Here is a 72,089-nt window from a genome sequence, read left to right on the forward strand (position 1 = left end):
GTACTCATCTCAGACACGTATACCTGATTTGTTCCATAAAACTAGAAGTTCTTCAAGTAATGGCTTCAGATAGACATCAATGTCATTGCTAGGTTGCCTCGGACCTTGGATGAGGATCGGCATCATAATGAACTTTCGCTTTATGCATAACTATGGAGGAAGGTTGTAGATACATAGAGTAACTGGCCAAGTGCTATGACTAGTGCTCTGTTTCCCAAAAGGATTCATACCATCTGTACTTAAGGCAAACCTTAAGTTTCTAGCCTCATTTGCAAACTCTGAAAATTCCCTGTCTATCGCTCTCCACTGGGACCCATCAACTGGGTGTCTCAGCATATTGTCTACCTTACGGTCTTCTTTATGCCACCGCAACAACTTTGCATGGTCTTTATTTCTGAACAAACATTTTAAGTGTGGTATTATAGGAGCATACCACATAACCTTGGCAGGGATTTTCTTTCTAGGACGTTGTTCACCCTCGATGTCACCAGGATCATTGCGCCTGATCTTATACCACGCTGCTTTATATACCGGGCATTCATCTAAATTCTCGTATTCATTGCCATGGTAGAGGATGCAGTCATTAGGACATGCATGTATCTTCTAGATTTTTAATCCCAAAGGGCAGGCAACCTTTTTTTGCTTCGTACGTAGTGGTGGGCAATTCATTTGGCTTCGGAAGCATCTTCTTTATGAGGTTCAATAAATTCCCAAATACCTTGTCGGATACACCATTCTTTGCCTTCCACTGTAGCAATTCCAGTGTTGTACCCAGCTTTTTTTTACCCCTCTTCGGCCGTCGGGTATAGCAACTTCCTATGATCCTCAAGCATGCGCTCGAACTTAACTTTCTCTTTTCACTTTCGCATTCTTGTTGTGCATCACGAATGGCATCGCCAAGAGCATCATCGAGATCATCTTCTGCCGCTACCTCTTCTTCATCTCCCCCCATTGTAGTATCATCAAAGGCACCATACTAAGCAATAATGTCATCAATGTCTAAATCTTCTCCTTCACCTTCTTCCATCATGACCCCGCTTTCTCCGTGCTTAGTCCAACATATATAGTTTGACATAAAACATGACTTAAGCAAATGTGAAGAAGACTCGTTAAGCTTGAATATTCCTTTAAATTCTTACATAGGGCACATAGACAGCACATGAAACCATCCTGCTTATTTGCCTCGGCCATACCTAAGAAATAGTGCACGCCCTCAATAAAGTCTTGGGAGCGGCGATCGGCATTGTACATCCAATGGCGTGACATAATCTGCATTACACGACAAATTATGAAAACCTTGAACATAATTAAGTATTTTATTATACAACATAGATGACACACACACGGTTGATTAATTAACTAAGCCTGGCTACAACGGAAGCAATCCCAACTATCACTAAACAAACTAAAACTACAATGCACTTTAGTAACATAATTATTTCATGACCGTACGCAACTAAAACAGACAAATCATTCGTCTATTGAATATCAATAAGCTTCTCCTGCTGGCTCACTGCCTCATCATCAGCAGCTACTACCTCAAGCGCACCCGAATTCTGCATGTATGTAGCATAATCTTCCTCCCAGTACCAACCATCGCATCCATTGCCCTCCCACTGAAATTAAAGCCAAAAAAATATTTAGTCAAAAATATTCAAGAAAAGTAGGTCAATTAGCCATAATAATCAAATGCGTAAGAAACTCACATCGCGATCCAGGCACTTGTAGAAAACACGACCCTTGTTGGGTCCCTGTCTCTTGACTCGGTACTCCATCACAATCTTCTGCTTACACTTGCCGCAGATAATGAGAGGGAGTTCTGGCCTCAGTCGTTTTGCAACCGAACAAGAGGCCGAGGATCCGGTACCAGTTGTCATCTACTTTATATACTTATTTTTGTAAACTAGTGTAAATTTCACATTTTCTAAAATAATATATTTAAACAAAACTAAAATTATTTATTTATCTAACTAAACCATAAAATATGTACTATGTATAATAGAAAAATACCAAACTATCAAGTGATTTTACTATTGTAAATCATCATGTGATTTTGAGCTAAAAATGACATAGAAATCATAATCAAATCCACCGTATCAAGTTACTTTCTATACTTATTTTTGCAAACTATTATAAATTTCTCATTTCTAAAGTAATATATTAAAAAAATAAAAATATTTATTTATCTAACTAAACCATGAAATGTACTACATATACTAGCAATACTAAACTATCAAGTGATTTTGATGAACTAATTTAACTTTTGTTTATCCAAACATATATGCAAATCATCATGTGATTTTGAGCTAAAAATGACATAAAATCATAATAAAGTCCAACATATAAAGTTACACATGCATCTACATCGTAAAATGAGATAAGCTACTGATAAAACATAAGAGGATTAAGTTTGTTACATCCAAAATCGAAGAGCAACACCAATGGAGGGGGAGAGAGCAAGAACAACAGCAAGCTAAAGAACAGAGGCAGTGAGTTTGAATGGAATGGCTCGGGCTCGGGGAGGAAGAAATGAGCTGATCTATAGGCCAGGATAATTAGTCCCAGTTAGGGGGCCAAACCGGGACTAAAGATTAATCTTTATTCCCGGGGAATCACCCAAACTGGGACTAAAAGCTTTAGTCACGGCTGGTATTACCAACCGGGACTAAAGATCCATGCCCCGCGAACGACCGTTGGGCAGGAACCTTTAGTCCGGGTTGGTATTACCAACCGGGACTAAATGCCGAGGCTAATGCCAAATTGGGACATCGTTATAAAGTATGTTCTCTAGTAGTGACCGGGAGTAAAAGTTAACCTTTAGTCCTGGTTGGTAGCTCCAACCGGGACTAAAGGTCCCCTGCAGCAAAAGCCTACCACAGCAGCCGTTGAGTAGGGACCTTTAGTCCTGGTTAAAGCTACAAACCAGGACTAAAAATCTCCCTAGCTCCGAACGTGAAAAATATCGGAACTAAAGCCAAATTTCAAGGTAGAATAAGGTCGTTTCTCCCCTAGTGATACTGAGGCCACTGATACCGCGAAAAAAAATTCAGTGTCTGGAGTCCGCACACCGCACCGTGGGCACCTGCCGTCTATGTACGACGTGTGTCCACCGATCTCTCCGTAACGTGGCTCCGCATCCACTCAGCTCGATACCATGCACAGCTCTCGTTACTCGGCTCGCATGCTTTCCGCCTCACGCGGCTGTTGAGCCGAGCATGGCTTCATGACCATCGTGGGCACGGAATGCCGCGATCATAGGAAGAGCCTTCCAAGACCGGAAAAAAAAGGAATTCTCTCTGTGTGCCATTAAAAAAATATTGCAATGACATGTGTGTCTCTAAAAAAGTTTAGCGGTCTTCAGCGTCACTGCTCTAACTTTTTTGCGCCCTCCATGTCACTGCCATCAATTTGGACTCTAACGCCGTCAAACTGCAGGTGTGAAAAGTCAAAAATACCCTTAAGTCTAAATATGTTATTATTTTTTTAGCATCTTAACAACTTCAAATGAAAAAACTCAAAACAAAAAAGTTGTAGATCTCATCGAGATCTATAATTTTCATATAAAAATTATCTTTATTTAATTCCGCAAAAAAATATATAATTTTTCTAAGATATATTAATCATATCAAATCATATTTTTTGCGGAATTAAGTGAACATAATTTTTATGTGAAAAATATAGATATTGACGAGATCTACAACTTTCTTGTTTTGAGTATTTTCATTTAAAGTCGTTAAGATGCTCAAAAAAATTAATAACATAGTTAGACTTATGGGTATTTTTGACTTTTCACACCTGCAGTTTGACAGCGTTACAGCCCAAACTGACGGCAGTGACATGGAGAAAATAAAAAAGTTAGAGATGGCACTGAAGACCGCTGAATTTTTCCAGGGACACACAGGGCATTGCGATCTTTTTTAATGGCACACAAGGAATTCCAAAAAAAAAAAAAGGATCGGCCGCTGCCATGGATTCCTTCCGCCGGTTCCACGATGGCGTCTTCCAGCGATGTAGACCAAGCGGCCTCTGCCCTCCAGACTCCATCGAACACCGAGTCGCCTGTGGTGAGCGAGATAGAGGCGGTGATGGTGACCATGATGGAGGGAAATAGCCGCCATGGGTGAGGAGAGAGAGGGTGGTGGCTATAGGGAAGATAGTGTTTGGACGATAGTGTTTCTGTGTTGCCGACGGTTCAGTGCGTCATCTATATATGTGGTGGGAGAAAATTGAGGGTATAAATTTCTGAAAACGTCGTTTTTAAATGAATAGAGAATGAGGTGTGCTTAAGATCGGACGGCTAAAACAAAACTGATGACGTGGCTTAAGCCATTAATGATCCTTAGTGGGTTCAGTTGTCATGCCAGTTATCCGTTATGAAAGTGGGTTTCAATTGTTAGTTTTCTGATTTCTCTGTTCATTGAGCCAGTTGTCATGCTAGGCTGTGCCCAAGGCAATGTAAAACTTTACAACCTTGGCACTCCTTACCAGCAGTATATATTTACACAGGATTATTTGCTCCACTTTTGTTTGTTATAATAAAACTATCAACCCCATCTTGTATAGATGCATGTCCACTGAAGTCAAACACAAGGAAGATGCCCTGTTCGCTTGAACCACTTCAGTAGTACTTTTCAGTAAATGAACAATATTTTTCTCTCGCAATAAATCAGTATAGGTTAAATTTCAGCGGCCATATTCAAGCAAAACTCCCGTGAGCGATTGTTGGTTTCTGATAGGACAAGTACGGATGCATGATTTTCTTGGAGAGTCTAGGATCCATCGCCGATTGATGAGGGTGAAACTGCCCATGCTGAATCAATGGTTGGTGTACATCCTGAGGTAAGGGGTGGTGTATCAGAAGCTTCAATAGGCCTGAAGATGCTTTTACAGAGATATCATCATTTGCTTGCAGCTCATATCCAGGTGGTTCCAGAGATGCTTTTTTTACACTCCATTGTAAACTTTGACCAAGACTTATCAGCATCAGCAGCAGCTATATATATCTACACTTCAATTTATCCATGATGTTTCACTGAATTTACAATAGTTGTGTATCTACTGTCCTTTTTTTAAAAGAAAACCCTTGTGTATTGTATACATGTGAATTCTAATTGATGCTTCCGTTGAGTTTTTCACTGAATTTACAATATGCCTTCAGCCTGTTCGGTTGGCTGGTTCGTATCGTTGCTGGTTCGTGAAGAAGTACTGCTGGCTGGTTTGTGTGAGAGAAAAATACTGTTCTGGCTGGAAATTTACGATCGTTTACGACAAGCCACAGCCAAACGAACAGGCTTTCTTTAAAAATCCAGTTGAGTTCTTGAGTACGCAACTTTGATCGATGTGTGGCTGTGTGCCGCGGACAGAAGAGAGACCGAGCAGCAGAATCTCCCCGGTTGCACCCATGCGCGCGCATAGCATAGCGCCACCACGTACGGCAACAAACCCGGCCCTGATACGACTCTGCTGCCTCAACGATGACGCTAGAAAATCGACCGCGCCGGCCCAATCATGAGCTTTATGGTTGACAAAGAGCTATCAACACAGACAGACCGTGGAAGTAACTGGGTTCATTAGTTATATAATAGTTATATTCAATACAGTGTAACTACCCAACGTACGTATAACCAATCATTGACTTAGCCGGCCATTAGGAGCAAGTATAATAGCATGCCGTAAACTGGCTAAATGCTGAGGTAAAAAAGAGAGGAGAGAAAAAAGAGGAGAAGCGGGCACTTATAGGGGGCTTAGACACAAAAACTAAGAAAGTTTGTGACAGAGATAAGTGGGTCATATATTAATAGTGATGAGCTAAGCTGCAAAGAAACCTTACAACCAGCAGCCGGCTATATTATTAGGCTTGCTCTAAAGGACACTGCTAATGGGAGAAACTACAACCACTAGTGTAGGACTGAGCACCAGTCCTTGTTGGAAAACTCCTCCGGTCCTGATTTCCTAGGGACTAAATGGGCCTCCAGACCTTGCCTCGGGGCTGGCACGTTTAGTCTTGATTAGTATTGTAAACCGGTACTAAAGGTACTTTTTTCCTTTTCTTTTCTTTTTTTCTTTTATGATTTCTTTTCCATTCAATTCTTTTTGGTTTCAATTACGTATATGAATTATACGCTGCTAATATACGTCCATGCGTATAAGTTTTCGTTCGAGCATTATACGTAAATAACACCAAATGTATGAAACTATATATATATATATATATATATATATATATATATATACATGCATGGAATATGTACATAAAGTAACAAAAGCTTGTACTCATATCCTTGGGATTACATTCAATCATAATCTTCATCACGGCTAGGAGATATTCTTTTTCCATCATAGTGGTACAGACCACTAGGATTTATGATCTGGTCGTTAAGAAATCCTGATAATGACTCTTGAATTGCTTTGATCTGGTCACTTCAAATGACCCTTTGATTCAACCATTCACGCTTCAATTCGAATGAAAGGAAAACTATGAATATATATGATTATATATATCAACACAATGATACTAAATAAATTGTGTATATTTTGTGGATCTCTTCACTTGTTTTCACCGAGTGGTGCATGAGGAACTCACAAAAGTAGTATCCACATAAGTTGTTCCCCGGTTCCTGCTGCAGACACCACTTTACGAGAAAAAAATTCATCGTCAACCAATGAAGCATGGTAATAATGAATTGAACTAAATAGAGATGCGGGGACCGAGCTAGTACCTGGGTATGATACTATATACAGAGGCACCTTCCAATCACCATGGTGGTTCTTAGTGAATTTTTTCTAAGCATTGTCCAGGAAAATAAATAAATGGAGTTATTCCACGTGATATCAATAATATGGCGCAAGAGAGGTATAGCGTGCGAGACCGAAATTACCTCTGGAGAAGACCTATCATTTATTGGTACTCTACTTGGGGTTATCTCAGTGAGTCAAAGATTTTTATTTGACTTTTGGAAAGTTCGATGACCACCAGTAACCAGTGAAAGCTTCATGTCAATTATACGCAGGTGTAACTCATTAGTTACGCTCAACATGGAGTAAGCAAAATAAAATATGCACAAGACACCAACACTCACTAGAAGTTATAAGGGAGAAATATCAATGTCTTGTCATTTGTTTATCCAAGAACCTCAACATATTCTTCCCCACTTGATCTGGTCATTTAGTAATATTGTCCTTGAATATGTGATATGGATCCATCAAACCAACATCAGTCTCCCCTCTGTTTTTGAGTTTCAGCATCTCACATGTCTACATATATATAGTACAAAAGAACATATATGGTGTGAGGATAATTATATATAGACAACAAACTAACATGCAAGTGACTTTAATTATAGAAAGAATCACTTACAGACACCAGCAGCTTAAGAGAGATTTATTGAGAGCCTCCTGGTTTAATAGTTTGGTGTAATTCATTGAACTCAATATGTTAACATTAAATTAATTAAATTAAATAAGGCGCCATGTAAGCATTTTGATGATATGGCAAGATAATTAATAAGGAGAGGTCGATTAATAATCTGTCACATAAACACTTTTGATGATATGTCAACGTTTTTAATAAGAGGGAGAAGAAGTAAGTTTTATGGAGATGAAACTCTCTTAGCACGATTACCGCTCAATGAGTCATGAAATTAAATGTCTTTGAAACAATAGAATGGAACTTTTCATTGAGATGGAATGTTTCATCTATGTTTCATTCATTTTATATGACATGACAGTTTTGCAAATAACACCATAAAACTCATTAAATGCCTTTGAAATAATAGAATGGAACTTTTCATTGAGATTGAATGTTTCATGTATGTTTCATTTATTTTATATAACATGGCAGTTTTGCAAATAACACCATAAAACTCCTCACCGAGACTGGCCCATGTCTAAAAAAAACCAAGGAAGCAAGCAAGGGGACTGGGGAGAGGAGGGAGAGAAATGAGATGATTGTGCGTGAATCTATATTGAAGAAGCTAACCAGTGTTTGTGTCATGGCAAGTATAGAAAGTACCTGGTGCTCGGTGATTTCTCCCGTTGGGACTGCCCTAAGAGCAGCTCACCTCTCTATTTCATGACGGTACACAGGCTTGCAGTTGCAGTAGTATTTATGTCAGCTTGTGAATCGTGATCCATGCGCGCGCGTATCACTAGTAAAAAAAGGGCTTCTATTCCCACCGCTGTCAACCCCCTTTATTCCCGGTTACACAGCCAGGAATAGAAGTTCAGGAATAAAGGGTTAGTAGCCGGGAATAGAAGTGGACCTTTAGTCCCGGTTGGTGATATCAACCGAGACTAAAAAGGTAGCCACACCAACACCTGGGCTGGCCCCTTTATTCCCGGTTGGTATTACCAACCGGGACTAAAAGGTCTTTTTTTTTCTTTTCCTACTTATTTCAATTGATGATTCTTTTTTGTTTTAATTTGGTTTTTAAATACGCATTATTCGCTGCAAAGTAATATATGTATACGCGCGCGTACTGTAAAATTTTCGCTCGATCAATGCACGCAAGCAACACAAGTAAAAGTAAACTAAAACATAATATTACATTTCATCGTCACATGTAAAGTTTGCATTAATTGTATATTTCATCATCACATGTTCTTTGGATCAATATGAAATTTGGCTTTCATCATCACATATTTGGGTCATAGTAAAACTCGCCACCGGGAGTTAAGACCTGATCATTCAGAAATCCACCTATTGTCTCTTGGATTGCTTACGAGTCTTCAATTTGAGATATGAGATAAAGAAAAAGTACATTAGTGTATATATATATATATATATATATATATAATGATAAATAAATTATATCTATCACGAATATATATATAAATATATGTATGAAGAATATATATATGTGTACACTTACCCTTTTTTGCTCTAGACTAGTTCTTTTTGAGCACACTCTCATGAACTCGCAAACATAGTATCCACAGAGATTGGTCTCCTAGGGCTGCAGCAGAACCCACTTTACGAGAAAAAGATTCGTCATCATCCGAGCATAGGGAAATTGAACTAAGGTAGGTATATAGTACTTACTTTGTATAGCACTACTTTCAGTAGCACTTTGCGTTTCATATGGTGTTCCTGACAGACCTTTTCCCAACAACTACCAAATAACATAAAAAATATTTGGACCATTAATTTGCATGCAGAGAGACTAGAATAGTTTTGCTAGTGAGACTGCAATTACCTCTGAATAATATCTATCATCTCTTGGAACTCTTTTTGCTCTTTTCTCATCAAGTCCCAGATGCCTAGAAGACCTTTCTCCAGATCGAGTTCTATCAATATCCAGTGTTCACTGCCATGTCCATTAACACTCATTAATTAGCTAACAGGTACAGTGAACATATATATATGGATACACGATCGTTGACATTATGAACACTTACCTGAAGTTGTAGGGAAAGAGTATACATTTCTTGTCACGTTGCTTCTCTAAGAACATCTTGATATTGGCCTCTATTTTTGCTTTCCATGTTGGTTGGGGTTTAGGGTTTTTGAATACGATATGTGGATCAATGAAATCAATATCAGTACATCCTCTCTTTTTGCACTCTCCCATCTCAAACCTGCATCATATATATAGAGTGAGGATAATAAATACAGACATGTACGTACGTAGCGACTTATTATTAATTAGTAGAAAGAATCACTTACAGACAATAGCAGCTGATGAGAGTCTTGTCGAGAGAGTTCCGGTGGACTAGTTGGTGTAATTCAGCAAACTCAATGTACATAACGTCATCGCCACGGAACCAATGGTCGTCTTTGATTCTGACAGAAATATAGAACTCTTTCCGGTGACACATGTCGAGGTACAAGGTGTTTAGCTTGAACAATTGTGTACCCAGTTCATTGATGGTCTTAGGATTCCATAGACTCCTGCTATGCTCATATTTCTGCCATTCATCCGCTACCAGCGCACTTTCGAAGAAGAAATCGCCAAGGTCGATACCTCTCATAGCATAAAAGTTAGCAAGTTTCGCCATATCCACTTCTTTATCAGCAGGTATTTCCATCATATCCAGCATATCTATGTTTGAACCATATTCATTAGTAATAACTAGAGGAGGGACTGATTGCAATTCTTGTTCTCTGAGTTGTGCAACAGTTTTCCCTGCTTTAGCAGCTTTCTTGATTATCTTGCTAAGAGTGCAGTCAAAGTCTGATGATGGCGAGGGCTTACGAGCTTGACGCCTCTTTTTCTGCTTAGCTTCCACCATCCGCCTTAGTTTAGCTGGAGGTAGGTGGAAGTGCTTTTGCTCCTGCTGCTTCCTCTTCCCTGTGCCTAAGAAGAATGCTTCGACGTTTTTTTAACCACATCATCTAACTCCTCTTTACTCATTTCACTAGGCAATTTCTGTGGAATTGGCCTTGGTTTCACGGGGGCCTTCTTGGTCATCTTCGTCGGTAGGGCAGATGGCTTATTTGTTTGCAGCCGTCTTCCCTGGTTCATGGGAGGAGGTGGGGGAACAGGCGTTGGAGACCTTCGAGGCGGCGTTGGGGAATGCCTTGGAGGCGGTGGCGGCGGTGGTGGAGACCATCTTGGAGATGGTGGGGATGCAGCCGTGTCTTCTACCCCATCATAACCACCGCCCGGAGCACTATGCTGGTCTGGTGATTGTACTATTGGACTTAGGTTGGGGGAGGCCCTGCTGTGTGCGTACAGAAGACAATGAGTCAATTGTTATTTAAGAGGCAATATAAAATTAATAAAAAAATTGTTTCGTTCACTTTCATCCGTACCTATTGTGCGGCAACGGCTTCCCAGGAATATTGATGTAGCACTTGCGCCATGCAATGAATGACTTCTCTGCTTCTCCCACGGTCTTCTCCCCATCACCTTCATGAATGTCAAGAGGCACATCGCTAAAACCTTCAATAGCTTTATCCACCAAGACGGTAGCATATCCAGCTGGTACTACTGCCCCATGGATTCTTGGTGTCTTGGTACGGTCGATAGGGTTTACAACACCAATAGCCACCTTCACTATGCCATTATCTTTTGGAATGTGCAGCTCACATGATGTAAAAGGTTTAGTGATGTCATCCACGGGGAAGCGCAGCTCTGCATCTTTTATGGCATCAGACAGCTCCGTAGAAGCACAACTGCTTCTCAACTGATCGGGGGGGGGGCTAATGTTGATTCCCGGAGCTGTTGTAATCCCATGGGCACTCAATTGTATTTGCACTTGCCTTGCGACTTCCTCTTGCATTTTCGCTTGCATTTCTTTTTCTCGCCTTTGTGATTCAAGCACTGCTTCCTATGACTCAATAACATATTGCTGCAAGATACGGATCCTCTCTGCCTCCTCATCCTTCTGTCTCTAGTGGCTTCTATACGAATCGATCCATTCAGGGAAACCTTGCACCCACGGAACGGCCCCTTTGCCTCTAGTTCGTCCACAATGCTCGGCAGTCCCGATGGAATATGTCAGTTCATCTTTCTCTCTGTTGGGCCAGAATAGTCCACTATCTCTAGCTTTTAGAATTTGAATCAACCTTTCTGTTGCTCTTTCGAGTTTTGTGCCATGGACAAGCTTCCCGGTGACTGGGTCCAATCCTCCCCCATGACCTAAAAACCAACGCTTTGTGCATTTAGGCCACGGTGTTGATTCAGGTACGACCCCCTTGGCAATAAGGTCTGCTTCCATTTTTTGCCACTTGGGAACGGAAGTCGCGTAGCCACCTGATCCCATGTTATGGTGGTATTGCTTTTGTCTGGAATTCTCTTGGTTCCTTCTCGCCCGTTCCGCACCCTCTTTTGATGTCTTGTACTATACAAATTCCTCCTAGTAGGGCCTTGCCTTCGCGATTGGGCCCTTATCGTTCCAATTTGGAGTCTTGTTATTCTTGACGTATGATTTGTACAGCTGCTTCTTCCAAGATTGGAATTGGGTGGCCATCTTCTTCATTGTCCAGTGCCTAACTCGCTCCATCAACCTTTTGTGGGTGATGTCTTCATAATAATCATCTGTTTGGAGCGTGAAATGTGCAAGAACATCTTGCCAAATTAGCTCCTTGTCCTTATCAGAGACATAACTAATATGAGAAGCATTGTTATTTTTTTCCATTCACGGGCATTGATTGGGGGCTTGTCCCTTACAAGGTACCCACAGTGGTACACGAATTTCTGTGCATATTGTCCTAGTGGTTCGCCTATAGCCACGTTGAATTCTGAGATGATGTAGCGGCCTTCCAACGGCTTTTTGGCCCCTTGAACATTCTTTGTGTTCCCCATCGTCGTTGTCGATCCAGACGGCTATGTACGCATAGAAACACAAAAAGTATTATAAAACGAAGGTCGATCCAGTGGGCTACATGTATGTAGAATAAATAAATGAGAGCTAGATATTGAGAAATATATACCTCGCCAGAATTATCTTCATGAACAACTTCCTCAACAATATGATCGAGATTCAAGTACTGACTCCCGTCGTCTTCCTGCTGGTCATTATCAACATCGGCACAATGTTCAGTGCCGGCGTTGATAATATCCATCATTTCCGCCTCTAGGTCATCGTCTCTCGGGTCGGCCATAGAGAGCCTAAACAATTATAAAACAATAATTATGCAATTAGGGTTTCATAGACATTTCATACACATTTCGGGGCGGTGGTGCCTGCATGGGGCGGTCGGCCAGCGTCGGTGGCCGGGGAGGGTTTAGGGTGGTTTAGGGTTTAGGGTTTAGGGTGGTTTAGGGTTTAGGGTATAGGCCACATGGTATTAGAATATAATACAATTGATTTTTTTCCTAAGGAAAAATTATACATGTATACATTAATTGATATATATATATACACACATTAATTTCATACATATATACATTAATTGATATATATATACACATTTCATACATACATAATTTCATACATATATACATTAATTGATATATATACACACACATTTCATACATATATACATTAATACACATTTCATCAATATAATTCATAAATATAATAAATATAATATATATATACTGGCGGTTTAGAATTAATGGAGTGTTGGCGACGGGCGGTGGTGGACAGCGGCGCTGGATCGAGGCACAGGGGCTCCTGGCTAGGCGCGACGTCGTCAGGGCTACTCTGGCGAGGTGTGGGTGGGCGTCGGGATGCCCTCCGGTGAGGAAGAAGGCGCGGCGTCGGGCCGGGGTGGCCCAAGCGAAATCGGTGGTGGCGTGGCGCGTGTGCGGCGTCGGGGGTAGCTAGGGGCACGGCGTCGGGGCTACTCTGGCGAGGTGGGCGGGCATCGGGGTGCCCTTCTATGAGGAAGGCAGCGTCGGGGGTGGCCGGGATGGCGAAATCGGCGGCGGCGAGGCACGCGCGGCATCGGCTGGGGGCTCCTCGGTGAGGGGCGCAGCATCGGGGCTACTCCAACGAGGTGGGCGAGCCTCGGGGTGCCCTCCGGTGAGGAAGGCGGCGTCGGGGGTGGCCGGGGAGGCGAATCGGCGGCGGCGGAGCTCTAGGGATGCGCTGAAGACAAAGACGATCGATGAGGAGGAAGAGAGAAGGAAGGCGGCGGTATATAGGAGAGGGACCTTTAGTCCCGGCTCCATCCATCGCCCGGGACTAAAGCACCTTTAGTCCCAGCTCCTGTCACCAGCCGGTACTAAAGGGGGAACCTTTAGTCCCGGCTGTTGGAAGGATCCGGGACTAAAGAATTTTTTGGCGGGCCGCCAAATGCAGCCCACCTTTAGTCCCAGCTGGTGGCAGGAGCCGGGACTAAACGTGGGCTACATTTTCAATTTTCGCCAACTTTTAAGCTGATCAGTTTATTTTATATATGTTTTGTATTTAAATGTTTAAGTCTTATTATTTGCGCAGTAAATTCAATACTAGGCATAATTTTTTTAGAAAAAGTAATAAACTTTATTTTTATTTACTGCACACAAAAAAAATATGTGACCTGAACTATTATGTTTTTATTATAAATGTTGAACATAATGCAACTAATACTCACTATTTTCGTTAATGCAAAAATATAGACTTTAATTGAAATTATTAAATTTATTGGTTTTTGACAGGAAATTAGTTTTCACGTAATTGGAACGTAAATCTTTAGGTTCTTCATTAATCATTGTATAATTAATCGGTGAGTTCGGGCGAAAATTCAATTAAAGTTAAAAAAAGTACCAAACCACCTCAGAAAAATCTCAAACTTGGTGGTGGCTACACACATGGCATTTGTAATCTTGAGAAAAAGTTTGAGACCAATCCAGCACTGGAAAGCAAATGGACTTTAGAGTCCCAGAGAACCTAGGTGTATAGATAGGGTTCGACGCAAGGTTCTATATACCTCTGTGAAGCACGTCGACTCCGCCTATGTTGAAATGGCTTGAAATTTTTTTCGAAGTCATTTACACCCAAAATATGGCCCCACACAAGATCTTAGGTTTTTCTAATAATTATTTTTATTATTACATTTTTCTTTGTGCCGCGTGAGACGAAATACGGTGAATTACATTTTGAAAACAATATAATTTTGCATCAACCTCCACAAATATTTGTCTCCTAGGGCACAATAGACCATTTGGCAAAGTTTGACACCATTCCGGATCATTTAGGGGGTGGACCCAGTTCAATGTATAATTAATCGGTGAATTCGCGCGAAAATTCAATTAAAGTGAAAAAAAGTACCAAACCACCTCAGAAAAATCTCAAACTTGGTGGTGGCTACACATAAGGCATTTGAAGTCTTGAGAAAAAGTTTCAGCCTAATCCAGCACTAGAAAGCACATGGACCTCAGAATCCCAGAGAATCTAGGTGTATAGATAGGGTTCGACGAAAGGTTCTATATATCTCTGTGAAGCACGTCAACTCCGCCTATATTGAAAAGGCTTAAAAAAATTTTGGCAGTCATTTACACCCAAAATATAGCCCCACACAAGATCTTAGGTTTTTCTGATCATTATTTTTATTATTACATTTTTCTTTGTGCCGCGTGAGATGAAATACGACGAATTACATATTCAAAATAATATAATTTTGCATCAACCTCCACAAATATTTGTCTCCTAGGGCACAAGAGACCATTTGGCAAAGTTTGGCACCATTCCGGATCTTTTCAGGGGTGGACTCAGTTGAACGTATAATTAATCGTTGAAGTCGCGTGGAAATTCAATTAAAGTGAAAAAATTACCAAACAAATTCAGAAAAATCTCGAACTTGGTGGTGGCTTCACACTGGGCATTTGAAACCCTGATAAAAATTATGAGATCAATCAGGCACTAGAAAGCACATGGACCAGAAAATTCAAAGTATAGTTAACAAAAGAATATAATCAATTAAAGGGTCTTTTCTCTTATTAAATAAATGTTTGGGTGCTTTCTTGTCAAGAAAGTGACTTAGTTCATATGGCTAGCTAGTGCGCTGTGGTTTGGACCTTGGCTATGAGGTCGTGGGTTCAATGCCTGGCTGCCCTTTTTTTTGTCCAGCGCGACTATATTATTTTATCAAGAAAGATTTTATCCCGGTTATAGCCCAGAGCCGCCTTTAGTCCCGGTTGGAGCCTCAAGCCGGGAGTAAAGATTTATTCCCGGTTGGAGGGTCCAGCCGGGACTAAAGGATAACCTTTAGTCCTGGCTCTGGGCTATAACCGGGACTAATTGTTGCCTGCCGTCGCCATACACTTGGGGCAGGAACTTTGTATCCTTATTTAAGGATACAACCAAGACTAATAGTCCCTTTAGTCCTGAACACAAAAATATCGGGACTAAAGGCAAAAATAGAGGCAGGATGAAAGGTCTGTTTTCTAGTAGTGTATCTTACAGCTAGCTCACAAGCCTCAGAAGCAACTCGATCATCTATCTATCCATATATGATAGATATATGTATGTATCCCTCTCCATCATACAGTATATATACGACCGGAGAGAGTAGAGTGTAGTGAAGTTCTGTAGTTGTGTGCTCAATTTCTAGGCCGGCCGCGACGTATGTACGAGCACGATGAGCTGGTGGTGGAGGCGCGCGATCGGCGCAGCGGCCCAGACGCAGCCGCAGGACGAGCAAGCCACCGCCGCCCCCGACGAGCACTTCTAGAGCGTGGCACTCGTCGTCGGTGCCACCGGCATATTGGGGAGCTCCCTCGTCAGCATCCTCCCGCTCCCGGACACGCCCGGCGGGCCATGGAAGGTCTACGTGCTCTCTCGTGGCCCGCTCTCGCCCTGGGCCTTCGCTGACCAACCCTCTGTCGTCACGCACCTGTAGGTCGACCTCGCCGACTCCTCGGCCGTCACGGAGGCGCTTGCGCCACTCACCGACATCACCCACGTCTTCTACGCAGCGCTGTCCCCGCACATGATCGAGGCACGGAACCGGAGGGCCAACCCAGCCATGCTCCGCAACGCTCGCCCACGTCTACCTCCAGACCGGGACCAAGCACTACACCGGTCCGCCGGAGGCGATCGCCGGCCGCATTGTCGGCGGCATCATTTGCGGCATCGTCAACTATGGCAGCAGCGCATCGAGTTCATGATCTTAAAGCTGGCTTATAGCCGGCCCGGCTCGTTACCATGAGCCTGCGCTCCCACGGGTCCTAGGTCCACCGGAGCTACAACATATAAGGCCTTGGGCCTTCCCAACCCAAAAGACTAGCCTTATAGGTGAGGGTTCTCTCGCTTTATATGTTGTGCTCCCCCACCATCGCTACATGATGTGGGACTAAACCCCAACAATCTCCCCCTTAGTCACACATCGGGGTGCCCCCACCATATGTGACGCTCGAGATTTTTTTTATTGGGTTTAGATTTTCTGACCAATTATTGGAACCGGTGGTGACCACCGATTTCTCGATCTTGGAGCTAGCTTGCAGCTAGCCCAGCTCGTTACGAGCCTGCGCTCCCATAGGTCCTAGGTCCACTGGAGCTACAACATATAAGGCCTTTGGGCCTTTCCAACCCAAAAGACTAGCCTGATAGATGGGGGCTTCTTCTGCCTTATATGTTGTGCTCCCCCACCATCGCTACATGATGTGGGACTAAACCCCAACAATCTTCCCCATAGTCACACATCGGGGTGCCCCCGCCATATGTATGACGCTCGAGATTTTTTTTATTGGGTTTAGCTTTTTTGACCATGGGCTCCGATACCAACTGTTGAAACCAGTGGTGACCACCGAGATCACGATCTTGAAGCTGGCTTACAGCCGACTCGACTCGTTACCATGAGCCTACGCTCCTACAGGTCCTAGGTCCAACGGAGCTACAATATATGAGGCCTTTGGGCCTTTTCAACCCAAAAGACTAGCCTGATAGGTGGGAGTTTCTTCCGCCTTATATGTTGTGCTCCCCCCACTATCGCTACATGATGTAGGACTAAACCCCAACAATCTCCCCCTTAGTCACACATTGGAGTGCCCCCGCCATATGTGACTAAGGGGGAGATTGTTGGGGTTTAGTCCCATATCATGTAGTTATGGTGGGGGAGCACAACATATAAAGCGAAAGAAACCCCCACCTATTAGGCTAGTCTTTTGGGTTGAAAAGGCCCAAAGGCCTTATATGTTGTAGCAATGGTGGATCTAGGACCTGTGGAAGTGCAGGCTCGTGGTAACGAGCCGGGTCAGCTGTAAGCCAGCTTCAAGATCATAGAGCCGGTACCTGAGGTCAGAAAAAGCTAAATCCGATAAAAAGTCTCGAGCGTCACATATGGCGGGGGCACCCCGATGTGTGACTAAGGGGGAGATTGTTGGGGTTTAGTCCCACATTGTGTAGCGATGGTGGGAGAGCACAACATATAAGGTAGGAGAACCCTCACCTATAAGGCTAGTCTTTTGGGCTGGGAAGGCCCAAAGCCTTATATGTTGTAGCTCCAGTGGACCTAGGACCTATGGGAGCGCAGGCTCATGGTAACGAGCCGGGCCGGCTGTAAGCTAGCTCCAAGATCGTGAACTCGCTTGTCACCACCGGTTCCAACAAGCCCGCCCTACACCGAGGACATGCCACGCCTTGGCTAGCGCAACTTCTACTACGACTAGGAGGACGTCCTCTCACTACATCAGATATGGTTTTAGGGGCGGCTAATAAGTATTTGTAGGGATGGTTCGGCCAGCCACCCCTACCATACCGTCTCTACAAATCATGCATTTGTAGGGGCGGTTCGCAGACCACCCCTATAAATCGATTTGTAGGGGCGGTTGGTACTGTAGCCGCCCCTACAAATCGATTTATAGGGGCAGTCTGGGAACACCAGCCACCCGCTACAAATCATTTTTTGCCAAAAAAAATTAAATTTACAATTCAAATTCGACCAGAACATATATTTTTCATGCACAACTCCATCATGACTTATCTTCTTCTACGATTGTACTGAAACTCAATGACAATACACATTTATTTATACCAGATTATAACAAATATTCCATGACAATACACGGTGCAAATTATTGTGCTTGCTGTTCATTTAAACTATGAGACTGCACACAGCATGTAAATTTGAAGTCTGGTATCTGTTTTGAAGCTAACTGACTTGAGCTTCTAGTAGTTACAGTTCATACTTTGATTCATATATGCCTACCAATACAAGGGCTCATGATGACAAATATGCCAAGTCATTCATGTTTCTGCACACAGGAAGGAGCCAACAAAATGTTGCAGGAATCTCCTAGGCCATGGAAGCGTTTAGCAAGAGATGTGAATTGAGAAAAACAAGACGAGGCTAGATACTTGCATTGTTATTGGCTATCCTCAGGTCCAGAAACTCAACATCAATCGTAAAACACCCATGCGACATTGCATCAACTTGCCAGACAAAGTCATCGCTGGTACGCAGAAGATGCTCGTGCACTGCCATAGGAAAAGGATAAAACAATAACATTTATCAGGAGAGATCAGTGAAGCCATCACAACAACAAGAAAATATCAAGAGAATGGCAGGCACATATGCATTGGGAAGGAGGGAGGGAGGGAGAGACTGGCCATATTTCAGCACCAATCCCATGTTGAGGGAAGCCTTCTTCTACGGTTACCAATCTATTGGTTTTCCTCACAGATGCATTAATAGCAGCTCTATCCAGTGGTCTGATCGAGCGAAGATTGATTACCTGAACAGAGAATTACTAAAGAATAAGACAACAATAATGGACTCCACGGGAAAAGAGATCTGGTAGCACAAGGCTGTAGTGTAGAAGAAATGCAAAAAACAAATTACCTCGGCACTGATACCTTCCTTGGCCAGTATATCGACGGCCTGAAAAAATGACAGAACATGAGAAATGCAACCAGAACCACCAACTAGAGAACTTCGTTTACGGGATCTTATTCTTGTTTTTTGTGAAAATTGCAATAGAATAAAGCTATAATTTTAAAAAGGGAATGGCTCAAGTTACAGATATTCAGGCAGAGCCAATCCGTACATTCAAGGTGGCATCATGTGCATGTTGATTTCTTTGCTCAACTTTGTCCATGATAGACGAGGTTGGGCACTTGGGCAAGGAAAACCATACTAATCGGGGAAAGGCTACCTCAAAAGCAAGGGAATGGAAATCATTGCTCACCATTCCCAAAAGCAAGGCAACTAAACAGTTATCATCCCATGTAGCTAAGCAAGATTAGGTAAAGAATCCAAAACATGCATTATATAGTATACATTGATCTAGTTGGAAATATTTGTGTGCAAAATCATCCTTCATAAACAGAATAACAAATACAATTCAGAATCACATTATTAGCCAATAGTATGTTGAATTTCAATGACTATGAAATATATGATCAAGAATGTAAGTCAACACATGTATAAGCATTAAGCAAACAATTCTTCCATCTACTCAAGAAATCTACATTCACACACCTGAAGAGCATATCCGACCATCTTGGAGAATGCAGTGATAGTGACATCTTTCCCTTGACGCTCTATCTATATTCATAAAACAAAAAATAAGATTTGCAGAAAATCCATCAAGGGAAGCTAGTATTCAGCATATGGAGTCTCCAGTATTCATATTCTCAAAGATGGAGAGCGGTACCAGAATAACAAACATTATTGTTGCAGAAAATTGTAAAGACAAATTGTTGTGCAAGGAATTGTAATTACCAAACGTTCATCAGCGACACCATATCAGATTATAACCCCTCTGATTCAGTAATCAAATTAGAATGGATCATAGTGTTTAATGGATCTGACAGATTTTCCCAAATATTCTACCATGTGAAAATAAACTAGAGTGAGGGAGTTCATGTCACTTTTTCTCAAGAGAAGAATGTCTACGAACATGTTAACATGTTGGTTATGTATATACATCTTTCTCCAATGAGGTGCTACTTAACAAAATGCATTACAATCGTCAACCATTAGGAGCCATTCTAATTTATGTAATAAATGCTTCTTCTAAGAAATATAAAGCAAACAGAGAAGAGCAAAAACAGATATGCAATAGGATGCTGCAACAAATAGGAATTTCCTGGGATTGCAAAGCATGTAGAGAAAATGAGTACAGAAACCAACAGATATGCCAAGGAGTGAAGAACAAATCAAAGCAAGCAAATAGTTAATAATTGAATTAGTATGGTGATTTGCAGAATTCATTAAACAACTGACCTGCATCGAAAAGTTAAATGTCATGAACTCTACAATAGGTCGAAGACCATGGTAGGCGGCACCAACACCAATGCTAGTGAAGCCAGCCTGAACCAAAACAAATAAGATCAGTATGAGAATGTGATCGGGTCAACCTGACAGCTTATGAATGGACAATGGTGATCAATTTGCGGGTTTATAACCTTAGTAATTGGAGTATCAAGAACCCTATCAGGGCCATACTTGTCAAGCAAACCCTTAGATATCTGCCACAATGAAGAGAAGCTCAATACCAGTAGCATTCATATATTACTTTTCAGTTGCCACAGGGAGAGAAAAAAAGAAGCATAAATCTTTGGAAATATTACTGACCTTGTATGCACCTTGGTACTCACCAACCTACCACAGACACATCAATATTATTTTTACTTAATATATTACTTGTTTAAAAGTGCAATGCAATACAGCATAGAAGATACCTCCTGAAATATTTTAGATACAGGAGGCAGGCCACCATTAATCCTAGAGAGGAGCCTGAACATCCTTGAAAGATCTTCAACCTACAGTAACGAATATATCATAAAAATTTCAGTAAGATTATACCCTGATAAATAGGATCTAATGTATCGGTCTCGGAGCAGACAAGATAAATAGGAGTATATACTATTAAGTAAAAACAGTTTTTCCTTTTGATTCCTTCAACATAAAAGCTGAGATTAAAGTACCAAAGAGTAACAACATAATAAAAGGAATATTCTACTCTATGCCTTGTCACTAATCTTTTACTTTTATTACTTAACAGCCATCCTCCGTTATACTCTGATGCACCTTAAAGTATATAGTCCTATTTATCTTCTACTATCATGTTGAGGCAATATTCTTATAATATGTTGATTAAACCACCAAAGAGTAATAATAACACAATAAAAGCAATATGTTGAAGTCATATTCGAGCCATCCTCATCAGTCGCCACAATGAAACTAATCTTTTACTTCAACATAACAGCTGATATCAAACTACCAAAAGAGTACCTAATTAACAGGTGATTCGGAGCATACGCCATTGTTAAGGGGATGCCCTTCCTCTAGAGTGATGCTGCGGTGACGTCGCGGACGAGAGCGCGCTACACCGAGTGGAGCAAGCGCAACCATCGAGGTGTCCCCCTCCCCAGCGTGCACCTCCGTGGTGGATAGGTCCACCAGATCCGGCGAACTCCGGCCGGCCCCAGCAAGGGGATGCGATGCGTCCCCGCCCACGGCTGCCGACTCACCAAGGGGCGAAGGAGGGGCGGTGCGCTCTAACTTTTGGTCACCGCCTCCATGCGCTCATGCGGTCACCGAACGGATTCGCTAGGCCTCCCTGTGCCTGGGCCCTAGAGCGGCCAGCTACACGTAGATCTATGTGGTGTTAGCAATAACTCTCCGGCGGGGGTGGACCGGTCACCGGTGGGGTGGGGGAATGGAAGGAAGACGGAACCATAGCGGAGGGAGAGGAAGAGGCGACAACGGCGGAGGGAGAAGAGAGGAAGAGAGGTGGCGACGATGGTGGGGAGGGGGAGGAAGAGGAGAGAGGACGGGGCAGGAGAGAGGACAGGGCTTGGATAAAGTGCGGACCTGACCTCTTCGGTTCACCCGATTTGATAATTTTTTCGAGTCCATGCTCATCCAACAGCCACGCATTTGTAGGGGCAGCTCGTATTATCAGCCACCCCTACTGTTCTATTTGTATGGGCGGTTCAATCACCAGCCTCCCCTACAAATAGCAACATCAAAGGCGGCTGGTGAGTGAGCCGCCCCTACAAATCCTACCCATTTGTAGGGGCGGCTCGTATCACCAGCCGCCCCTGCTGTTCCATTTGTAGAGGCGGCTAGTCTCATGGATCCTGAACACGCCACTGTAGGGGCGGTTCTATCACTAGCCGCCCCTAAAAAAATTTTGTCCCGTTGCTACAAACCGTTTTTCACATAGTGTCTTCGACGCCGTCACCCAGCGCGGCGGTGGCGGCATCAGCTGGTCGGTGCACCATCCCAATCTCATCCTCGGCTTCTCACCCCGGAGCGCCATGAACATCGGCGCAGATTCTCTGACTTGCCGTGGTAAAGTTATGGGTGACTTTACCTCACTTCGATGCCATCCAATTCTCATCCAACGGTTGATGAAGTCTTCACTTTTTTATTACTACTGCCTAACCTGGATGCAAATAACAGTTCAATTAAAGCCCAGTTCATTGACAAATGAGTTATATAGCTGCCGGATTTTTTTTCTCTGTGCAGTTTATCTTTTTTATCATAACTTTTACGTATAAGCTTGGATAAAGATAAATTTTTTTTGAAGATGTGCTATATGTAACGGCGTAAATAAATTGCCTCCAATAATCAACTTGCTAGTGTTGCTATGTAACGGTGTTGCATTTCGCTAGTGTTGACACTAACAATTTGAATAGAATTTATGGATAATCCATATCTACCGAATTTTTTCTATTCCATATCATATCCCGCATCCGCATATATTCGAATTCGAATTATTCGTATCCGCATGGATCTTAAAGTTCTTCTCTATATCCTCAAAATTTGGATTTGGATCGGATCGAAGAATTATCCTATCGGGTTCATAAACCCGGGGTCCCTCGGGGATCGGCTTCCACACCAAGGCTCGGCCCAAGAGTCTAAATACAACAGGCCGGAAGGACGGCCCAGTCGCCGACCTGAAGGTCTGGACCGAAAGGAGCGGCGCCCGCTTGTCGACCCCTTGGGCCCACCACTCTGATCGGAGCACTCGCTTCGGCCTCCAGCCGCCTCCGGACGCCCTCTCCGATCGGAAGGCCTAGCCCAAAGCGCTACTTCCGACTCCGACCCCGTGTCCCTCCGACCGGGGCTCGTAGGAACCCTGCTCACCGCTCTTCTCCGACTGGCGCACTCAGAGCCAACTAGAGCTGTCGGGTTCATAAACCCGGGGTCCCTCGTGGACCGGCTTCCGCACCAAGGCTCGGCCCAAGAGTCTAAATACAATAGGCCGGAAGGATGGCCCAGTCGCCGACCTGAAGGTCTGGACCGAAAGGAGCGGCGCTCGCTCGTCGACCCCTTGGGCCCACCACTCCGATCGGAGCACTCGCTTCGGCCTCCAGCCGCCTCCGGACGCCCTCTTCGATCGGAAGGCCTGGCCCAAAGCGCTACTTCCGACTCCGACCCCGCATGCCTCCGACCGGGGCTCGTAGGAACCCTGCTCACCGCTCTTCTTCGACCGGCGCACTCAGAGCCAACTAGAGCCATCTGACCGAGGACGCCCGTTCGGTAGGAACCAGAAGACGTGCGGAGAAAGGTAAGGCAAGGCTCACAAGTCAAAACCACTATACCAGGGACCATACCCTGCACGAAACAGTACTCTGCAGCCACCTGACGCAAACAGTATTGTAGGCGCCAACATCTCCCTCTACAGTATTGTAGGGGCCGCTAAAACTCCCATACGGTAAGGCCCTCCACGTGCCTCTAGGCATCAATAGTGGTATGGTCACCAGGATTTACCGTACCGGGTGAACATAGTGAGACTTCTCACATGCCTCCAGGCATCGAACAGTATTTTGCAGGTACCGACGTCCACCATCCCTGAAAAAGGCAGCACGACCTCCCGTATGCATCTGACATTCTACAATGACATCAACAATGTTGTAGGCACCTACCATTATCTGGAACCCGCCGGTGTGGGCAACAAGGCTCGGTAGGTGTGGACAATAAGGCTCGGTAGCATACGCACCCTTCTCCTCTCACTTGTAAAGCCGTCCCCTTCATCTATAAAAGGGGGCGCGCTTCCTCCAACAAAGAGAGACCGATTTCAGTTGATCATAGTTCCTTAGATCGATAGCTCACAACCACAGAACCGCCAGGTTCGGACCTCAAGCACCCGATTGAACACTTAGCTCATAGCGAAGTTCCTGTCACTCTCGGGCCTTCCGACCGGAGCCGACCGGACCTCTTGTACACCCCATCTTTCTCCTTCTCGTTTGTAACCCCACTGCAGACTTTGAGCACCTGGGCTCAGGAATAAAGTCACCGACCGACCCCGACTGGACGTAGGGCACGTTGCCCGAACCAGTATAAATCCTATGTCATTGAGTGCTAGGCCACCTCCGATCACAACGTACAACAAAACTATAAATATTCACTAGTTGGTCACTTTCTGCACCGACATATCCACATCACTTTGATTTTTTGATACTCAACCAGAATTTAGGGCCTATATTATGAGAGTCATGCTCAGCTAAATCGCGAGCAACCAAACTAGTTAAGCCAGTCTCAGTGGGGAGTTTCATTTCTCAGATTCCAAGACTCAATGTGTTGGCTTGGAAACAGTGTAGATTTATGCATTTATAAGTCGGTGCATGCCACTGCGAGAATGACATTTTTTCAATAATAAAGATTTATTAAAACCTAATTAAATCTTTATAAAATTCGTACTAATTCATTACAACTCAGAGAAATATGAAATTTTGTATAATTTTTTTTCTAAAGACAAGCTTTACCTTTACATAGTGAAGCTATGCTTGAATGTATTTGGATCTTTTGATTTTGTTGGAATTCATTTTTATGTGATTTATATCTACTATTTTAAGGTTTTATTGTTGTCATAAGTCAAACCATTTTTAAGTTTATTCTATAAAAAACAATGTTAAGTTGACTAAAGTTTATGTTTTTATCCTCTTTTTTATATCACAATCATAAACACGTGCGTGCCGCACATGCATGTCCACTAGAAGAGATAAAATTCATACTAAAATTGCAGATACTAAAGAGATGGGCCCACTTGTAGTTGACAATATTTTCGTTTAAAACCATCTTAATACTGAAATAATCGATATACTGTTTAGATTTGTGAATACAAATCTAAACATTATATCAATTTTTAGACACCAAAATGAATTTAGATGAAAAAGACATGAACTACAAAATTCTAGAATTTTTTGAGCTGTACAACTTTATATACATTTTATTTATTTTTATCTGAGCTCACATGTTTTTTAAGAGTCGGTTGGCTCTTTTGTTCATCTCACTTCTGAACTAGGCGTTATTTGGGCCGAGCATCATAGCGGCCGGCACACAGAAAGTTGTTTCCTTCCTCAGCTGCTGGATGTTAAATGGAAGGCATCGGAGGGGTGGAAAGTAACCCGTAACTTTACCAAGGCAAGTCAGAGAATCTGCGCCGCATGAACATCGTGTGCAGCCTGTGTGTGTACGCCGCCATCTGCCGCAAGGAGGGCGTCCCGCTGCGGTGGCCGGGCTCCCAAGGCGCGTGGGAGGGGTTCAGCACCGCCTCCGACGCCGACCTCGTCGGCGAGCAGCAGATCTGGGCGGCCGTGGACCCCACGGGCATGCCAAGAACCAGGCGTTCAACTGCAGCAACGGCGACAATCTTCAGGTGGGAGCAGCTGTGGCCGATCCTCGCCGACCGGTTCGGGCTGGAGTGGGCTGGTTACAGGGGGGAGAAGAAGCGCGTCAAGCTCGCGCTGGCCACGCCCCGGAAGGCCGACGTGTGGGCGGAGATCGTCGAGGAGAACCAGCTCGTGGCGACGCAGCTCCACGAGGTGGCCAATTGGGAGTTCCTGGACAGCATGAACAAGAGCAAGGAGCACGGCTTCCTCGATTCCGGAACACAGCCAAGTCCTTCAATACTTGGATCGACAAGATCAAGGCCTGCAAGATTGTTCCCTGATGTATGTTTCTCCCACCAGTGTACATGTGTGTTCTACTACAAGCAGCAGTGCGTGTTGTGTTTGCTGTAACGTCTTGGACTGTGAAATAAACATGAATGGTAGCCGCTCTTCTACTCTCATAAATTAAATTACTGTAGCAAAAGCTGTGCGGCTGCATGGACGAATGGGGTGTGCCGATTCCATTCTCTCTCCTCTTTTCTCTCGACGCCACTTAGGAAACTGCTGACTTTTTGTTTAAACGACCGACATGGGTCTATGTATTGATAGAGAAGATGAACACATAAAATATTATAATATAAGAATACCACCACACAACCACAACGACAACAAAAAAAAAAACCATCACAAGAAGCTTTGAACCCTGCACCGGCATCCAGGGCCACAAAAAAAGCTTTAACAACATCCATGGTGGGACGGGTCCTCACAAAGCGATGCCTCAATGGAGAAAACGACGTCCTCGAACGTCGTCAACGCTGAATGAAAAAATCCATTCGAGGTTTTTCAACCGAAGACCCCAAGTGAACTGGAGATGGACTTCACGACAAAGCCTCCAATGAGGAAAACGGCGTCAAAGATGTCGCCAATGTCAGCTTCACCATGAAGTAGGGCCTTAGCCTGAAGCCCATCTCACTACCCCACCATGGAAGGGCCACTGTCGTCGCACCGAAGAGGCCATCGCCAAGCGAGACCTAACGCCGAGCAGCGACTACAAAGAGCAGCTGCTAGCAGGCCATCGCAGCCGCAATGACCGAGCCACTGGCATGCATGGCTTGTCACTAAAGCGCCAACCTGAGGCTGCCGCTGACCTGCTACACACCAGCCTCTGCTGGTTGCCCACAAGAAGCTACAAAGATTGAGGACAACCCCTGCCATCGAAGACCAAAAACAACTAACGAGGCACTAGACCACACCACCAGCATTCCGAGACGGCGCAACAGAGAATATTGCCTCCAAATGGTAGTCGCAGCTGCAGTGAATAAGTTAGGCCTAGTTTAGTTCCTAAAAATTTTCACCCCAAACTATCACATCGAGTCTTGCGGCACATGCATGGAGTATTAAATATAGACAAAAAAAATTAATTGCACAGTTTGGTTGAAAATCGCGAGACGAATGTTTTAAGACTAATTAGTCTATGATTAGCCATAAGTGCTACAGTAACTAACATGCGCTAATGATGGATTAATTAGGCTTAATAAATCCGTCTCGCAGTTTCCAGGCGAACTATGTAATTAGTTTTTTTATTAGTATCCGAAAACTCCTTCCGACATCCCCGAAACATCCGATGTGACATCCAACAATTTTCATTTCACGAACTAAACTACGTGACCATCCGCTGTCACGCCAGTCCCGAAGGACTGCAGCCTACCAAATGTCCCCAAACTCCCTACACGTAGTCGCCCCGAAGATGAAAGCAGACTGGCCATCCCCTCTGAAGGAATGCCCTGCCAAATCCTACCATTGTCCTCCAAAATTGGCCGTGTTGTCGTTGTCGTTGAGGAATGGCACGCGCAACGGCGATAGCATGCCGAAGCCTAACACCCACCTCTCCCCCTGCGACGCCTTCACCACACAACCTCGTGGCCACCGCGCCACATCCACACTGCTACGCCGGTGACCGGGCCACGAACGACCCGTTCGTCCACCTCTGCGTAGCACGCCGGCACCAAGCGGATCCAGCCCCGGGACTGCCGGATCCGACCTCCGAGGAAGGGATCCGGCCGCCGGGGAAGGGAACCCGCCCTGGGCCGCTACTACCATCAAGCCGGCGGCGCCCAAACCGCCGATGCGGCCGAAAAAGGGGAGACGCCGAAGCACCGCACGGATCTGGCCCTAGGACCGCCGAATCCGGCCGTCGGGACAAGGAAACCACCACCGGCCGCCATTGCCGCCACCTCGGCGACGCTCCCAAACCGTCGATGCACCGAGGCTTCCTTGCCCCCGCACGGGCTTCTAGCGGCGGCGAGGCAGAGGGGGACGGGGGAAGGGGGTGGCGGTACTAGATGGGAGCTCCGTCCGTGTCGCCCGAGAGGGACCAAAACTGCTGACTTGACTTGGCTATAAGCCAAGCTGAGTTGGCATATTGTACATGATGCTCTTGTGTTATCTATTGCGTGCGCAATATAACTGCGGTCAAGTACTGTGCCGATCAGTCACTGGCGCTAGCAGCTGCTCTGCAATATGGGAATTGGCTGGGGAAGGAAGAAAGCTGTCGTACTCAATACAGTGATACAACTCGAGCGACCTGTCGTGGTGCTCTACGCTCTACTAGTGGCTAGGTCAGTGGGCGCGCGGCTAGATTCTATGGGGATTTCCTGCTTCTTGTGCGAACACAGCATCAGCACACAGGCACGGCCACATGGCCTCGAGACGACGTACCTACAGTTCGATCTGCACGAGCGCACCCGCGTAGCTATCTCGTCAGGGACGGGGCGAGACAAGAGATGCCTGCCTGCGTAGTGGCTACCTTGATCGCTTCGCTTGGTGAGGTATTACTTGCACACGTCAAGAGATGGCCGCACACGGATCTATTACTTACATCTTTAGTTCTTTAAATTTAAATTAAAGTAACGGATGTGGCGGGGACGGCAGTCGAGAGATGGAGCAGAAATCTTCGAATCTTATGTGATAAGGTATATGTTCCGTTGCAACGACGATCATATTTTGCTATCTATACCTAATATTAGAAAGAAAAAAAAATTCTATCTACTCTATTTTTCGTCCGATCCATTCTAATTCGCCATAACTGTCCAGTCCACTTGCTCAAGTGGCCAATTCACTCTACTGTCGCACCCCCTAGCGTGTGGCACCTAGACCCCTCGGCCCTCCCCTCCCCCCTCCCCCACCACCAAAAAAAAAAGGTCCCTCAGGCCTTAGGGCTCCTTTGGATAGGGGCATACCCGCGGGGATCCCGGCCTAATCCGCGGGTGGAGAGAGGCCCGCGGCGCTGCTCCCCTCCGTGATCCACGCGGCCATTTGGATGCTAGAGGGACAGAATTAGCCCGAGCCTTTTCGGCCCCATCCCCGTCGATCCATGGGGCTTAGAATAAACACCTCTTGACTCGCGATTCTTCTTCCCCGTCGTTCTCTCCAACTCATGCGCCGTCCATCATCGTCTCTCGCGTGGTGTGTCTCTTCTCACAAAGGAAGAATGGCAGCTAGGGTTTGGGAGCCGCTCTCTCCAACTCATGCGTCGTCCATCATCGCTCCCTCCATCTCCAAGGCATCTATCGCCCCTCTCCCAACTCATGCGCCGGCCTCTCTCCAAGTGGTAACCGACGTTCTCAAGCCCTCATCCGCCTCACCCTCCACTGTCGTCGCCACCACTGCCAACATGGCGAACCAAGGGGAGCCCTCGGCATCTGCTTTCGATCTGTAAGATATCATCGCCTCTCTCTCCCTCCTCTCAGCCCGATATGATTTGGTGGACTCCTAGGGTTTGGCTAGCCCCGATCTGCAATGCTTGGTTTTGATATTCCGATGGTGGATTCGCTTGATAATTGTTTTCCGGCGATGGCGTGTGCAAGAAGGGGAAGAAGGACTACTTGACGGACGTCCTGGAGGGGAAGAAGTCACCGAAGCGCAATATCAACGAGGCCGACAACTCTGTTGTCGCACTGCTCCTCAAGGTTGTAACTAATCTAAACTTGGTAATGCTTTGCGATGTTGAGCTGATTAGCAATTTTTTGTCACACAACTGATCTGTGGGTGGCTGACCGGAATTAGTTTCATTTGGAGTGCAGATCTGTTTAGAAAAAAAATCTTTGCTTTATCACCGTTAAGTGTAGGATATTGGATTTGTTTTGTTTGGGAATTTGAGTATGCTAAGGGAGAAGATAGGCTATTCAAAACTTGAACTGAGTTACTCGTTCTGGATTATAGCTATGCCTACAAATTATACTTAGATGCTATAAGTAATAGTTCATTTTTACCTCGCCATTCACAGCACCTTTATCCATTCTTAAGCGGTTGCTCTCTTAATTAATTGCTACCTGCTAGCTGATACGCACACTAATAATTAATTGAGCATTGCATTTATGGAGCTTATGCATCCAAATGCCTCCTAAAAAGATTCACTTTTGGGATGTGGTTAGCTGCACAAGAGGTCAATGGCTAACTGCACAAGTGTTCTCCAAATTTTGGATCAATTGGTGAGGCACCCGGTTTGTGTCTTTACTAAATACAAGCACCTAAGATGTGTTATTAATTTTGAATATTTAATAACCGTAATGCTGTCAATGCTATTTTTACTTATTTAGTGCTCTGCTTGTCAGTGCTCTGTGTGATCCTGCTAGTTTACTTATACTAGTGTTGAGAAACTGAGAAATTTTATTTTGGATGTGAATATGCATTTTCTGTTAGCTAGTACTAGTACTACCCGTCTGAATATTTGTTTTCTGCCAACTATGGTCCTCATGATATTGATAGCTGCTTAGAGAGTTTGGCAATGCCAAAGTGGCATTATCTCTGATGTAGTTCACCACCATTAATCAGCGCAGACTGACATTTTTGGCTGTTAGATGCTAGCTTCCTGCAATAAATCTGCTCATGATGTGGACATGCCTCTATTTTTAGTTCGCCCATACTTGCAAAATTAGTATTGCTACCTGTAATCTAGTTCTAGTTTTTGGTTCAGAGAGAAAAATGAAGTACTAATCACGTACTTTATTTTTCAGGTAGAGAAAAATGGCCGCACAGGTCGAGAGATGGAGCAGAAATCTTCGAATCTTATGTGTAAGGTATATGTTCCGTTGCAACGACGATCATATTTTGCTATCTATACCTAATATTAGAAAGAAAAAAATTCTATCCACTCTATTTTTCGTCCGGTCCATTCTAATTCGCCATAACTGTCCAGTCTACTTGCTCAAGTGGCCAATTCACTCTACTGTCGCACCCCTTTTAGAGGAAGATAGGATCTTATTTTATTTTACAATGTTTTGAGATACTCCAATATATGTAATATTTTTGGATAGCAAGGAGCCACAAATATCCTCGTGCTTAAAAATGACCTCTTAATTAGAGTCTCTATCCTCGTGCTTAAAAATGACCTCATGTGAAGCGCATCTAGCCTTAATTTTCTTTGAGGTCAAGGAGTAAAGCACACAAATTTTCCTTACGAAGATTCATAATCACTTCCAAGCAATCTGAGAGGCTATTACCCATTGTGCACACCCATATCAAGAGCCAAAGAAGTTGCTTCATTTCATGCTAGAGCTTCCCAAGGAAGACCAACACGGTCACTAGTAACCATCAACCTGTTCGTTTCGGCTAGATTGGCTTATAAGCCATGGCTGAAAATACTGCTGGTTGGTTTGATGTAAGAAAAAAATATTGTTCGCAGATAAGCCAAGGCTTATAAGCCAGATACGGGCTGCCGAACAGGCTGCATAGCACTTGCAACATCATAATTTCCTGCATTGTAGCTACACATTACTCCAATAGTTCCTTTGTCTTGGGATCGCGCCACTACACCATCAACATTAAACTTCAAAAAAATCTTGAGAAAAGGCTATCCATTTGGAGACAGTTGTTTGTTCCTTGCTAACTATGTTGTTTCACTGTCCTTGACTAACCTAGCCAATTTTACATTGTCAAGATATTCTGTAATGAAACTAAATGTTGATAGCAAACTTTGGAATATATCTTCACAAAGAGCCTTTCTCCGAGCACACCGAGTTTCTGAAAATCCTTTAGGCCCTATTTGGATCTTTGAAATTGAAATCCATTCTAATAATCATAATTGAGGTACAAATCAGCTAAGTTAATAAGGCCATATACTTCTGTACTACTATTAGTCACATGAGGCACATACTTGTGTGCTGCATTTGTGCTACAACGGAGCGAGACGAATGCGTGCTATAAGTTGCAGAGCAGAAACATAGCGTGGGGATTTATGAAATCAATTGCTATCTCTCACCTATATGAATTTAAGATAAGCTTATATCTGAGGTTTAAAAAGTTATAGTGTGCCAAATTTCAAATTAAATGGCCTAACCCATAAAGGAGATTCGAATTCCTCTGAAAATGAAAGGATTCAAACGGGTCATAAAAAACAATATAGTGGTTTTCTGGTGGACGCCAAGACCAGTGGCCCACCTAAGGGCGTAAGGCCCAAGCCCACCACGTCCTCGACGCCACCTGATCACTCCTACTAGGGTTCCGCTTCCCTCCCCACCTATATATACCTTCAGCCGCCGCCATCCTCCCATTCCCCTGTGGCCCTGTCCCCATCGCGAACCCGCCGCCAACGCCGCAGGAGGAGACGCGCCAAGGAGAGCACGCGAGGCGACCATGAGGGCCAAGGTATCCTCCATCCATCTCCCCTCCTACTATCTCATCGCTTAGATCCGTGTTGCGTAGCAACCTGTAGCTCTCTACTCGGTTCGTCCATGTCCCAGGGCTGTGATTACAAAGAGAGAGGCTCGAGTGGCGCAATTCTGGTGTGGTCTCCCTTCCGGGACGGCGGATCTCGCCGCACGCGCGTGGCGCCCCCTCGTCGCGGCGGCCGGGTCTGGATCGTTATCATGTGACGCGAGGTGCCGCCCTGCGCGAGTCTGATTCTGATCCTTAGGGCCTGTTTGGATACGCATGAGCCGAGCCGAGCAGAGCTGAGCTGTGACAGATCGTGTCGCGCGAGCTTGGTATCTCGTGTCCCGTGCCCGGTTCCGCATGGTCCAGCCGCTGCGGTCTTGGAGGTGTCGCGCGCTTGTGGCGCCGCCGCCTGCTAGGGTTCTTCCCCGGCCACGGTGAAGGTTTCTTTATCGCATACACTTGATATGAGCCCCGTGGATGTTGGCCATAAGCCTCTGCTTCTGAAATCTAGTTAGGAGATAGAATTCTTGTTCTAGCTGCATGGTGACTGTAGAGATCTTGTCAGTGCTTTATTTGTTTAGATACTTTGTTACTTGGTTTGATGATTTGTTTGCACCGGAATGGACCTGGCACTGGAAATATGCAATTGTCTTCATACAGTACGTCCATTCTTAACAGTGTTTGAGATTTTTATCCCGCGTTTGCCTTTAATCTGTGTAATTGTTGGCTTCCTCCACTTAGCCTGAAGCACAAAAAGGTAGCATGTTGCTAGGCACTTAAGATAAGAATTCTGTTTGATCGTGTGTGACAGACATGTTCTCTTGAATTGCCTTATATTTTGTTTCATTCTGCTAAGTGTCAACGGACTATTATTCTTGTATAAGAATAGTCCTGTTCTTTTGCATAGTAGTTAGATGTATTCCTGTCTTTGTCTTGAATTGCCTTGTACTTTGCTTCTGTCGTCAGTTTGCTTACATGGTTATTCTCTTGTACTCCCTCCATTTCAAATTATAAGATGTTTTGGCTTGTCTAGGTACATTGCTCTTGCTATGTATTTAGACATACACTATATCTAAAAGCTATGAATCTAGAAAAGCCTAAAAGTGTTGTAATTTGTAATGGAGGGAGTACATAAGGACAGTCCTATTCTTCTGCATTTTAGTTGGTTGCATTCTTGTTTATGATGTGGTATTATTTTTTTCCTGTATCTAATGCTCACTCAACTGATGCATTCTCATCTGTCAATCTTCAGTGGAAGAAGAAGCGCATGAGGAGGCTGAAGAGGAAGCGCCGAAAGATGAGGCAGAGATCCAAGTAAGCTGATGGAGAATGGATGGTTGGCGTGATGGCATGCTTGTTTTCATACATTTCTTGGGATGCGAATGCTCATGGAGAGGTGTGAACCTGGTGTGCAGTCACCGTTTGCCATCAGTCAAAATGGCTTGTCTCTGAACGTGGTTCTAGTTATATCCAGAGTTTTGCACTAAGACAAATCAGTCTGTTTTGTGAACCTATTGTGATGGAGCTTTATTTACTGCTAATATCTACCTACCTATTATCTAATTCCTGTGCTTGTTTGTGCTGTGCTTGGTTGCTGTGTTATTGTGGTATGTACTTGTTGGTGCCGGTTTATCTGGCCTGTTTCTTTAAATTATCGGAGAAACAACGTCAGCTGTGATGAAGAGCGCACCGATTTGTAAGCTCCAGTGCAGCTTGTCATGCTGTCTGCATCTTAAGCTGGGTGATGTACTGATGTGGCATAAGCAGTTCGGTACGAGCCTTCTGTTGTTCCAGAGGCGATGCTCAACATTGGTTCTCGTAATGATTGGCTTCCATTGGCATTTTGACGTTCTCTGATCGTCTGATGGTTAATCGCGTTCTCCGGTCGTCTGCTGTTTAATCGCGGTACCACGAGGTAGATCGATTGTTTTTTCGTAATGCTTTGGTGGATGATCAACGCTAATGCTGTGCTGCGGGTGTCCTTACGCTCTGTTTCTATCCATCTCGCCTGCTGGGGCCCTAGATTCGACCGACGAGGACGCCGGGGAAGGGCGCTCACGTGGTGGACGATCAAGACGCACCGCGCGCCCCTGCTCTCTTTGGCGTGCGCCCCCGACCTCCCTCTAGTGAGCTCCCTCGATCAGGCAACCGTTGGGCTGGCCGTGCATGCTACGACTGGGCGGTGGGCTGGCCGTGCCGCGCCACGCCTGAGCTGACCTGGATGGCCGCCGCTTCCGCCTCCTCCACCGTGACTTGCGCAGTCAGATCCTGCTGTGTAGTGCTTCTTCCGCCCACCTGCCTGGCAGGGTTTGTTTAAAGCGCATGTTGCAAGGGTCTGTTTAAAGTGTTGATGTTTCAGATGTATGTTATAAGTGTTTCATATAGATATTGTAAAAGTAAATCGGGATGTTGCAATGGTTGTACACGTATGTTGCAACACATATGTTGCGAGTGTTTTTATCTGGATGTTGCATATGTTTGTAATGGTTTTTAAGTATTTTCAAAAGTTTTTTTTACAAGTGTTTCAGACGCATGTTTCACATGTTTCATCTGTCTTTTAGATGTATGTTGTAAGTGTTGCATCTGGATGTTTCAAAAGTAGATCGGGTGTTGCACATGTTGCAATGGCCGTCGTCGGAGCCCGGCAGAAGGCAAGGATGGCGACGGCTAGAGGTTCTTTCTCCTTCCTCCTCCTCCTCTCTATCTCTCTCCAGTTGAACTCCCGTGCGTGCAGCAGCCGGCGGTCGGGATCTTGCTCCAGCGTGCACGGATCCAACCCCCCTTGACCGGATCTATCTTCCTCGTGCGTGGAGTTGGCTGTGGTCGTCGATGGTGACATGCGGGAGTGGGGCCCTGACTGCGGACCGACGATGCTCTCAGGTCGTCTTTCGCGGGCCTGTGACGTGCTGGCTGGCGGTGTGCGGGCGGCAAGATGCAGGCCCGTGCGTCTACGCGGGCGGCGCCCGCAGCGGCTGGTCTGGCGTGTCTAGGGTCGGCAGCAGCCAGGGTGGCGGCTAGTCGGAGCTTCTTGTCCGCGGCGGTAGCCTGACAGCGGTGTCGGCATGGAGCGCTAGATCCGGTGCTCCTCGGGCAAGGGCGACGCCCGTGATGGTGGGGGCATGCGCCTCGTAGCTGTTGGCGGCTAGTCGGAGCTTCTTGTCCGCGGCGGTAGCCTGGCAGCGGTGTCGGCATGGAGCGCTGGATCCGGTGCTCCTCGGGCAAGGGCGACGCCCGTGATGGTGGGGGCATGCGCCTCGTAGCTGTTGGCGGCGTTGTCAGCAGCGACGGCGGTGGGCGCCAGAGCCAACGACGGTGGTCATTGACGGCCTCGACGTGCGGCGGTGTTACTCGAGCAACGGAGTCAGGTCTGGCTCTGCGTGGCCTGTTCGGAGGGGGTGGCGGCTGACGCTGCTATGCGGCTACTGTGTGCAGCCGGCGTGTCGACGCCTTTCTGAATGGGCTTTTGTGGGGCGACGGGACAACGGTGATGGCGGTGTTGGTTTGCAGGGGTATGAGCTTCTCGGCCCGATGTTCGTGCTATTGGGTTCTTGGGCAAAAGCTTTGGCGGCGACGACGCTTCCCTGTTGGGGTGTCGTGTTTCCCTCTAGCACTATCATCCGAGGGTTAAAAATCGGTCCACTTTAGACGTGGGACGGTGGCGCCATTAGCGTTGCTCCCTTTCTGAAGGTGTCACATTTGGATTATCGTCGCGACTTCGATGCGTGGTGCGGGTTCGTGATTGGAAGTCGGAGCTGCGCGGGGTGTTTGAGCTTGGCAATGATGACCGACCGTCGGTGGATGGCCAGTGGGTAGCCTGCCATGAGAAATCGAAGCTGGGTTGGTTAGCCCCTTGGGTGTCTTTTGACATCTGGTCTGGCTTTCCCGATGGGACCACCACTCGAATGGACGGCGCGGATCTCCCCTCCCACTCCGCCGCCGCCGCAGCCGCTGCCGCTGCCGACGCCGACCGGCCTCCGGAGAGCGCGGGCGACGGCGGCGTGGTGGACGAGCCTGCCGCCGCGCCCCCTCCGGAGCGGTGCGAGGCGCTGGCCTCCGCGATCGCGGGGGTGCTGGCCGGCGCGCTGCGGGAGCACGAGGAGAGGGCGGCCACCACCGCCCGGAGCCAGGACGAGGTCGCTGCTGCCGTCGACCGCCTCAACGGAGGTAGGTGCCTCTTCCCGCTCCAGCCTTCGACTTTCTCTGCTGCTGCTGTCCTGCGCTGCGCGCGTTGTGGCTTAGGGTTCTCCGGCTTCTGATTCGTACCATTCTGTCTGGACACTAGCTTATGCGTATTGTGGCGTTAATTCAAACCGAAGAGTAGTGAGATTTAGATGACATACTAGCAAATGAGTTGTGAGCTCTGTATTTATTTATCTATATCTACTTTGCTTCTTTTCTTAAACTAAACTACTCAGCACTCTTCCGTAATTTCCTCACCCTGGCAATGAAATTCAGGGACAGCCCCAAAACGTACTTGTCTTCTTTGGGATTGTACCGTGAACAGGGTGAAGTCGAAATTATAGCTCGTTGGAACTTGCAACTGTAATTTAACTAATTCTCCAAGTATTTCTTGTGCGAGATTGCATCTTTTGTTTCTTGCGAGTATTGAGGTGCATATGAACCTGATTTGAACTTTACTTTGTCAAACTGTAAACTATGTTTTCAATATTGTGACCCTGGACTTGATTGAATCTACTTCTGCTGTTCTTAGTTGCACTTAACATTGTTACAGAGTATATCATGACTAGGATAGAGTCAGTTGGGATTGGGATCCTTGTGTACTGTCTTGGCCCACACTGTTCGTTCGCTAAAAAGTACTGCCTGAAGTAGTTCAAGTGAACAGGGCCATATATGTACTGTCCGAGAGGCTCAATGTAAATAGTCCAATTCCACCTAATCTTGTTCCTCCGTATAAACATAGTTGTTCTTAGTTGCACCTGAATCTACTTTTTATTTAGTCCAATTTCAGTCTCTTCATTATCTCAAGCGAGTTAACTAATAAATTGATGAACTAGAAAATTCTAGCAGTTAAACAGTATACAATGATTAAAATTATTAAACTGAGAAATTCATGATTCTGACACGGCAGCATCCAACTTGCCTGCCGGTGACCAGGTTTTCAATCCGGTAAAAAAATTTGGGCACACCGAATACCACTTGGAGAACCCTAAGCCACTTGGAGAAGTCTCTTACATTTTCCTATGCTCCACACTTTTGTTCAAATTTTGTCTCACCTATTGCGCTACTATTGTCTGCGTACACATTATTTTGATGGGAAGTATGTATGTGTATCCAGTAACTATACTGAAACTAAGACTGAGTTTTTGCAGAGCTAGACAGGCTATTAGAGAATGCACCCTCAATGGTAATAATGCAACATTCAGCAAGGATTTCCAGTATCCGCAAGAGGATTTCAGCAATGAACATGCTACTCAAGTCCATACAGCGACGCATAGATAACATTGATAGAATTATTTCTACTGGTAGTGGTACGTCAAGTGGTTCTGTCTATCATTAATGTTTTCGTCTTACTCTTTGTCTGTGGATCAGCAGAGTGAATCATTATGGACACATGGCTTTGTGTTTGCAGATAATTCATCTCCTGTACAGAAAGTCAGCAATGAAGTTGGATCAAGGTGCACCACTTAGTTCTCCTTTTTTTTTTTACCACTTCTCATTGTTTATCTTCGGGGTAGTCATGATAAATCTGAACAAGCAACGTGAAGTACACTTATGGCTTTCATCTTTCAATATCACGAAGTTAGTGCTGAAGATCAAGTGTTAGTAAATTTCTAAACAATAGATGCAATTCTGTATAGCTGGAGAGGTGAGCTTTTCCTGCTTTTGCTTTGGTGTTATGGTATGAAATAGTTAAAAATAAACAACAGAATAAATAAATCTATGGTTCCCCCCAGCTCAATTTGCTACTTCATTTATCTAGTCCTTAGTTGCATCCTTACACAGTTGCTCTTAATTACAGGTTCTAGAAGAATTCTGGTGGTGTCCCATCAATTACGCACAATTTCTGTTTGGTAGAGTTACCATCAAGCAGTCACACGGGGCTGTGCATAGAAGTGAGATGTCATAATATCGATTTTTCCCAGAAATGTTCCAATCCTTTTTGTCCCATATTGGAGTGGGGGAAAGTCTTTTGTACTGGATGGTCAATCTCTTTTCCCCGTGTTCTTTTTGTTGCATACAATGAAGCGTGCTTTCTGCTTTGGCGTTTACCCTTGTATTCAAATATGAAATTCTATTCAGAAATCATATTGTCATATTGACACTGTTGAGTGGTTTTGATATATACTTGCTTGTTGAAGATGGTAGCATCTGGAATTCGTATTGTTATATTTTATCAGAAATGTTGGTCTAATGTGCCATGGATATAATTCGTTTGAAGGTGCCTTCTGGCCAGGTTTGTCACCAAATTCCAAACCAAATGTCAACGTTCATATGCAGGTATCTGTTTACTCGATGGATCCAATCAGCAGACTTGCATAAACAGCTTTGCAACTTTCATTGCTCGTGCCGCAGGAGACTCAGTCATGTTCTGCCGACCGCCGGCAATGTAAATTGCCAAGTATGTGCAGTAAAGCTGGCATGCAGCAAAGCAATAGAAACAAACATATTTCAGAAGAAGAAGCTGGCGTGCAGCAATGCAATAGAAACAACAACATATTTCAGAAGAAAAGACATACTGTTATTCCGACTGTTTTTTTTTTAATCAAACAGGCAGGAATTCACCGCGTAGAACTATGAAACACGTCCACCTGGAACAACAATGACAAAAATGTGCTGAAAACAGGCAGGAATTCGCTGCGTACAACTATATATGAAGACACCTGGAACAACAATGACAAATTGTCGTGGGTGGTCTTCATAGAAGAAATGTCACATTTTGAGAATAAATAAAGGTACAGTGACAGCCATGAATCTACAAGTTACCCCAGGACACCAAGACTACAACAAAATAAACTAAGCAATGAATAAGGTATGAACCTCAAATGGAGGCTTCTCCTTCAAACCTGTACATGTGTTGACTATCTAGAATCTTTTTCCGCTAATCTTACAACATCACTGACAGTAGCCTTACAGATGAAATGGACCCCACAGTTTGTAACTGTATTGTCATAGGCGCATGTAACCTTCTTTGTGACCTTTGAAGAGTTTCAGATGCCTCTTGTTCTGAGAATTGCTCCGGGTCAGTTCACGGCGTGTTCTCCATGCCGTCACATGAGAATATAATGAAGGAAATAAGAAACATAGCAAAAGAAGTAACAAGATCACAACACATATTAGCATGACATTCATGAAGCCATCCCGGTTTTTAGGGTTCTTGTTCTGCTCAGTCCATGGCACAGCCACCAACATTCATCCCGAAAACTGAAAAATTTACGACATTAATCAGGTAAATGAGAGCCCTGAGAAGAACAGAAATTAATTAATTAAGGAAATTACACGAGTGTGCACCAGGACAATGAACTTACCTCCAGTGACAATAGAAAGAGGAAGGAATATTATGGAGAGAAATGAAAGGTAGTACAAGCTTTTGTTTATCTGCTCTGATTGCCAACTGTCCAGACTAGCCTGAAGTGTGGTAACTCTATTTGTAATGAATCCTAGGTTTTCTTTGAGCCTTCTGAGGCGACCTATCAGATCTTCAAGGGCTGCTATATCTCCGGTTGCGAACCAACTCTTGCTCGCACATTTTTCCTTCACACGGGGGAATACTTGTTCACCATGAGAAACAACCTACACAAATAAAATAGTAGCATCGAGTCTATGATGACTTCTGTTCCATAGATTAACTGAACTCAAGTAACTGCAGTTTTAGAACCTTAAAGCCAAATTATAAACAACACAGCTGGATAACCTTGATGTCATATCAGCACTCACTTGATGCACGTTGTGATTTTGGCTAAAGCTGTGCAAATTATAAAATAGCATTCCAGGTTCCCAATATATTTCCCAGAAACTTGAGAGAGAACTCATACCTGAAGCAACCGCTGTAGATCGAGATGCATTTTTGGGAATCTCCTGCCATCCAGCAACAGTTTCCTCAAAAAGTGACCACCTGCAGCAAGCACAATCCACAGATTATAAACAAAAAAGCCAAGCCATCGGAGAGAAGAAGGCGAGAATGCGAAACAGTATTTGTTGAATCATGGAGAATCAAAAGGAGAGTACGTTTACCAAATGGTACCCCTATATATTTGCACAATGCTAATAAACCTGAAGCACGCATCATTTAACTAGGCATAGGTCGCATAGCATTGTTGCAAATTTTAGATGGTTTGGAACTTATGATCAGGGTCTACTTTGGAAACTCTACTGCCATTATATAGGATCCTGATTCATGAAATTACATGAATACATGTAACAGAGTCATCATCGAAGAGTCGAAGTTACATTCAGGACCTGCATTCAACCATTCCAGAATGTCTGGAATTTGTCGTTCTGATGCAAAGCATACCAACCCCACCCTCCAAACAAACCTTGCAATTTTTTTTTAAAAGAAAACCTGGTATGCAATCATGAGTCAAATCTAATTCTAATAACACATTGATCTGAAGTTCATGCAGCAAGAGGTCAGCATTTTCACCATCACCAACCAACCAAAGAAGCGTAGGTTAGCAGCAATCGAATACTTTTATCCAGATGAGGAATGAATATGGGAGCTTTACGCGATGATTGACCAGCAAGAAAGCGACCTCCGACCGCCTACCTTTGTCAAGCTGCAGCTCGATGGTGTCCAGGTCCATCTCGAGGCGCGTGACAATGTCGTGGACGTGGTCTACGTGCGTGCCGAGGACGTGCACGAGGAGGTTGGACACCGTCCGCGGCACCGGGTTGTCCGTGTGCGCGCCGTCGGCGTGGTTCATGGCCAGCAGCGACTCGAGCAGGCGCTCCTCGATGACGACGCCGCCGTCAACGGCGCGTCCGCCGCCGTGTCCCTCGTCAGGAGAGCGAGGCGGCGACGACGCCGAGCGGCACCTCGGAGAGGAGCGACGCCTGCCTGGTCCCGAACGCGAGGCGCGGGACCCCGCCGACGGACACGGTGACGACGGAGCTCTCGGTGACGCGCACGGCGAGGCGGAGCGCGTACGCGCTGCCGACGGGGCCCGGCGAGCTGACGTGGAGCAGGAGCGCGCCTACGCCGTCGCCGGAGGAGGAGAGGAGGCGCAGTGCGGGCCAATGGCGACGAACGCGAGGATCTCCTGCAGCGTGAGCGGCGGGCAGAGGAGCTCGATGAGCGCCTGCGCGTGGTGGAGCGGCTTGGCCGCGGAGCGCGGGAGTTCCACGTGGTGCCACGTGAACTCCCCGGGCCGCATCCTCGCCGACCCGGACGCCTGGCGCCAGGCCCAAGCCCCAGGGCGCCTCGGAGAAGCCGCCCTCGCCGTCGAACACGAACGCGTGCCGTGGCACCGCGCCCGACGGGAGCGGCTTCCCGACCGCGGGGGACGGGGACGGGGGCGGCGGCCCCCGCCGCGGCCGCAGGTGGTTGAAGCCAGAGCCAGAGCCGAAGCCGGCCGCCTCCGCGCGCGGGGTGGGCTCGCCGGCGCCGGCACCGGCCGCCATTGGCATTGGAATTAGCGCCCGCGCAGCGCCACGTGAAGGCGTATTTATAGACACGGCTTTGCAGTTTGCACAAGCCGCAGGGACCTCGCGGTGAACTCGCGAAATATCTCTGGACCTTTCTGCAAAACGATCTCGGCCACCCCGCCGTCCGTGCCGGCGTGTTGCTAAGCGCTAAGCGTAACCCGGGGAGGTTAGTTGCAAACACCATAATATTATTAGTAATAATAATACCATTTTATATTAGTGTAAAATACTGCTACATGGATGTGTTTTTCAGTAGGATTATTTTTAAATATATGTGTTTAGTTAGGGTTGGTGTCGGTGATTAATAATAAATCTTTTCTGGGAGGTGATTTGATTGATCTAGGGGAAGAGGATGAGGGTGGGTGATCTTTGCATGTGTTTGACTAAATTTGGGAATCTCTCTGGTTTTGTGCTTGGATGCTGGAGGTGGATCACATGTGCAGTGCAGGTGTTATCAATTCATTGGTACTCCTTGGGTTCAGAAAAGAATGTAATTATGAGATCTATACCCATCAAATTTTAACTCAATTTTGATCAAATTTACAGTAAATATTATTAGCGTTTATGTCTCCAAATAAATTTATTATAAAAATATATTCTATAACTAATCTAATGGTACTTAATTTGTATCACGAGTGTTAGTATTTTTTTATATAAATTTAGTTAAAGTTCACACTATTTGACTTTCCAAATGTAAGAATTGCACTTTTTTGGATGGAGGGAGTATTAGACAAACTGGAGTATTTCTTTTTGGTTTCAAGAAAGATGATAATTACTCCGGTTTGGTCTTGTTTAGATGTATGTGAGCCCAGTCAACTTTTCATGAGATAAAAAATGAAGAAAATCTGAGAATATTGTGAGAGGCTTGGAACCTGACGAAAGAAAGCCACATTAGTTAATCACAATTATAGGACATAGATTTTGCATGAAATGCTAGCTAGGTCACTCTTATTTTTTTAGAGAGGAAAAATACAAAACTAACCTTTGAATTTCCTTGGAATATAACCAACAGTACTAGTGTATTAGTGTTTGTTTTTTTGATAATGTTATGGGTAGGGCGTCAGGATGGACGCCCAATTCCCAGCGCAATGAGTGGGCCCAAGAAGACAATGGACCTGTGCCCCCCAACTCATCTACCTCTGCGAACACCCCCTCACTCCCGACCGCAACAACAGCTTTCACAGCGCTGTCCGTTCACAGCAGCCGTGTCCACAGCGCCATCCGCCTGCGCGCCCCCCCCCACACACCGTCTATCGGCCCCACTCTATCGTGACCATCCCCATCGCGCCCCATCCCGCACCGCGGCTCCATCCCGTGTCCCCTGCCGCGTCCCCGTTCACCTGGCTGTTCTAGCTATGGCGCGAACCGTGCCACCAGGAGGAGGTCAGCCGTTGCTCTTGACATCCCTATGACCCGAACTTGCTGGCTACCATAGTGTAACACCTCTGGTGTTACGGACTTAGTTAGCACTGAGGTTAAGGCCTAATAAACCCTAGCGTATGCATTTTCTAGGATTTTAAAATAAATTATCACATGAAATGGTAAGGTGAACCTAGTGTGACGTACTTTTGTGAATAAAAGAATCAAATAAGTGTTGCTAATCATTTTTTCTTTGGTACTTAAAAGCTTTTAAATAATCTTGGGAACAAAAGTTGTTTAGGATTTATTTTAGAAAAGTATGAAGAAAGTGCTTAAAATGCCTGATAGCAATTCTAGCAAATAAATTGTAAGTGGCTTGTCCTATTTGATTAATCATGAAAAATAATTTTTATAAAAAAAAATAAAATATAACTTGTATTTAGTACTTAAATAAAATTTGAAGTACAAGTTTAGTAGATGAAAATGCAACTTTTGTTTTGGTGAATAGATGTTGTTCAATAGTATTTTTGATAGCTCGAGAATTGAATGTGGAATTCAATTTCAGATTCTATAACAAAAATGACCTATCTGGAAACCTAATGACGATGCCGTTTTGACATTTAAGTGTTGATTAAATTTCTTAAACACTAGATCCATGCTTTTGTATTGTTGGTTGCACCATAACGAGTACCTTGACATGGTGTATTTTATGGACTAGTTTGGTTTGGTGTTGGCGTTGCAAAAATTGCCCGAACTTCGTTGAAATGAGCTGTAGACCATTGTAGGGTCGAGATGGCGACTAGAGGGGGAGGGGTGTGAATAGTCATTATTAAATTTAATCACGTCGGCTAACCGAAACAAGTGCGGAATTAAAACTATCGGTCTAGCCAAGACTATACCCCTCTATCTATGTTCTCTAACACCTCGCTAAGATCCTAATTAAGCAACAAAGATACCGGGCTAGCTAGAGCTCACCTAACCAATTCTAGGAGCAAGGTCACACAAACTTATGCCACTAGTACTTCAAGCAATGAGAGAGCTCCTACACACGCTAGTAAGCAAAAGCACAAAGCCAACTAAGCTCACTAGCAATGCTCAATAACAAGGCAACCAATGCCAAATTAGAGAGCGCAAATACTTAGCTACACAAACTAAGCAATGTGACTAACAAGGTTACACAAACTAAATTAGCCACGCAAGTGAGCTACTTCTATGTTACACAAGCAAGAAGGTAACTAGTGAGCTACACAAGCTAACTAATTACAAAAGCAACTACACAAGCACAATGTATATAAAAATAATCATAAGCTTATGTAAAGGGATTGCAAACCAACGGGAAGAACAAGGTTGACACTGGTGATTTTCTCCCGAGATTCACGTGCTTGCCAACACGCTATATCCCCGTTGTGTCGACCGCTCACTTGGTGGTTTGATGGCTAATTGGCATCACCCGCCAAGCCCGCACGTCGGGCACTACAAGAACCTACCCCAAAAGTGAGGGTAGCTCAATGACACACTTAACTAGAGTTGCTCTTCGCGGCTCCTACGGGGCGAGACAATGCCCCTCACAAAGCTCTTCTATGGAGCACCGCACAAGCTTCTTGCGGGCTTCGACGGAGACCACCACCAAGCCGTCTAGGAGGTGGCAACCTCCAAGTATAACAAGCACCACCTGGCTTGCAACTTCGATCACCTAGTATCACACGATGCAACTTCATGAGGCAATCGCACTAGAATCGCTCTCTCACACCATTAGATGATCACTATCAAGCATATGTGAGATGGAGGGCTCCCAAGCACTCTCAAGCATGGACATAAAGTCCCCCAAGGTGCTTAGCTACAGCCATGGCCCTAGGCCCACTTCTATTTATAGTCCCACGGGCTAAACTAGCCGTTACTCCTTCACTGGGCAAAACTTGGGACTGACCGGTTGCTCCAGTTAGATCGACCGAACGCAAGACCCCAACAGTCTGGTCGCTCTACGCCGTCCATGTGTCAGCTCTAGCGTTCAACCAAAGCTGCCTGATCTCAATGGTTAAGTTGCGAACCAGACTCTACACTGTGAATGACCGAACTGCTGCTGCGCCTGAGTATGCTCATTTCCAGAGAGCTCCTTGAGCTTCTGTTTTTGCTGACCGGACGCGTCCGGTCCACCATGACCGGACGTAGACCAGTGTCCGATCAGTTCTGTGCCCACACGCCTAACTCCAGCACCGCCTATGTCACCATATGTCAGCACTGACCGGATGCAGACCCTGAGCGTCTGGTCACTCTTTGCGCCAGCGTCCGGTCATGAGACCGAGACTGCGCGCTCACTGCTGCCACTAACCGGATGAGCCGGTCCTGCCGAGGCCAGCGTCTGATCATTTATGTGAAACCCTGTCTTTTCTGTATAGGGCGCCTGGTGGCACCATTGGACTATTCACACTCTATGGGTGGACACTTCGCCGGTGGAGTTTCGAACCTTTCTCGCCTCTGTTCCATCGCCGAGTTGATCCGCACCAACTCCAACTTCATCTCCTTTATAAATGTGTCAACACCACTAAGTGTACACCACCATATGTATGTGTGTTAGCATTTTCACAATCATTTTCCCAAAGGATTAGCCACTCAACTTGCCACGCCACTCAATCCTAGCGATGATGCAAAGTTAGATCACTCGAGTGGCACTAGATGACCGATATGCAAACAAGTTTGCCCCTCTTAATAGTACGACCATCTATCCTAAACCTGCTCATCAACTTCTCTACACACCTATGACCAGTGAAATGAAATGCCCTAGGTTATACCTTTGCCTTGCGCATTTCATTCCATCTCCTCCAATGTCGATGCAACACATGCACCAACATGATCAACAATGATATAATCCACTTCATATCATCACGTGATCATATTGGTTCATTGATCTTGACTTCACTTGCTTTTCACTATTGCCTTCGTCCATCGATGCCAAGTCTTGCTTAAGCTTCACCGCCACGCGGTCTATCGCTCCAAAGCCTCCGACTTGCCCTTCATGCTTGCAACCGATCCATCAAGCCAAGTTATGTCTTGATCTTCCCCACCTTGATCACATGACTCAATGTCATGTCTCATTTGCAATGAGCTCCTTCATCATCACATGTGTGAGCTTTGTAACATCTCCAAGCCATTTTTACCTTTATGGCATATGTTGCTCACACACATGTACCTGTAGACTAATCACCTATGTATCTCACATAAATACAATTAGTCCACCTAGGTTGTCACTCAATTACCAAAACCACACAAGGACCTTTCAACCATGTTGTTAGCGCTCTGTTCGTAAACCAACGTTCAGTGTGATGAACTCATGTTGGCATCCTTTTATCTCCCTCTCTGGTTGCTCTCTGGTCGTGAAAATTGCTTTTACTAGGTCGCTGTTAGTATCGGCTTAGGGTTAGTGGAATTGGTTGAACCTCGGTCGTGTTGATCAGCAGCCTTTGCTACGCTTTAAAATTCATGCACAACATGTTTGTGGTTGCTTGGCCTATAGTGCACGGTCACCGCATTTCGGTGCTCGCCGTGGCCACGCGTGTGTGTGGCCGCGCGTTGGTGGGCCAGGGCCGCCTGCACGGCTAGCCACTGGCCCCATGCCCCTCGGTCGCTGCCGCCCTGCCATGTGGCTACCCATTCTGTCGCCGCACTACTACTGCCACTGTCCTCCCTGCCTCGTGCTATGACGTTGCTGCTGTCCTACTCGCCACCATGCGTGTGGCCTTGCCCCCGCTGCCAATGCCGTCGCCTCGCCATTTGTGGCACTGTGACCGCTCATGTCATGCCCGGCCATGGACGCGCACATTTTGTCCATAGCTGCTGCATGCGTGCCACACTGATGGCTCCACTCATGTTCCACCAAGGCAAGGACCTAGCCGAGCTCTGACCTACCCCCCCTCCTTTCTCTGCCATCCCGACCGGCAGACCCCGTTCACCAATTCAGCTTGGAGTGGTCACCTCAACTCGACTCGTCACAGTCGCATGCTCCGCCATTAAGTCATCTGTTCGCCTACACCCACCCCTCCTTGAATCATGCCTAGCCAAGCTCCAATTTGGGAGTTTCCTCGCCGTCGGGCTGATAAAGCCATGATCGACAGGTGCCCATGGCAGCCCTCCAGCCAACCATCTAGAGCCAATTGGCTGCACTACTAGCTAAGCCTAGAACTCCTCTTCCTTCTATGCCCTTAGCCTTACCGCTACCGCCATCTCGGCTGTCGCTAACACGGTCGTGTCTGTCATGGTACGCCGCTACACCATTCGGAAACACACGACCAACCCTACTCAGGTAGTCTTTGATCGAACCATCACCTCAGCCAGGTCTACTGGTAAGCCCTGATGCTTCTCCGCTACCTCTACTGCTCTGTTAGCACCGTAGCTCTCCAGAACAGCTGCGCCGCCATCATAGATGACCACACACCATGGCCGACCGCTTCGGTGCGTCCTGCTGCATCCCACCGCTGCTTAGTATAGGCGCTAGGGCCATAGGTGGAGGTTGGCCCGCTAGCTAGACCCATGCGAGCCTCTAGTGGCCGGCGTAACCACCCTGTGCCACCGCCTGCCATGCCACCGTGCACAGAGTCATCGGGGCGTGCGCGAGGAAATTCGAGTAAAGTCAGGGGGTTAAATGAATTCGTTAGAGACATAGGAATAGTGTTATGGGTTTAGGTGTAATTCAGGATAAGCTCGAGGTCTCTTTTGCAAAAACACCATTGCGCGCGGGCTTCCCCCATTGTGGGCCGTCTCGTGCGTGGGCCACGTCCACATGGGCCACACGTAAATGGGCCGTGCGGTTGAAATCGTTTTTCTTTTGCTTAGGAATTGGTTAATGCTTTTCTAATTTAATTTCTAAGCTCAACTTGTAGACTTAATATAAAATCGTATCGGTGTCCAAAAATTATGAAACTAATTTTGTTAGGTTTCTAAAATCATGATCTACCTGTTAATATATCTTGTTCACATAGTTTCATAGTATTTTCAGGAGTTATCTGATTGAATTGAGATGCTTAATATTGTTAAGATATAAACTTATAGGAATTTTTGTAATAAATTGGTAATAGTGTTGGCTCTAAAAATTTCACAGTAAATTCTTAATATTATTAGGTGCTCATTGTAATTTTTGTAGCTCCATAATAAGTGGCTTACTAAGATAGCTAAGGAGCCCTAGTTTGAATATATATATATATATATATATATATATATATTAAATCAATGAAATAAAGAAACAACTTGATAGTCTAAAGCTAAAACACTTGTTGAGAAATAACGTCTTATTCAATAACATGGAAACGTGGCCTAGTACGTTAGTCATTAGAGCTAGCTCATTAGCGTGAGAGGCGTAAACATATTTTAAGAGTTGTGGTTGCTGTTGATTAATTACGTCTATGTGTTGCATCCACGTATATCATAATAGGAATAATGATGGGTCATGGAGTCGACCGGAGAAGTAGAAAAGATGGTGCCTTGATGATCGTGCCACTATGATGGAGTGCTAACTTTTAGTTATATCTTACCCAGGCAAGCCCCGGTGCATAACCCTTATTATTCTGTACTTTATTTTATGCTTGTGCATTAAGTTTTAAGGAGTTGAATGAAACCCACTTGCACACATATATCCTTATCCTATGAGTCTTACTAGTATGGTAGGATCATATAGTTGCTATGCTATAGGACCCCGATAGAAGTCGAGTGATTACCTGTCACGCGCGAGAGATAGGAAATATATTATTATTATTATTATCATATTACTATCACATGGAATATATATGGATGATAATTGGAGACCGGGTGGGATTGTACATTGGATTTGGACTTGGTTAGGCATCTGAGCGAGGCTCTGGTTGTATTTGTCCTGCCTGAGTCGATTGAGGACCAGTCTGTTGCTGTGGATGATAGTCGTCACAGACTTATTATCCTAAGTACATACTTACTTATAGGGAGTGAGAAGACTTGTTACTCTCTTGTCATGGGTTCTGGCCCTTTCTAGACCGGCTTCTAGGGGTGGGTACTAGGTGGAGGTCTAAGCACCATATTGAGATGGGGTCTCAGGTGTTGGGGGCATAGAGTCCAAGTTTGGATAGGGACCTGGACCCCATGATAGGAGTGGAATGGGTTGGTGAAAGCTCTAGTTTGGTTTTGGTGAATTGATGAAACCCTAAGTGCTAACCTAGTTTATCAAGTGATCATGAGATAGGTAGCACATTCCAAGTGGTGAAGTAAAAGAAGATCATAACATGATGATGATGCCATGATGATGATCAAGTGCTTGGAGTTGGAAAGAAGAAAGAGAAAAACAAAAAGCTCAAGACAAAGGTATAAACCATAGGAGCTATTTTGTTTTGGTGATCAAGACACTTAGAGAGTGTGATCACATTTAGGTTTGATAGCCGTACTATTAAGAGGGGTGAAACTCGTATCGGAATGCGGTTATCAAAGTGCCACTAGATACTCTAACTCATTACATATGCATTTAGGATCTAGTGGAATGCTAACACCCTTGAAAATGTTTATGAAAATATGCTAACACATGTGCACAAGGTGATACACTTGGTGGTTGGCACATTTGAGCAAGGGTGGAGAAGTTAGAAGTGAAAATGAGTAAGTGTTGCTGGTTATACAGTGATCAGGATGCTGGACCTCTCAGGGACCGGCGCGTCCGGTCATGTGTAACAGTGAGATGCTGGCGTCGGTCAACTGACCGGACACTGAGGAATAGTGTCTAGTCAAGTTGTCGGATGGCACAGTGATTAGGGTTAAGCACCGAACGCTGAGCTATGTCTGGTCCTACATGACCGGATGCGTTCGGTCGGCAAAAACTTGTTTTGGACCCTTACTGTAAATGACCGGACACTGAGGGTCTAGCGTCCGGTCAGCTCTATCGGAGCGTACGATCAACATGTCGACTGTTGAGATCAAACATTCACTATTGAATGTAGGAGACATGTGGCCACCATCGGGCGACCAGACGCTAAGGAGCAGCAGTCCGGTCAGTAGGACCGGAGCGTCCGGTCACCCCAATCAGTACCCAGTGAAGGAGTACAACAGCTCTATTTCATGGGGGCTTCTATTTAAGCCCCATGGTCGGCTGTAGCTCATGATTTTTGGCCATTTTCATTGACATAGCAACCTTGTGAGCTTAACCAAAGCCCTCCCACTCATCTCCATCATTGATTCATCATGTTTGTGAGATTGGGAGAGAATCCAAGTGCATTGGTTGAGTGTTTGTATCTAGAGGCACTTGGTGTTCGTGTTTCGCAAAGGGATTCGCTTGTTACTCTTGGTGGTTGCCGCCACCTAGATGACTTGGAGCAGCGAGGATCATTGAGCGGAGGGTGGTGATTGTCTCCGGCTTCGATCGTGGTGATTGTGAGGGGTTCTTGACCTTTCCCTAGCGGAAGCACCAAAAGGTACTCTAGTGGATTGCTCGTGGCTTGTGTGATCCTCATCTTGTGTTGGTTGTGCGGCACCCTATTGAGGGTTTGGTGTGTGAAGCCAATTAGCGCGTGAACCTCCAAGTGAGTGAATCGCCACAACGAGGACTAGCTTGCCGGCAAGCAAGTGAACCTCGGTAAAAAATCATTGTGTTCATCATTGATTCCGAGGTGATTGGTCTTCATTGTTATTCATCCTTGTGATTGATTGGTACCTTCATCTACATGGTGGTATAACCTTCTTGATCACTCTCTTTACTTTACCGCAAACTAGTTGACAAGCTCTTTAATGTAGCTAGTTGTGAGAGCTTGCTTGGTTGGTTGGTGTGGCTCTTTAGTTAGCCTTTGAGAGCACACTAACATAGGGTAGTGTCATAACTTTTGTGTGAATATACACTATCTAAACTAGAATTATGGTAGGTGACTTGCATTTTGAGTAGGCTAGCGCAACACTTGCTTCGCCTCATAATTGTCTAACCATTTTGTTAAGTGTTGTTGTAGAAATTTTTATTTGGCTATTCACCCCCCTCTAGGCATTAGGACCTTTCAAGTGGTATTAGAGCCGAGGTCACCATTATTTGAGGCTTAACAACCTTCGATGTTAAAATGGCTCAAATCAACAACACCAAGAAGCCACCCCAATTTGATGGCTCCAACCATCCCTATTGGAAGGCCAAGATGACAACTTATATCAAGTCAATCAATAGGAAGGTTTGGAAGGTGGTAGAAACAAAAATTGAGATTGAAGATCCAAAGAATCCCACCGCGGCCAAAGAAGTACTTCTCCAAAACAATGACATTGCTCTAAGTGCTATTCATGATGTAATTGATGAAAGAACATTTGAGCAAGTCAACAATATTGAGATGGCTCATAAGGCATAGAAGAAGTTGGAAGAATCATTTGAGGGCACTCAAGCCTTAAAGGGTGCTAAGGCATATATCCTTAAAGAGAAGTTTGCAAGCTTCAAGATGAAGGATGATGAGAGTGTGCCAGAGATGTTCCATAGGCTTCAAGTGCTTATCAATGATCTCAAAGCACTTGGAGAAGAAGTGAAGGATAAGGACTTCTCCCACAAGTTCTTGAGATGCTTACCTTCAAGATTTGGTACATTGGTCACCATTCTAGTAAGAAGCAGTTTGGACACCATGACACCAAACTAAGTATTGGGAGATATAATGACCGATGATACTTATAGAGATGATGATGAGAAGGAAGAAAAGGAGAAGAAAGATGAGAAGAAGGATGAGAAGAAGAAGAGCGTGGCATTCAAAGCCACATCATCCAAGGGCAAAACAAAGCAAGAAACATCAAGTGAAGAAGATGAATCATAGGATGATGATGATGATGATGAAAAGATGGCTCTATTTGTCAAGAGATTTGGCAAGTTCACGGTGAAGAACTACCATGCTAGAAGAAAGAAGTCTTCATCCAAGAACAAAGAAGAGTCAAGAAGGTGCTTCAAGTGTGGAAGCAAAGATCATCTTATTGCTCAATGCCCATACAATAGTGACAATGATGATGACAACAAGAAGAACAAGAAGAAGGACAAGAAGGAAAAGAAAGAGAAGAAGGACAAGATGGCCTTCAAGAAGAAGAAGGGTGGTTCATATGTAGTCACTTGGGATAGTGATGCTTCCTCAAGTGATGATGATGATGATAGTGATGATCACAAGACCACCAAGAAGAAGGTTCTTGCAAGCATTGCCATCAATGAGAAGCCTTCTCTCTTCGAATCTTCATCATGCTTTATGGCTAAGGCCACTAAGGTACAATCTTGTGATGATGAAAGTGATGAAGAACATGATGATGAAAATGAAAATGATAGTAATAGTGATAATGATGAACCTACTAAAGATGAATTATTTGACATGCTAGAATATGCTAAGGAACATTTTGACATTAAGAGAAGAGAATGCAAGAGCTTGAATAAGGAGGTAAAAGCCCTTAAGCAAGCCCTTGATGAGCTCAAAGCAACTCATGAGAAGCTAGAGGAAGCCCATGAGAAGCTTGGCAAGGCTCACAAAAAGCTTGAAAAGGCTCATTCCACTTTGCTTAATGAACAAGATAAAAAGAAGCATGTTGAAACTTGTGATATAGGTGTAACTTGTGATTTAATTGATACATCACTATCTATGCCTATCATTATTGCTCCTACTAACCCTTCTTGTAGCACTTCCACTTCTACCTCATCTAGTAGTGATGGTCTCACTTGTGATACCTCACTAGTGATTGAGAATGAGAACATCAAGAAGGAGGTCACTAAACTCACTCACACCTTGGCTAAGGCTTATGGTGGTGAGGACCGCTTGCTTGTGTTTGGGTAGCCAAAGAGCTTCTCTCTACAAAGAGGGATTGGGCTATACCCCCAAGAAAGGCAAGGCGACCTTTGCTCCTCACAAGACTAGTTTTGTGAAGAACAATGGTTGGTTTTGCAATAGTTGCAAGCAAGTGGGTCACAAAGAGCAAGAATGCAAAAACAAGAGCAAAAATGCTAATGTATCCTCCATTAAGCTTGATTCATGCTATATGCTTACTAAGGGTACAAATGGTGTGAAGGCTAAGTTTGTTGGTAAACCATGGATGGGCTCAAAGAAGAAAGCCATTTGGGTACCAAAGAGCCTAGTGACTAACCTTCAAGGACCCAAGCAAGTTTGGGTACCTAAAAAGAATTGATCTTCTTTTGTACGTCAATTACAAAGCCAGAGGAAGGCATTGTGTTGTTGATAGTGGGTGCACTCAACACATGACCAGTGATGCAAGAATGTTCAACTCAATCAACACCAATGGCAATGATGGTTATGATAGTATCACATTTGGTGACAATAGCAAAGGCAAGGTCAAAGGGCTTGGTAAGATTGCAATATCCAATGACATGAGCATATCCAATGTGTTGCTAGTAGAAAGCTTGAACTTTAATTTGCTATCCGTGGCACAATTGTGTGATATTGGATTCAAGTGCATATTTGGGGTAGATGATGTAGAGATTCATAAGTGTAGATGGCTCTAATTTGATCTTCAAAGGTTTTAGATATGAGAATCTATACTTGGTTGATTTCAATGCTAGTGAAGCTAAATTATCTACATGCGTGTTCACTAAGTTTAGCATGGGTTGGTTATGGACATAGAAGGCTTGGTCATGTTGGAATGAAACAATTGAATAGATTGATTAAGCATGACTTAGTTAAAGGCTTGAAAGATGTTGTGTTTGAAAAGGATAAGCTTTGTAGCTCTTGTCAAGCTAACAAACAAGTTGGAAACACCCATCCTAAGAAAAGCATGATGGACACTAGTAAAGCATTTGAGTTATTGCATATGGATTTGTTTGGGCCAACACAATACACTAGTATCGGTGGAAACAAATATGGCTTTGTGATAGTGGATGACTACACTAGATACACATGGGTATTCTTTCTAGTGGACAAAAGTGATGTATTTGCAATATTCAAATCATTTGTCAAGGGCATTCACAATGAGTTTGAAACAACCATCAAGAGAGTTAGAAGTGACAATGGTAGTGAGTTCAAGAACACTAGAATTGATGAGTTGTGTGATGAATTTGAAATTAGACATCAATTCTTGGCCAAGTACACTCCTCAATCAAATGGCCTTGTTGAGAGGAAGAATAGAACACTCATTGATATGGCAAGGTCTATACTTAGTGAGTACAATGTGAGTCAATCTTTTTGGGCCAAAGCTATCAACATGGCTTGCTATTGTAGCAACCAGCCTCTATTGTCACCCATTGAAAGAGAAGACACCATATGAGCTCTTGAATGGTAGAAAGCCCAATATTGCATATTTTTGAGGTCTTTGGTTGCAAATGCTATATCTTGAAGAAAGGCACAAGATTGGGCAAGTTTGACAAGAAATGTGATGAAGGATTCCTACTTGGTTACTCCACTACAAGCAAAGCATATAGAGTTTGGAATTTGGATAGTGGTACTCTTGAGGAAGTTTATGATGTTGAATTTGACAAAACTAAGGGTTCACAAGTAGAGAATGAGAACTTGGAAGATGTTAGAGGCATTCAACTTTCAAATGCCATGAAGAACATGGATATTGGTGAATTGAGGCCTAGGCAAGTGGATGATGATGAAGATGATCAAGTGCAAGTGCTCTCTAACTCAAATGTGCAAGATGATACAAATCAAGTTAGTGCAAGTGGCTCTCATGACAATGAACACGATCAAGTGGCTAGTACATTATCTCAACCCAATGATCAAACAAGTGCAAGCAATCAAGTTCTAATCCTCCAACCAACCAATGTTGCAAGGGATCATCCATTGGACACTATCATTAGTGATATTTCAAGAGGTGTACAAACAAGATCAAGATTGGCATCATTTTGTGAGCATTTCTCATTTGTGTCATCCATTGAACCAAAGAAGATAGATGAAGCATTAAAGGATGTTGATTGGGTGAATGCTATGCATGAAGAATTGAATAACTTCACAAGAAATCAAGTATGGGAATTAGTAGAGAGACCAAAGGGACACAATATGATTGGAACCAAATGGGTATTTAGAAAGAAGCAAGATCAAGATGGGATAGTAGTAAGGAACAAAGCAAGATTGGTAGCACAAGGCTATACACAAGTTGAAGGTCTTGACTTTAGAGAAACATATGCCCCGGTTGCTAGATTGGAAGCAATTAGAATCTTGATAGCCTATGCTTGTGCCCACAACATCAAGCTATATCAAATGGATGTTAAGAGTGCATTTCTCAATGGCTACATCAATGAAGAAGTATATGTTGAGCAACCTCCCAGTTTTAAGATGACAAGAAGCCCAACCATGTGTACAAGTTGAAGAAGGCATTGTATGGCTTGAAGCAAGCACCTAGAGCATGGTATGAGAGATCGAGGGATTTCCTACTCTCTAAAGGGTTCACAATAGGCAAGGTTGACACCACTCTTTTCATCAAGAGGATTGGAAAAGATCTATTTGTATTGCAAATCTATGTTGATGATATCATATTTGGATCAACCAATCAAAACTTTTGTGATGAATTTGGAAAGATGATGGCTAATGAGTTTGAAATGTCCATGATCGGAGAGTTGAGTTACTTCCTTGGTCTTCAAATCAAGCAATTGAAGAATGGTACTTTTGTAAGTCAAGGCAAGTATATCAAGGACATGATCAAGAAATTTGGCATGTGTGATAGCAAAGTCATTAGCACACCAATGGGAACCAATGGCAACTTGGATAGTGATGCAAGTGGAAATATGGTGGATCAAAAGTTGTATCGGTCTATGATTAGATGCCTACTCTATGTAACCGCATCAAGGCCGGATGTTATGTTTAGTGTATGCATGTGTGCAAGATTTCAAGCCTCACCAAGAGAATGTTATTTGAAGGCTACAAAGAGAATATTGAGGTACTTGAAGTATACACCAAATGTTGGTTTGTGGTATCCCAAAGGAGCAAAGTTTGAGCTAGTTGGTTACTCTGACTCGGATTATACGGGATGCAAGGTTGAAAGAAAGAGCACCTCGGGCACATGTCAATTGTTGGGAAGATCACTTATTTCATGGTCATCAAAGAAGCAAAATAGTGTTGCATTATCAACTGCCAAAGCCGAATACATATCCGCCGGTAGTTGTTGTGCACAAGTACTTTTGATGAAGGCCACTTTGAGTGACTTTGGAATCAAGTTCAAGAAAGTGCCATTGCTATGTGACAATGAGAGTGCAATCATGTTAACCAACAATCCGGTTCAACATGCAAGAACAAAGCACATTGATGTCCGCCACCATTTCATAAGAGATCACCAACAAAAAGGGGACATTTGCATTGAGAGTGTAGGCATCGAAGATCAACTTGCCGATATATTCACCAAGCCATTGGATGAGAAAAGGTTTTGCAAGCTAAGGAATGAGTTGAACATATTAGATTTCTCAAATATGTGTTGATGCACCCCCACTCATATGACATGCCTCTCATTCGAGCAATCCAAGGTAAAAGTTGATTGGCATGACATACATCTTTGCTAAGGACATGATTAGTGTATCTAGTCATATTTTCAATTTTATTAGGACCTTTCAAGTGGTTCTATTTTATTAGGCTCATTCATGAAAATCAAATGATCTTGATGTCTATATGGTATCACTATTGCTTCTATGCTTGACTTGATCTAGTGATGGCATATGACATGTTTATGGGCTTGTAAACCTAGTGTTTAATCTAGAAAATGAGCTCTAAGTATTTAACTCAACATGGTACAAGATAACCCTTATTTGGAGGTGTGAAGAAGCTTGTCCTTAGAACAAACCGAGTTAAATATCTTTGATAAATGATCTAGACTAGACCAAATTTGGAAAAATGATCCTCACCCCATTGATTGACATTGATAGCTTCGACCCTACAAATAATACTATCTATATTTTGAACCTTTGTGGTCATTGATGACAAAGGGGGAGATAAACAAAGATAGTAGTAAAATTAGTGAAAAGGGGGAGAAGTATCATAAAGGGAGAGAAACATAAAGATATCTTGATATATGACATAGGGGGAGAGATATGACAAAGGAAATGGATCAATTAAAATTTTGAGCACACAAGTAGGGGGAGCAAGCTCATGAACTTGGATGATGCATTTGAATGTGCATTTCATATGTTTGCTTGCATGGCACAAGTATTAAATTTAAACAATCCATACTTGTGTGATGTATGTTAGTTGTAAGATTGAATGATGAAATGAAATCACTAGATAACTTTCATTTTCAAGTGTTGTTTCCAAGTGGTATTGAGCTAACCATGGTGCTAAGGATGGTATATTAGTGCACTCCAATTGGTATCACACTTCAAAGGTCCATCTTTTATACCTTGGCATCATTTGGTAGACATTGACTCCTATATTTCCTATCTAAGCATATGTGCAAGCTACTATCCAAACTCTTAGCACATATGTAGGGGGAGCAATTGCTACCATTTGGGGTTCATGAAACTTGTCCATATCCTTTTACACATGGTAAATATGCTTTGGCAAGCAACATTGATTCAATTGAATTTCAATTCATATCTTTGTGTAAGGGTTGTCATCAATTACCAAAAAGGGGGAGATTGAAAGCTCTAGTTTGGTTTTGGTGAATTGATGAAACCCTAAGTGCTAACCTAGTTTATCAAGTGATCATGAGATAGGTAGCACATTCCAAGTGGTGAAGCAAATGAAGATCATAACATGATGATGATGCCATGATGATGATCAAGTGCTTGGACTTGGAAAGAAGAAAGAGAAAAACAAAAAGCTCAAGACAAAGGTATAAACCATAGGAGTTATTTTGTTTTGGTGATCAAGACACTTAGAGAGTGTGATCACATTTAGGTTTGATAGCCATACTATTAAGAGGGGTGAAACTCGTATCAGAATGTGGTTATCAAAGTGCAACTAGATGCTCTAACTCATTGTATATGCATTTAGGATCTAGTGGAATGCTAACACCCTTGAAAATGTTTGTGAAAATATGCTAACACATATGCACAAGGTGATACACTTGGTGGTTGGCACATTTGAGCAAGGGTGGAGAAGTTAGAAGTGAAAATGAGTAAGTGTCGCTGGTTATACAGTGACCAGACGCTGGACCTCTAAGGGACCGGCGCGTCCGATCATGTGTAACAGTGAGATTCTGGCATCGGTCAACTGACCGAACGCTGGGTCACTAAGTGACTGGACATTGAGGAACAGTGTCTGGTCAAGTTGTCGAATGGCATAGTGATTAGGGTTAAGCACCGGACACTAGGCTATGTCCGGTCCTGCATGACCTAGATGCGTCCGGTCAGCAAAAACTTGTTTTGGACCCTTACTATAAACAACCGGACGCTGAGGGTCCAGTGTCCGGATCAGCTCTGTCGGAGCGTCCAGTCAACATGTCGACCATTGAGATCAAACGTTCACTATTGAATGTACAGGAGACACGTGGCCGCCATCGAGGGACTAGACGCTGAGGAGCAGCATCTTGTCAGTAGGACCAGAGCGTCCGTTCACCCCGATCAGTACCTAGTGAAGGGGTACAACGGCTCTATTTTGTGGGGGCTTCTATTTAAGCCCTATGGCTGGCTATAGCTCATGATCTTTGGCCATTTTCATTGACATAGCAACCTTGTGAGCTTAGCCAAAGCCCTCCCACTCATCTCCATCATTGATTCATCACCTTTGTGAGATTAGGAGAGAATCCAAGTGCATTGCTTGAGTGTTTGCATCTAGAGGCACTTGGTGTTCGTGTTTCGCTATGGGATTCACTTGTTACTCTTGGTGGTTGCTACCACCTAGATGACTTGGAGCAGCGAGGATCGTTGAACGGAGGGTGGTGATTGTCTCCGGCTCTGATCGTGGTGATTATGAGGGGTTCTTGACCTTTCCCTAGCGGAGCACCAAAAGGTACTCTAGTGGATTTCTCGTGGCTTGTGTGATCCTCATCTTGTGTTGGTTGTGCGGCACCCTATTGAGGGTTTGGTGTGTGAAGCCAATTAGCGCGTGAACCTCTAAGTGAGTGAATCGCCACAACGAGGACTAGCTTGCCGGCAAGCAAGTGAACCTCGGTAAAAAATCATTGTGTTCATCATTGATTCTGAGGTGATTGGTCTTCATTGTTTTTCATCCTTGTGATTGATTGGTACCTTCATCTACATGGCGGTATAACCTTCTTGATCACTTTCTTTACTTTACCGCAAACTAGTTGACAAGCTCTTTAGTGTAGCTAGTTGTGAGAGCTTGCTTGCTTGGTTGGTGTGGCTCTTTAGTTAGCCTTTGAGAGCACACTAACATAGGGTAGTGTCATAACTTTTGTGTGAATATACACTATCTAAACTAGAATTGTGGTAGGTGGCTTGCATTTTGAGTAGGCTAGCGCAACACTTACTTCGCCTCATAATTGTCTAACCATTTTGTTAAGTGTTGTTGTAGAAATTTTTATTAGGCTATTCACCCCCTCTAGCCATTAGGACCTTTCAGTTGGTCTTGTTTGTGCCTAGGGCACAAGCGAGACGTATGTTTTGGTGTACCCAGCTATGATACATTGATTCATGAATCGCCGTTTCTTTTGAGATGGTACCGACTTAGCTATGGTCTAGCACCATAGTAAGAATTAGAATATGAAAGATGGTAAAATGGTTCTGATTGCTTACCATATGCTTGAAAGTAGCTTAGGTGCTTACTTAGAATGATTAGCTAATTAACTAAAAATAACTGCTAAAAACTTTGAACATAAGGATGCACCATTTGTAATGCTTCCTGCAAATGCAATAAACCAGCAAGCCAAATAAGCCTTGCATATCCTTGGGGTCTTTCATTTTCCTCCTGTCGGGTAAGTCTTGCTGAGTACAATCGAGTACTTAGGGATTTTATTCCCCTTGTTGCAGGTGACTAGGTGGATACTAGAGCTGACTCTTATGTGTGGAAACCTTCTGATGGGCTCAGAGAGGATTTCGTTCATGCTACGATCAGTAGTGTTTATAACCCTCACTAAAGGTTTTCATAAGAAAAGATATAAAATCTGCTAGCATATCCTGTATAGAAATGTCCACTACGTTAATGCTTCACCTTGTCATTAGATAACTCTTTGTTTTTGCTGTAACTCTGATCATATGCTTAATTTCCACTGTTGCATTCAACTTGTTTAAGTACTATAATGTTGTAATAAAGTGATGTAAGAAATGACTAAGAATGTTGTAAGATTTATCCTCTCGTTTATGATCCTGATGAAAGATGTGGATTTTGGAGTTCTCCCATTGGGTGTGCTCAATGGAACAATCTAAATTAGTGCGCTCTCCTAGGTAGTTGTTGTCTAACGGTAGATATGTACGCGTAGGAGGGCATTAGCTTAGGCGGTTCTGCCACACATAGTTCCACGCCAGGTAGGTCATGGCCGCCGGCGACCATCTGTGTTTCAAGTGTTTCATTAGGATGTTGCAATGACAATATATGCATGTTGCAAGTGTTTTATGTGTTTCAAACGTATGTTTCAAGTGTTTTATCTGGATGTTGCATATGTTTGCTATGGCTTGTTTCAAGTGTTTCAGATGTTTCAGACTTATTGTCGGTACAGAAAGTGACCAACTAGTGAATATTTGTAGTTTTGTCGTATGTTGTGATCGGAGGTGGCCTAGCACTCAATGACATAGGGTTTATACTGGTTTAGGCAATGTGCCCTACGTCTAGTTTGAGTCGGTTGGTGACTTTATTCCTAAGCCCAGATGCTCAAAGTCTGTAGTGGGGTTATAAACGAGAAGGAGAAAGATGGGGTGTATGAGAGGTCTGGTCGGAAGGACCGAGAGCGACAGGAGCTCTGCTATGAGCTAAGTGTTCAAGCGTGTGCTTGAGATCCAAACCTGGCAGTTCTGTGGTTGTGAGCTAGTGAACTTGATCGATCTAATGAATCTAAAGGGACTGAGCTTGAATCAACTTGGGTTAACTTGGTCTATTGGGAGAGAGCACATCCCTTTTATAGATGAAGGGGATGACCTTACAAGTGAGAGGGAGAGAGTACGAATGCTTCTAAGCCTTGTTGCTCACACCGACGGGTGTAGGATAATGGTAGGCAGGCCACAATACTGTTGATGTCACTATAGAATGTTAGATGCATGTGAGAGGTTATGTCGTCTTGTTCGAGTATGGCAGATATCGATATCTGCTATACTGTTGAAGCCTAGAGGCATGTGAGGGGTTTTCAACATGTTTACTCGGTATGGTAATTCCGGCGCCCACAACACTGTCGATGCCCAGGGGCATATGGGGGGCCTTACCGTATGGGAGTCAATAGGCGCCCACAACACTGTAGAGGGAAATGTAGGCGCCAATAATACTATTCATGTTAGGGCTGGTTACGAAGTATTGTTCCATGCAGGTTATGGTCCCTGGTACAGTGGTTTTGACTTGTGAGCCTTGCCTTGCTTTTCTCTGCACGTCTCCTGGTCCCTACCGAGCGGGCGTCCTTGGTTGATGGCTCTAGTTGGCTCTGAGTACGCCGGTCAGAGAAGAGTGGTGAGCAGGGTTTTTCATGAACCCTCGGTCGGATACATGGGGTCAGAGTCAGAAGTAGTGCTTGGGCCAGGCCTTCCAATTAGGAGAGGCCATCCGGAGGTGGCTGGAGTCCAAAGTGAGTGCTCTAGTCGGAGAGGTGGGCCGAAGTAGTCAATGAGCGGGCGCTGTTCCTCTTTGGCCAGACCTCCCGGTCGGTGACTGGACCGCCCTTTTGGCCTTTTGTTTTAGACTCTTGGGCCAACCCATGAGTTATGTGCTGTCAGCTCGGGCCAAGCTTTGGCATGGAAGCCGGTCCCTGAGGGACCCTGGGTTTATGAACCCAATAGGAGCCCCCGAGGCCCCGAGCGATTCAGGCAGAATTGTTCAGGGGATTTTTATCTTGATAGCGTTTGCACGTGAGTGCATCCGTGGTTGTAGCCTCTGAGTCCCTGGGCGGTTCGGGTAGAACCATCTGGGGGTTTTCCGTGTCGTCAACGGGGGAGGTTTTTTTATTTTGTCGATGGGTGCGCACGAGCGCACCCATGGGTGTAGCACCCGAGCCCCCAGGCAATTTGGGTAGAATCATCTGGGGGTTTTTCGTGTCATCAGTGGGGGAGGGTTTTTTATTTCGTCGGTGGGTGCGCGTGAGCGCACCCGTGGGTGTAGCCCCCGAGCCCCTGGGTGGTTTGGGTAGAACCGTCTTGGGGGTGTTTGGTAGCGGGCGTGTGTGCGTGTTTTTAGTTGAGACAATGTTTGTCAACCAGGGCGTCGTTGCATAGCCATGGTTTTTAGTCATTTTAGAGATTTTGGTGAGATGGAGTATGCAGATCCTGGCGTCGATGCGTGCCTATGGGATCGGGTGAGACAGTTAGTTTAGTTAGTTTGGGATCGGGCGAGCTGGAGCTCGTAGATCCTGATGGGGCGAGATTGGGGTCGCAGACCCTAGGTTTGTTTTTGGAGCACAGTTGGAGTGTAGCCAGATGGGGCGAGATCAGGGTCGCAGACCTGGGCATTTAGAGCGTAGTCGGAAGTGTAGCCGGATGGGGTGAGATCAGGGTCACAGACCCGGGCGTTTGGAGCATAGTCAAAGGGGGAGAGTTTGGGGTCATAGACCCGGGCTTTTTGTACCTTGAGCCCTCGAGCCTTGCTAGGCCTTAGTAGGGGTCAGGTGTGAGTTGTGTGCATTACCCCATCCTCGGTTCCTCACAACTGGAGGGGCTGAGTTTTGTCATTTGTCCCGATCGCTTGGGCTCTAGTGACACGCTCGGTGAGTTCGCTAATGGGTATGATCGAGCAGAATCTAGGTCTATCGTTCATGACGGGGTTGGCATAGCCCTCTTGTGATATTCCACTGCTCCTTTACCTACAACCAGCCAGATGCCTGGGTCGTTCTAGAGACCGACCCAGGTGGCTAAACAGCCTCCCCTCGATGGAGATTCTATGGGCTTGGCGAGAGGTTTAGGATCGAATGAGAAGGTTGAGATGACCCTATCTGCCAAACTGGGCGAGGTCCACATGGGACTCATCTGCATTTTTCTCCCCTGGCTTTGTTGGTTGCTCATGTCGAATGAGGCAACCATCGCTTCGTGATGCAACACTGGAGCATTGTGATGCATTTCGCTGCACATGCGATGCTTAGTTCCCGAGCCCCCGGGCGATTCAGGGCCCAAATCGTCCGGGAGGCACAGGTGTGGGGGGTATGACCCTGGATACCCATGGCAGACCACATGGGCTATGCCTCTAGGGGCAGCCCAGCCCACGAGAAGAAGCCTTGCGGGGCACGATTTTGCTCGGCGCCTCCCGCAAGACATGGGGAGGATATCTTGAAGATGTTACAAGATCTGTTAGGATGCGTACGATCCCATGATTCTTGTAATCTGTTATTACTTTCTGGTTATGTCTCAGATCTAACTGACTTGTAACCCTGCCCCCCGGACTATATAAGGCGGGCAGGGACCCCCTACAAAATCATGGAAAATCATATGATAGCTAATACAAACCAATAGACCACAGGAGTAAGGTATTATGTCATACTGACGGCCTGAACCTATATAACTCATGTGTTTCTATTGCCTTCTTGTTCTTGATTACATGCTTCTCTACCAATCAATCTACCTTCGTGGGGTACCCCTTGGAGGACTGCCTGATGATATTATATCGACAGTTGGCGCGCTAGGTAGGGGTGTGCGTGCTGTTTCCTTGTCGAACAAGATGTCTTTTTCTATAGGCTCTTCGTCCCTCCCACAGCCTAACCAGATCTTCATGGTTGGATCCATCACATGGGTCATCAACACCGATGGAGTCGGAGAGCTCCTCGAGCTGGTGCAGATCCGTTCTACGCCGACCACCCTCGCACCTACGACTACAGATCCAATCTTGGAACCACTTCTGGGGTCATCTTCATCAGCTGCTCGCCACTCGCTTCCTCGCTACTAGAGGAGGCATGTCAACAATGACGATCTGATTGAGTCCATCGATCGGGTCAGCCTGAAACTCACCAATTGCCTCTCCATTGCTGAGTCGGCTCTAGACACCCTCGTTTAGCACCGACCACCTTCCGATCCTAATCTATCAGTGCTCAGTGCTTGGCAAGCTTCAGGGCTCGCCACCCTACCTTTCGGGCTCGCCAACGCCGTCGCTACATATCAGGATGCCCTTAGGGGCAAATTCGCTGACTAGATCGCTGACCAGCTCCCACCGACCGTCAACATGCTGCACACCAGCCGAGGTCCTAGAACATCCCTCCAAACCATCCTAGAGGAAAATCCAGACTCCAAGTCCCAAGGCTCCACGAAGACCCTCGCTGAGACATTCACCGAGCAACCCCCTCTCCTGCCTTTCTCGGGTGGCGTAATCTTCAACGTCAGCATCGACAGCCCCCCTCGGAACGGTGAAACTGATGAGGAACGCACCGCCCGTGAAAATAGGAACATCAACCGCACACAACGCCATGATAACGAGCACGCCCTTGTGATGGTTGAGGCCGCTCGTGATAACCAGATCGACTCGCAAGGAAGGCCCCTCCATCACAACCTTGATGAAGAATTCCTCCGCATTGATGGCCACGACGTCTTCAAGACTTCAAGCGCCAATCTGGTGGTAGCCGCCAACAAGCTTGCATGACTCCCACAGACGCCCGAGCTCACCAAGGTCGCCGCTATGCTTAAAGCGGCACACTGTCAAGTTAATGATATCCAAGAGGATCAGAGACCTTTGTGCTCCACAAGCGTGATTCGTCGATCAGCCGCTCCTAGATCCAATTGCCGCCTCGGTCAAAGCAAATTCACCGACCAATCACTACCTCCCCACGGGGGAACTAGAGGCCACCACGCCGAGCATCATCACCAGCACGACCAAGAGGTCGTACAGGACGCCCAAGTGCACCTCAGTAACCTCCAGGATGCATGATGGCGTATTGATCAACATCGCTTTGGGCACCATGAAGATGAAGTACGGCTCCGCCAGGAGTACGAGCGAGAGTATGGTAATCCGGACTGAGCCGATCATCGTCGGCAATACTGCTGATATCGGCGCCGATAACCCGGAAGGGCCCCCAGCGTTCACCAGGGTGCTCCGAACACTCTAGTGGCCCCATGGTTTCAAAATCACGGGGGTCGAGCCCTATGAAGGAAGGATGAACCTAACTCAGTGGCTGTAGGCTTATGCCCCCGCCGTCCGCACCACCGGAGGAGACACCAACATCATGGCAAAATATCTCCCCGTCATGCTCACGCCAGCCGCCATGAGCTAGTTCACAAGCCTTGCCCTGGACTCCATCAGATCTTGGGAAGAGCTGAAGAAAGTCTTCACCGACAATTACATGGCTACATGCAGGCGGCCGGGCACCAAGCATGATCTCAACCGCATCACCCAAAAGCTATCCAAACTACTCCGCAGCTACATCACGCGCTTCTCTGAGATGAGTAATTCTATTCCCAACATCACGGAAGCCAAAGTCATCACTGCCTTCATCCGAGGACTTCATCACCGTGAACTCCATTCTAAGTTCAACAGAAAGCCACCTACCGGCATCAGCGAGATGATCACGACCGCCAACCAGTACGCCGATGCCGAGGAAGCAAAGGTGCATTTTAACTGAAGACATAGGCACTAATCGCCTGCCTCGCCGCCATGACGACCACACCGACGACCGACAGCGCAACAACCGCCGCTACGACGACCGCAGTTTCCACCGGGACAGCGGACATGATCGGCCAGATGGATTCAAACCTGGTCAGAATCGCCGCCGCTGGCCAGACCACATTGTTGCCAACATCAATGAACCACACGCCAAGCGTAACTATGATGAGCAGTACAAGAAGATCCTTGATGGCCCATGCCCCCTACACAAGAACACCAAACACAAGATGAAAGACTGCCTTGGTTTGGCTAAGGAGTTCTAGGACAAAAAGTACGACAATGATAATGGTGGGAACGGAGAACGTCGACCACCTAGGGGTAATAACAATGCCTTCTAGGACCATGACAAGGTGGTTGCCACCATCTTCGGGGGCCTCGCCTCCAACGAGAGCTGAAGGGAATGGAAGCTCACCGCCCGACAAGTGCTCACCGTCGCTTCAGAGGAAACCGCCGCCAACCCCAGCTATCGCCCATGGTCTGAAGTCCCCATCACTTTCAGCAAGGCCGACCTAATGGGCGGACATACCCTACATAGGGCGTTTTCCCCTTGTCCTCGATGCAACTATCCAGAAGGTGCTTTTTAGAAATGTCCTTGTCGATGGTGGGAGAGCTTTGAATCTACTCTTCGCCAGGGCCCTAAGGGAGCTCGACCTCGGGACAACAGATCTCACACCCTCAGACTCCTTCTAGGGCATGGTACCTTGGTAGGGCATCTAGACCACTTGAGGAGATTTCCCTACCAGTACAGTTCAGGCACGGCAACCAACTATCCGAGTGGAGCATGTCAACTTTTACGTCGCCGACTTCGACACCGCCTACCATGCCATACTGGGGCGTTCGGCTCTGGCCAAGTTCATGGCCGTTTAGCACTATGCGTACCTGGTGTTGAAGATGCCTTCACCTGCAGGAGTCCTGTCTTTGTGGGCCAACCTCTCTGTCGCCTACGCTTGCGAGACAGAGAGTCTCGCCCTCACCGAAGCCACCGACCTCTCCATCCAGATGGGCAGCATGGTCGTCAAAGCCAAGATGGCATCCACTAATGACATGGAGATCCCAGAGCCTCCTCGTGCCTCCGCCAAGTCCTAAGGAAGTCAAGGAGATTGGCCTCGGCCTCGACGATCCTTCCAAGACGGTGAAAATTGGGGCTCACCTTGACCCCAAATAGGAAAGCGCGCTCATCTCCTTCCTATGTGCCAACACCGATGTGTTCGCTTGGAAACCTGCAGACATACCGGGGGTACCGCGGGAGAAGATCGAGCACTCCTTAAATGTCTCGCCGACCGCTAAGCCGATCAAGCAAAAACTTCGCCGATTCGTGCCGGACAAAAAGGAGGCCATTAGGGTAGAAATAAAATGGCTCTTAGCTGCTGGATTTATAAAAGAAGTGTATCATCTAGATTGGTTAGCTAATCCTATTCTTGTTAGGAAAAAGAATAAAGAATGGAGAATGTATGTTGATTATACTGATCTTAACAAACACTGCCCTAAAGATCCCTTTGGCCTGCCTCAGATAGATGAGGTTGTAGACTCCATCGTCGGCTGAGTTGCTCTCCTTTCTTGACTATTACTTTGGCTATCATCAGATCTCCCTCAAGAAAGAAGACTAGGTCAAAACGTCATTCATCACGCCTTTTGGTGTGTACTGCTACACCACTATGTCCTTCGGACTAAAGAACATTGGAGCGACCTACCAAAGGGCTATCTAGACATGCCTCGATCAATAGATTGGCCACAATGTTGAAGCCTACATCGACGACGTGGTCGTCAAGACTAAAAACACCGACAACCTTATCGCCGACCTTGAAGAAACTTTCTCCAACCTAAACAAATACCGATGGAAGCTGAACCCTTCAAAGTGCATCCTTGGAGTTCCATTCGATATCCTGCTAGGCTACATCGTCAGCGCTCGAGGCATCGAACCAAACCCTGATAAGGTCTCTGCCATCACCAACATGAAATGGCTGATATGTGTCAAGGATATATAGAAGCTTATAGGCTGCATGGCTGCGTTAAGCCGTTTTATCTCATGCCTCGGTGAAAAAGGGCTACCTTTCTTCAAGCTCCTCAAGGCCTCCGAGCTTTTTTCTTGGTCAGAGGAGGCAGATACAGCTTTCGAGCAGCTTAAGTTGTTTTTAACAAAACCTCCAATCATGACAGCGCCACGACCAGATGAAACTCTACTGATCTACATCGCCGCCACTTCTCACATTGTTAGTATGGCTATTATCGTTGAACGTGAGGAAACTGGACACGCCTACAAGGTGCAACGTCTGGTCTATTTTATCAGCGAGGTACTTAATGAGCCCAAAACTCGTTATCCTCAAGTGCAAAAGCTGTTATATGCAATTTTGATTACCTCACACAAGCTCCGACATTACTTCGAATACTACAAGATCACCGTGGTCACCAAGTTCCCTCTGGGCGATATTCTCTGCAACAAAGAGGCCAATGGTCGTATCATCAAGTGGGCTATTGAGCTCGGCACTTACTCCATTGACTTCAGAAGCAGATCCACCATTAAGTCATAGGCGCTTGTTGATTTCATCACTGAGTGGACTAAGATCTAAGAACCCATTGCCGCCACTTGCCCCGAGCACTAGGTTGATGTACTTCGATGGTGCCCTTAACATCAATGGTGCTGGTTCAGGCATTCTGTTCATCACACCGACCAAGGATAAACTCTGATATGTTCTTCGCATACATTTTTTGGTCTCCAACAACACTGCAGAGTATGAAGCATGTCTCTATGGTCTCCATATAGCTATCAAGCTCGGCGTCAAATGCCTCATGGTGTATGGGGATTCCGTGCTGGTTGTCAACTAGCTCAATAAAGATTGGTCCTGCTCCAGTGAGAAAATGGACTGCATACTGCGCCGAAATCAGGAAGCTCGAAGGGAAGTTCTACGGTATCGAGTACCACCATGTGGTATGAGATCAAAACCAACCAGCCAACCAGCTCTCAAAGATAGGATCTTCTCACACCATGCTTCCGCTAGGGGTTTTCGTTCAAGACCTCCTGACACCATCCATTAAAGAAGAGAAGGAAGTTGAAGAAGTACCCCCTACCGAGCAGTTGGTACTTGCGGTACCTTCGCCAGTCGCCGATTGGAGGGAGCAGTTCATCAAATACCTCACCAGCAACGAAGTACTCGCTGACAAGATCGAAACCGAATGTCTAATTCGCCAAAGTAAGCATTATGTGCTGGTGGATGGTAACCTGATGAGGAAAAGTGCTAAGGAAGGGATACTGTAGAAGTGCATCATCCAAGATGACGGGTTGAAGGTACTTTCTGAAATTCACTCTGGTTCCTATGGCAATCACGTGGCTTCAAGAACTTTGGTCGGCAAAGCTTTTCAAGCAGGTTTTATTGGCCCACGGCCATCTCCGATGCAAAAGATCTTGTTCGACTGATGTGAGGGTTGCCTAGTTTTTTGCCAAGCAAATACATGTACCGACACAAGAACTGTAGACCATTCTAGCTTCCTAGCCATTCGCATGCTGGGGACTGGATATGGTCGGGCCTTTCAAGCTAGCACTAGGAGGTTTTTGGTATGTGTACAGTCGCCATTGATAAGTTCTCCAAGTGGATTGAGTACAAACCACTCATCTCAGCTACTGCAAAGAAAGCAGTCGAGCTCTTTGAAGACATCATACACAGATTCAGTATCCCGAATAGCATCATCACCGACCTCGGGACCACTTTTACCAGCCATCATTTTTGGGACTTCTACGAAGACTGGTGCATCTCCATTAAATACATTTCCGTTGCTCATCCTAGAGCTAATGGCTAGGTCGAGCGGGCTAATGATATGATCCTTGACGCCCTCAAAAAAAGACTCTATCAGAAAGAAGAAAAGCATCCGGGCAGATGGCTTAAAGAACTACCAGCTGTGGTCTAGGGACTGTGCACTCAAGCTAGTCACAGTATCGGCGTATCTCCATATTTTTTGGTCTATGGCTCAAAGGCCATACTTCTAGCGGATATTGCCTTCCGAGCACCAAGAGTACAAAGTTATGATGAAGAGCAAGCCTCAGCTGTTCGGACAGACGACATCGATCGGGCTGAGGAAGAATGTCTGATCACTTGCAGTTCGCACAGCCAAGTACCTCGAAGGTTTGTGGAGGTATTACAACCAGCAACTGTCAAAGGTCAGTTCGTTCGCGATCGGCGACCTCGTCTTACATCGGAAATAAAAAACCGAAGGGCTTCACAAGCTGTCTTCCCCCTGGGAGGGCCCTTACGTCGTCAAAGGTGTTACTCGACCAGGGTCTTATTGCTTATGTGACTTAGATGAAATCAATGTTCCTAACTCCTAGGCACATCGAGCACCTTATACGTTTCTATCCCTAAAACAACATAGATATGTATTCTTTACTTTCTGATTAATAAAGTTCTGGTCTCCATAATTTGTCTCCATTTTTTCCTCCATTATAATTTTCACTTACGGTTGATGGGCTATACGCCACTCCATGATGATTTCTCCAAATCACCGAACACTGATTTCTCCAAAAATTGACGAACACGATTTCTCCAAAAATCGCCGAACACGATTTCTCCAAAAATCACCGAACACGATTTCCCCAAATCGCCGAACACGATTTCTCCAAAAATCGCCGAACATGATTTCTCCAAAAATCGCCGAACACGATTTCTCCAAATCACCGAACACGATTTCTCCAAAAATCGTCGAACACGATTTCTCCAAATCACTGAACACGATTTCACCAAAAATCGCCGATTATGTTTTCTCCGGATCACATAAACTTTCCTCCTAAAAACGACAACGATTTCGCGCTCCAAATCTCCTAAACATAGCTCGCCGATTATCGAGCAGCACATGTTTTCTTTTCTGTTTTCTATGGAGAAGACCCAGTCTTCGATCCCTTCCTACACGTGCCTCAGGCTCCGCGCTCTATGTTATGGTTGGTCGGCTGTGGTTCCTTGGTCATGCCTGTTCATCCTACACGTGTCAAGGGTCTCTGCGCTCGACGTTATGGACTATGGGCTAGTCAAGGCCTAGATTTCAGGCATGAACTAACTGCTCGGACACCACTTTAACTACTTTTTATCGCCAAGTTACTCAAATTGGCCGCTGGGCAGCATGTGTTTTGCTGTGATCTTTATGGTGAACACCAAGGCTCCAATACACCCCTACACATGCTATGGGCTCCGTGCTCTGTGTATTGGGCGGTAGGCTACGATTCCTTGGTAATGCTTGTTTTTCCAACACAGTGCATGGGCTCTGCGCTCTATGTTACAGATTATGGTCTAGCTAAGGCATAGAGTTCAGTGAAAACTAACTGCTCAGACACTGCTTATATTATGCATAATTGCACCGAGTTGTTAATACAACGATTTTTTCATCGCCAAATAAAGCAAGCAATATAGGTGATAATATCAGTGCAGTTTGTTAAGCTCCGCCAACACCTTCGGTTTCGCCAAACAGGTCTATATCGCCGATAAGCATTTTTGCTGCATCTTCAACATCATCCTCCAGCTGCTGGGTTTCCGCAGTCGCTCAGTTCATCAACAAACCCACCCCCTATCGACTGGATATCGACAGTTGGGTAGTGAGACCGAACCACCGCAAGGGCATGAGTAGCGGCAGGTCATAACGGCGTCACGGTTGAAGTTTTTGAAATTCTCCCATGCTGCCTTGCTTCTCTAGATGATGATGTCTGACCCTTGCTGCCTGCCATCAGGACGAGGCACCGGTTCAATATCGACGTAGTCGAGTACTGGTTTTATTGCGGCGGTTACAGTGTTGAAGTTGTCTTTTTGGACCTTGGCTTCCTGCACCAGCACATCGAACTGTGCCCTGGCTTTATGGCAGGTAATCTACAAGCATTACAATGGTTAGTCATGCTAGAAAAGTACTACAACATTATTTCCGATCAGGGGGTATCTACCTTTTAGTTCTTTGGTCAGTTTATTTGCTTGCTCCGACTCTTTCGCTTTGTCTTGTCAGATTTGCTCGACGGTCTGGCGAAGCTGGCTAAGTTCTGCATCTTGCTCTGCAAAGCAAAACAGTTATCGAAAAAATGGATGACCAACT

General features: G+C 45.2%; 1 protein-coding gene, 2 long non-coding RNA genes and 3 pseudogenes across 4 annotated transcripts; 3 read left to right on the forward strand and 3 right to left on the reverse strand.

Moving 5' to 3' along the window:
- The first annotated feature begins 15,952 nt into the window (after positions 1-15,952).
- Positions 15,953-26,222, forward strand: LOC136501950 (3-oxo-Delta(4,5)-steroid 5-beta-reductase-like; annotated as a pseudogene).
- On the reverse strand, positions 18,911-19,860 carry LOC136501951 (uncharacterized). Its single transcript, XR_010770389.1, has 3 exons — positions 19,793-19,860; positions 19,154-19,192; positions 18,911-19,046 (listed from the first exon to the last, which is right to left on the reverse strand). It is a non-coding gene; the product is annotated as an uncharacterized lncRNA (long non-coding RNA).
- A 6,186-nt stretch (positions 26,223-32,408) lies between the features above and the next one.
- LOC136501237 (uncharacterized) lies at positions 32,409-34,098 on the forward strand. The gene is made up of 2 exons (XR_010770204.1): positions 32,409-32,526; positions 33,788-34,098. It is a non-coding gene; the product is annotated as an uncharacterized lncRNA (long non-coding RNA).
- On the reverse strand, positions 32,598-33,204 carry LOC136501845 (uncharacterized; annotated as a pseudogene).
- Positions 34,099-36,207: 2,109 nt separating the features above from the next.
- LOC136501802 (uncharacterized) lies at positions 36,208-38,854 on the forward strand. 2 transcript variants are annotated; one of them, XM_066497337.1, is made up of 4 exons: positions 36,208-36,699; positions 37,866-38,024; positions 38,126-38,171; positions 38,516-38,854. In XM_066497337.1, the coding sequence occupies exons 1-4, from the start codon at positions 36,438-36,440 to the stop codon at positions 38,520-38,522; spliced, it is 474 nt and encodes a 157-aa protein (XP_066353434.1). In that variant the 5' UTR covers positions 36,208-36,437; the 3' UTR covers positions 38,523-38,854. The 2 variants fall into 2 exon arrangements, with proteins under 2 accessions (XP_066353434.1, XP_066353435.1); XM_066497338.1 differs by having other exon boundaries at positions 36,211-36,699; positions 37,866-38,018.
- A 713-nt stretch (positions 38,855-39,567) lies between these two features.
- On the reverse strand, positions 39,568-42,013 carry LOC136502304 (uncharacterized; annotated as a pseudogene).
- Between the last annotated feature and the right edge of the window lie 30,076 nt (positions 42,014-72,089).

The sequence above is a fragment of the Miscanthus floridulus genome, chromosome 13 (genome assembly GCF_019320115.1).
Source record: "Miscanthus floridulus cultivar M001 chromosome 13, ASM1932011v1, whole genome shotgun sequence".
Lineage (NCBI taxonomy): Eukaryota > Viridiplantae > Streptophyta > Magnoliopsida > Poales > Poaceae > Miscanthus > Miscanthus floridulus.

What these genes read in the sequence shown, in the direction of transcription:
- LOC136501802 (XM_066497337.1), top strand. Translation starts at nt 36,438, where the DNA reads ATGGACGGCGCGGATCTCCCCTCCCACTCCGCCGCCGCCGCAGCCGCT. An exon ending in CGTCGACCGCCTCAACGGAG is followed by an intron (nt 36,700 to 37,865) that starts GTAGGTGCCTCT and finishes GAGTTTTTGCAG; the next exon opens with AGCTAGACAGGCTATTAGAG. An exon ending in AATTATTTCTACTGGTAGTG is followed by an intron (nt 38,025 to 38,125) that starts GTACGTCAAGTG and finishes TTGTGTTTGCAG; the next exon opens with ATAATTCATCTCCTGTACAG.